The sequence below is a fragment of the Nelumbo lutea genome, chromosome 6 (genome assembly GCF_056320005.1).
Source record: "Nelumbo lutea isolate HS-2025 chromosome 6, American lotus-T2T, whole genome shotgun sequence".
In the NCBI taxonomy this organism is placed as follows: Eukaryota; Viridiplantae; Streptophyta; class Magnoliopsida; order Proteales; family Nelumbonaceae; genus Nelumbo; species Nelumbo lutea.
The window spans coordinates 14,035,893-14,098,888 of record NC_142689.1 but is presented as its reverse complement, the minus strand read 5'-3'; the positions used below and the strand labels follow the sequence as shown (position 1 = coordinate 14,098,888).

The 62,996-nt window shown below is 40.3% G+C and overlaps 3 protein-coding genes and 1 non-coding gene across 6 annotated transcripts; all 4 read left to right on the top strand.

The window, feature by feature from the left end:
• The first annotated feature begins 9,480 nt into the window (after window positions 1-9,480).
• LOC148847491 (sorting nexin 1-like) lies at window positions 9,481-28,214 on the top strand. 2 transcript variants are annotated; one of them, XM_088949249.1, is made up of 11 exons: window positions 9,481-9,811; window positions 9,907-10,041; window positions 14,114-14,249; window positions 15,432-15,565; window positions 15,759-15,833; window positions 26,314-26,473; window positions 26,611-26,744; window positions 26,871-26,939; window positions 27,163-27,242; window positions 27,648-27,708; window positions 27,807-28,214. In XM_088949249.1, exons 1-11 carry the CDS (start codon window positions 9,794-9,796, stop codon window positions 28,017-28,019), a joined length of 1,215 nt encoding a protein of 404 aa, XP_088805375.1. In that variant the 5' UTR covers window positions 9,481-9,793; the 3' UTR covers window positions 28,020-28,214. The 2 variants fall into 2 exon arrangements, with proteins under 2 accessions (XP_088805375.1, XP_088805376.1); XM_088949250.1 differs by having other exon boundaries at window positions 9,538-9,811; window positions 9,910-10,041.
• A 1,332-nt stretch (window positions 28,215-29,546) lies between these two features.
• LOC148847490 (uncharacterized) lies at window positions 29,547-31,717 on the top strand. Of its 2 annotated transcripts, XM_088950751.1 has the most exons (3): window positions 29,547-30,196; window positions 30,574-30,627; window positions 31,331-31,717. In XM_088950751.1, exons 1-3 carry the CDS (start codon window positions 29,888-29,890, stop codon window positions 31,562-31,564), a joined length of 597 nt encoding a protein of 198 aa, XP_088806877.1. In that variant the 5' UTR covers window positions 29,547-29,887; the 3' UTR covers window positions 31,565-31,717. The 2 variants fall into 2 exon arrangements, with proteins under 2 accessions (XP_088806877.1, XP_088806878.1); XM_088950752.1 differs by lacking the exon at window positions 30,574-30,627 and having other exon boundaries at window positions 29,727-30,196.
• A 16,695-nt stretch (window positions 31,718-48,412) lies between these two features.
• LOC148847489 (chaperone protein dnaJ-like protein) lies at window positions 48,413-54,898 on the top strand. The gene is made up of 8 exons (XM_088948884.1): window positions 48,413-49,006; window positions 49,494-49,611; window positions 49,748-49,870; window positions 50,959-51,045; window positions 52,327-52,403; window positions 52,582-52,709; window positions 52,863-52,999; window positions 54,611-54,898. Exons 1-8 carry the CDS (start codon window positions 48,792-48,794, stop codon window positions 54,686-54,688), a joined length of 963 nt encoding a protein of 320 aa, XP_088805010.1. The 5' UTR covers window positions 48,413-48,791; the 3' UTR covers window positions 54,689-54,898.
• A 2,005-nt stretch (window positions 54,899-56,903) lies between these two features.
• TRNAL-UAG (transfer RNA leucine (anticodon UAG)) lies at window positions 56,904-56,983 on the top strand. The gene has a single exon. It is a non-coding gene; the product is annotated as a tRNA-Leu (tRNA).
• The last annotated feature ends 6,013 nt before the right edge of the window (window positions 56,984-62,996 follow it).

The following is a 62,996-nucleotide window of genomic DNA, read 5'->3' as shown; positions in this document are numbered from 1 at the left end:
GTGATTAAGAGAACGACAACAAGAAGGATAAAAACAAAGAGGACCGACAAGAAATTTGACTCACCACCATAGCATGAGTTGCGGCACGACAGGCGATCTGGTTCAAGGGAAGATCGGTCCACGCCGTGATCTCCTCAGGGAAAGTGGTCTCCCTACTCTTCAGAAGAGCGTAGTTCGACGATAACATGCTCCTGAACTCCCCTTGAGCTCCCAAGCCCGAGGGCACAACTCGCGTATGAGCGGACCCAGAGTAAGCGAGAGCACTAGAGTAGGCGGGAGCACCCGTGTGAGTTGTCTCGGCATAAGGGGCCCCTGCTGCTTCCTGCATTAAAGGAGCCACCTCGGGCTCCCTGGGTAGATCCTCTGACGTGTAGTCTGGAACCTGAGGCTCTGCATCCTGGGGCAGCTCGGTACGAGTTCGCTTGGCGACCCACTTCCTCCTCTTCATGCCTTGGAACAGGTGTCCACCGCGAGTCCTTCCTGAGTCCATTGCACCTGCAAAAAAGAGTTCGGCATAAAAAAAATGAAAGAACAATGCGAAACAAGAAACCTCTGAGCAAGGAACCTACCCGAACTTAGGCCGGCCACAATGACCTTGGCCTCCGTTAGGTACTTATGACATTTTAGCCCCAGCCTTGCCCATTGTCAGAGGCCCTTCACTGTCTCTTTATCAAGAGTGACACCAGAGTCAGGGGCGGCCGTCCCCCACCTGGTCTAAAAAGGCCACCCTTGTGCACTTCGCACCCCGAAGTAGTCTCGCTTCCACGCCAGGACCTTGTTGGGAAGTTCGTGCAAAAGCTTAAAACCCGGGTGAGGAGACAGGTAATACGCCCGCCTACTCCTGGGAAGAAGACCCGCTTGTTTCTTGAGCATTAAAATGGAGGAGAATATCTCCAAGTCTAAAGGGAAGCCCTGTTCGCAAAAAAGGGAGATTGTCTCCACCAAGTTACGAATAGAGTTCGGGTGAAGCTGGCCAACGGTAACGCCGAAGTGGTTTATGACATCGACAAGAAGGGGGTGGAAAGGTAATCGCAGCCCTGCAGCGAGCTGCTCCTGAAATATCTCGATCTCATCAAGATCGTGTTCCCAAGGAAAGCTACCCGAAGGAATGAAATAGGCGTACCCCCCAAGCAAATTGTAAGAGATAATAAGAGATTGGAGCCCCTCGGGCGTCATGGTCGAAGGACCAAACCTATCTAGCATCCAACCTTGACGAGAGGTAGACGCCAGATTGCCCGAAGCGGCTCGACCTACGGGTTCAAACTCATCATCAAGTTCCACCTCAGGTTCACTAAGGCCATCGGGGGATGAACTCGGTTCGTAGAACCTACATCAGTTCCACTTGAAGAACTGTCTGAGCTATCCAAGCTAGACATCGAGGAGAGAAGGTGGATTTCAAGAAAGTATTCACCCATAAAAAGGTTTGAACAGACTCCGGAAACTGGAACAAGCAAAAAACCTTGAAGGCGAACTAACAAGCCTAGACGCGAGCTCATGAAGCAAAACGCAGAAGTGACAAATCGACTGGGGTCCCCTACTATTTATACCCACAATAACCGAGAACCAACAGTGCAGATCAGAGCCAAATCCAACAGCCCGCATTCGCGCTGACCACACGTCCCCTGAGACCGAGACATGATTGGTGCACGTCTTTCTGAAACTGATGAAATGCCGGCGCACGTCTTTCTGAAACTGACAAAATGCCAACGTACGTCTTTCTGAAACTGACGAAACATCGGTGCACGTCTTTCTGAAACTGACAAAATGTCGTGCACCTGATAGAACAACCGACGCACGTCTCCTCTCCTTTTGAAACGGTAGCGATGCGTATTTTCAAAAAACGAAAAGACCCGCTGTCACATCTCCTAGTGGCATGCTTTTTTGAAATTTGAAATAAAGCGCGCACCACCACGTTTGTCAGCATTCGTAAGCAAGTAGGCGCGTCTCCCGCCTTTTTGGTGCTTGAGAAACCCGAAGGACCCTAACAACACACCTCGCACTATCAAGATTCAAAGTACGGGACAAATCCACCTGCTACCTCATGAACTCCCCACGCCAGGGCAAGCCCCTTAGCACGAGGAGTGGGGGGAAATTGATGAAGGAAGATTTGGCTCGACCTCGTAATTACGCAACACGTGGCAAAGGCAATAGCTCGGCACAACAACGCGCCTAAGGCGCTAAGGAACCGGCGATCTGAACTACCTACCAGCAGTCCGAACTCATCACTAGGAACCCATACTCTCCCTTGGGCCCCGAGCCAAACCCGAACTGGCCTGCCCTATGGCAGTTCGGGACACGCCTCTCCGAACCGTCCTGCCCTATGGTAGTTCAGGACATACCTCCGAACTCAAGACTTCACCTCGCTCGCCACTCCAACACTTCGCCTCCAGAACGCCAAACTGAACAAACCGTACCATGTCTAACACCGAGGAAGTTCATATCCAGGGGCGGCGCACCTAACTGACTTGGGATCTGACGCTTGACAGCCGCACTTCAAACAGCCACCTGCCACCGCCACTTGACACCGTCATCTCTAGTTATAGAGACGGCTCCGACAAGGAGCAGTGGCGGTTCTGTCCCAACAAAAAAGATGACACTCGAACTGGCGGAAACATAGAAGAAATCATACCCGACCTGACAGAGGCCTCAGAGTGAGTGCGCGAAGTGGTTATAAAAGGCCCCCTACCCCCAACAACAAGGTAGGTGAACTTTGCGCCATCTGGTCTTTACCTTGCCTTTGAGAGAATACTAACTTGAGCTTCAAAGTTATCTCACCGGGTTCCCCCCGGAGTTCCCTCATCTTCTCCGTTTTCAGGCTCCCCGTTGCTCCAGTTAGAGGCAAGATCGTTGACAGCTAGGACCGGCCGGATTGCGCACCATCAGGGTATATCGAATCTAATCCAATTTTCTTTTAATCCAAAGCCTGATTTGACTATATATATATATATATATGCATCATTGTTTTTAAAATCAGACTATATATATATATATATATATATATATATGCATCATTGTTTTTAAAATCATACTAGACCAAATGGTCAGACCAGAAAAATCGTGAATCGATCAAGTGACTGGTTTCGTTTTTTTCCAAAAACTATTGATTTTGGTAAAAAAACCGATGACCTGGGTGATTAACCATTCGAATGGCTTTGACCATTTTTTTTATTTATTTTGTTAGAACGGGCGGATCATTCAGCTCGAACGGTTGGCCCGTTCAACCCTGGAATCGAACCCCTGATCGGTTTCTTCTCCGAATCGGTTTTAAAAACCTCGATATGCATGCATGTATCCATAAACATATACATTTATATTAAATTTTAGATGTACTGATTGATCGATTAGAACCGGCCCAAGTCTGAAGCCAATACAACGTGCAACCTGGGTCTTGGTTTTGACCTCAAACTTGCTTGGGCCTGAGTTGAGCTTCATTCTTAACTTTAGGGCATTTATTCGGATACGGGTTGGATCGAGGGTGCTATAGAGTTGAAAATAATCGAACCTTAACGATGATGCAGTTACATAGTGTCGTTGTTAGTGAGTTCAAATCAGCCCCCGACAATGTCTCACAGCACATCCCCACCGTGTATTGTGAACAACTCCCAATGATGACATTTTTGGTATCATCATCGGAAGATGATATGTTTTTGTAAGCACTCTCTCCAACAAAACTCTTCATAAAGGGTATGCTTAAGGTGATCGTTGTGATCTAACCATCATTTTGTCATTCCCCTATATTATGTGTTTGGTTTGAAACTTAGGATCCATTTGAGAGGGCTGAAGTTTTGATTGAATTTATGGATAGCAGTTATGTGAATTGGTTTGAAATACATCTCAAATATGCTTTTGTACTTATATGTTGCCCTAATTGCTGTCTTAATGTGAAAGCAACAACGAATTGTGGGGGCTGCAAGCATGTTGAAAACAATGTTGATCAGCACTTCAATTGGTAATACCCATGTCTAATTTATACTACTAATAAAATAGCTGATGTAACCGTTTCTGGTCACGTACCATTTTTTTGTGATGTATAAATTTTTTTGGCTAAGTACCTTGTTATTTGACCCGGTGGTGACGTGCCTTAGTGATGAGCTACTTGGTGGTGAACTCCCTGGTGGAGAACTGCCTGGTGGCGAGCTCCCTGGTGGAGAGCTACTTGGTGACGAGCTACTTGGTGGGGAACTGCCTAGTGGCAAGCTCCCTGGTGGAGAGCTATTTGGTAGCAAACTGCTTGGTGGCGAACTCCCTAGTGGTGAATTCCCTGAGTATCGCCTAGTTGTCACGAGGTGCCACATGTCGCAATTTCACTAGAGGGCCAAATCTACCATCATCAATAGTGAATAGCCCCATTTTTTAGACTTTTTATTAGACATTTTTACCCCTTATCTAAGCAACATACAATAGTCATATATGTCCTTTACTCTCATTCTAAAAACTATCCACTTATAACAATTAAGAAACTGTCCATGAATTGTAAATAGTTTTGTCTTGGAGATATTGTCACGTGCAAATGCACGTACATGTTTACTAGTAGTTTCAACTCAACAATTTGTCGCTTCAACTGGTCCCTCATTTTGCATTTTGTTCAACCGGGTATATTAAAATACACATACATACATACATACATGTTTAAACAATACACTATTTTGATTGATAGATCATAGATGGTATTTTGCTCTTACAGCGAGTTTTGGAGGAATTTAAATAAGGGAACTTCTAGACATATCAATAGAGTGAGGTGAGGTTTTAGATGGTTTCCCCATTTCTTGTTGATCATGAATTCAGTGTTTATTTTATGTTATGTGGTAAAATATATTTCATTAATTAGAGTTAGATCAATGATAACCTCAAGTTATCAAATGTAATCATCGAGGGTGACTCTCAAGTTATATATAAGTTGGCCCAAGTAGGGATGTCGATGGACTGATTTTGGGTTGGAATCGTTCAAAATAAAATCAATTTGTGTGGATTGGACAGACCAATAAGACGTTGAATTGGAGCAGTCTAGAGTTAATGGTCCAAAGTATTTATTGCAACAAATTGTACTTAGTCCATCCATAATGGATTTATATTGGATTGAATCAGATTGAACCAATATCTGGTCCATTGATAGAAGATAACAATACAGATGTAAATGGACTAGGTTTAAGTTGGAACTAATGTAAAGTAAAACCAATTTGAACATATTGGATGGTCCATATATTAAATTGGACTGGTCCGAAATGGTCTAGAGTATTCATTGGATTGGGTTGGAACTGATCCATATGGACTCATATTAGATTATATCAGATTTGACCAAATCCAGTCCAAGCAACACCCTAGGCCGAACAACTGTCTTGAGCTTGGAACTGAGTCCATTCAAATTTTGACAAAATCCCAATTCCGACCTGCCTAAATTGCACCACTAAAATTTGGTTTGCTTAAGAAGCGAACTCATAGCTGGACGATAATTCCTTAGTTTGATGTAATCTCCTTCAAACAATGTAGTTAAAGTTGAGTTGAAAGGAATTTGCTTGCATAAGTGCTTAAAAAAAGAAAAAAGAGGGTTTGCTTCCAAATTAAAGAAAAAAAGTCAGAAAATAAGGCTGTTTTTACCAATACGCTTACATCAACGCGTTAAAATAACATGAGTTATAAATTTAACTTACTTTAAACTACCTTTTAATGAGTTTTCGTTTGTTAATTTCTTTTATGTCGACTAAAAAATATATTGCCAAAATAAGTGGAAATAATCAAGAGGAATCCAATTTTGATGAGTCCTTCAATCGACAGAGCCCGTGGGCTTGTAGAGGAAATGGGCTGGCCCACGAAGCGGCAAGTCGGGCTAGAAGTCAAGCCTTATGCTTCGTAGGGTTTTGACTCTTGAGTCTTCCCTGCCTCGCTGGTATATTTTGTGAGGGGTTTGTCATATTGCTTCCTTGATAAATTAAAAGCTCTCTTTCACAGATTTTATCTAACACTAGTTTAGTGGCCTATGCATTTGCCTAAGAGAGAGACCAATGCTTTTTTTTTTTTTTGATAGAATAGAAAGAGTGGTATGCAAAACGAGGGTTTATGCCTCCAAACATCACAAAAACAAATAAAGGCAATAGACCATTGAAGAGAAGCAGCGAAAAAATATCACTAAAAGTTGCATGCATCAATCAATCCGCTGCCTGATTAGCTTCATGAAAGATATGACATTAGTTGATACCACAACCCGGGAGCACATTCAACTGCAAACATTCCTCAATAATAATCTTGAGACTCCAAGGGGAATCGGACTTACCCTCTTCATAAGGCAGCGGGTGACAAACTTAGAATCTCCTTTGATGAAAATCATAGAATCCCTGTAGTTAAGAGTAATGTTATGGGCTTCCCATGCTGTCCATGCTTATGCAAGACTAATTGAGGTCCTTCGTATGGAGTTCTTTTTTTTAACCTTTAAAACCCTCCAAAACGACCCTTGCAATGCAATGCATGGAACGTAGACCATCCAGGTTACAAGATGCATCGAACTTGATTTTAATAGCTTTCGTCTAAGGACAAAACCAATGAATGGGTCTCTAAGATTTGTTACATAGGGGATCAACATCCCTACAAAGGTTGCTTTTGAGATCCATAAAACAGTTAGTGGCTTTCTCAATCAAAATGGGGGAAGAGAGAGAGAGATAGCGCATGTTGTTAAAAAGAGATTTTCGTTTCTAATTTTCAAATGAACTATAAGATAATCGTGTTTTTTCTCTTTATCCATTTGTCCCCTATCTCACCCCTAGAACAGATCAGATTTGTAGTCGTAGCCCACCAATCTTGAACTGAACCATCATCTTCTTTTGGGCCTTCAAGGTTCAAACCAATCGCCAGCTACACTTGTTTAGCACAAGAACAATTTTTATAAATGTGGTCAAGATCCTCCTCCTCACAACTCTTTTTTTTTTTGGCTCAATGGGATATTGCTTTGTCTTACAAAGCCCAAGATCATAGGGTTAGGGGCGTAATCGACCATTTTTTGTTTGGATGCAATGTGATCCAAACCTTATGAAATCGGATTTGGACAGTTCATTATAATTATTGGATTGGCCAATCCAAAATAAATTAGTCCATATTCTAATTGGTTTGAATTAGACCTAAACCAAATTTCCAATAATCCGATCATGAGGCCAAACCCTTCCAATTTGAAATCAATCAAAATTGAAAACAATATAAAATCACTTTTATAAAAGTACTTTTACAAAAGCACTTTTATAAAAACACTTTTACAAAAGTACTTTTACAGAAGTACTTGTCAAAGTACATTTATAAAAACACTTCTACGAAAGTACTTTTATAAAAGTATTTTTACGAAAGTACTTTTACAAAAGCACTTCTACAAAAGTACTATAAAAGTCTATGGAAATACTTTTCAAAAAGTACTTTTACCAAAGCACTTTTCCGAAGTACTTTCAATAAAGTACTTTTGTAAAAGCACTTTTATGAAATTGTTTTTATCAAAGTACTTTTACAAAAGTGTTTTTTCAATACTAAAAGTGCTTTTATATAATTTTTGATATTTCATTCAATTTGGATTAGATTTGCACTGGATCGGGTCCAGTCCATTTATAAGTAGACTCACATTGGACTGGATCGGATTGGGCCAAATCCGTCCAATTGACACCTCGGCATAGGGTGATAGGGCTTTCTTCTTCTTCTTCCCCCTTCTTACACTACAATGCATTGAACTTTGTATCGTTGAATACCAAACAAATAGACTCGAAAATCCAATCGACCACATTGTACTCAATTAAGTACTCTGGACCCAGCTGCATGTGTGCCGTTTGGATATGCATTTGCACTCTAAACAAATACAACCTAAGGCTTAGTTTGGAAAGAATATAAGTACAAATATATACAAAATACTTCAAAATACAAAGCTTTGCAGTGTACATATTTGCATTTGTATTCCTTCCAAACTGACAAAAAGCCTTTTGGTGATGCCAAAAGATCACTAGCTCCTTTAGTATAACCCTGCTTGTAAAATAAAAAGGTTGCAGACCACTTCTCTAGCAATAGCTGGGAATTGCATTTTCCTTTTTGGTCTAGGGCATTTTTCTGTATCAATTTGAAAAACATTTTCATTTGTATCTTGAAAAAACACATGCTCAAAAACTTGTTTTTGGTTTTCAGTTGATGTTTTTCTTTTTTAAAAAACAAGGGTGAAATATAAAAAACTCGCCTAAAGTTTATGATAATCATAAAAACCTTTATTGAAGTTTCATTTTAACAAAGGCCTACCCTATAATTTTGAAAACACCTGCATTTGCCTCCCTTTTGTCATTGTTCTGGTGATGAATACTTGAAAGTTGTAAAATTACCCTTAGGGCATCATTCTCCGTATTTTCCCTTCTAAACTTCATTTTACTTGATTAATTTATAGATTTATATTAGATTACTCTTTTGTGCGAATATTTTAGTAAATCACTATTTGAATTCAGAGGTATAAGAGTAAAATAGGTATTTTGAAAAAACTAATGCATTACGCCAATGCTTTCCCAAGAGAAGGGACGTAATCGTAGGTTTTTTTAAAACTATATTAAAGGAAAACCTCAGAAGAGGTTTTTATAATCGTAAATTTGCTTGTTTATACTCTGGTACAACATTTAATTTATATGCTGTGTTGCAAAGGAGCAAAATGGCAAGGCAAGCATGACAACATTCCTGTTTGCTCCTTTCTCGGATTTTATTTGGATTTTTTAATTTAGGAATTCTATTAAACAACAGATTAATACAGCTCTTGGAAGCTTCGCCTCACAACCCTGGCGAGGTCCCTGACAATGACATGGGTCCCACCATACCATGAATTTTAAGGGACTGTTTGGTATCTATTTAATTTAAAATAAGCAACAAGTCATCTTAATTCGGGTTTGGATTTATTACCGACGAATTGTTCTTACATCTTTACCCACGGGGCATTACAGCTGTGCATTAGGAATATCTTTCTTATCATTCTTAAGGAGATGTTCCCACTACATGTCGGTGGTGTTGTAGTGTTATGTGGGTAAAGATGTGAGAACAATTTATGGATAACAGATCACGAGTGTCTTAATTCAGCTATTTTAATTAAAATTTATGTATTTTGATAGATAATCAATTTCTAATTACAACAATCATAATTGGATCACTTTGCTTAGCAATCTATAAAAAAATGTGCTAACTAATATGGAGTTCAACTGCTCAACCATCAAGGAACTCACAACTTGGGGGCTGTTTGGTAATAGTTGAAAATCTTATTACTCTGTCATTTAGTGAGTTTTTAAGAGGTTTGTGAGTTAGTTAATGGTTGAAGCAGAGGTTGAGTAGACCAGTATGCCCTTGAAAATTTTATTAGTTAATTATTTTAACAACTAAAGGCAAAGCAATAAGCCTTTTAGTTCAGAAATTTCAGCCATTATCAAACAGCCCCTAACTTAATGACTTATTCACTACAAGCAAAATAATAAATCATTCAAGTCAGCAGCTTCAGCCCTGAATTTTGAAACGCCAAACGCATTTTTCAACATCCTAGCAAAAAAACGCATTTTTGAGCAAGAGGCTTTGGTCTGACTCTGACTTCTGGAAAGCAACAAAAATGCTGGTAAAATCCAAGCTCTCAGTAGCGTGCCACAGAACGTCTGCAGCGGCTTGTACTACGCTTTACAACGTATTTTAGAAGGAAAGATCTGCTTGAGGCTTTGGCTCCAAAACAGTCTCTTTTGTTTACTTGGATTTCTTCCTCGCTCCCCTCCGGCCTCTCTGATCAGAGTTTTCGAGCGCTTCTCCCTCCTCGAAACATATACAAATGGCCACGATTACCGCGGTAAATGCGAAACTGCCACTGTTCTTCTCTTCTTTCTGGTTTACTTGGTGTTTGAATTCACGAGCTGAGATGAAATCTGATTTGCTTTTTTACAGCAGAGAAGTCTTTCAGGATCTTCCCAGAGCCCTAGATCCCCTTCTGCGCAGCCCTTCTTAGCGATTACCGTAACTGACCCTGTGAAATTGGGGAATGGCGTCCAAGCTTACATCTCCTACCGGGTCATCACTAAGGTACTTTCCGTAGTTTTGAGGCTTGTCCTCTGACTCTTCTTTGTTTCGATTTTCTGTTTCCTGCTTTCTTCGGTTTAGGCTTTTGTTTTGGGATCTGTGGATTCACAGTCCGACTTGATTGTGTTTGGTGATCATTCCGCGAAGAAGAACAACAGTTGGTGTTTTCTTTGGGTATTGAAGGTTTGATCAAAACATGATTTTCTACAATATGAGCAAAACTACGAATAGGAACACTAGTATGAAAACGAGCAAAATTAATATGGGCACTGATAATGCTAACTCAATTGGGATTTCTGATATTTTGTGACATTGTGTTTGCTAAAGAATACCAATTACAGCTCTGAGGATTTAAAGCTAAGAACCTGAAGTTTGATACAAGGAAAACGAAAATTGATGCTTATCTGGTAGGAAATAACATGATCTGAACTTGGTTCGGACGGTGGTCAAAATGTATCAAGTACACCAAACAATTGCTTCTTGTCCGAGTGAACGAGACTTAGGAAGGTTACTAAATGATGTTCACCTCAAGATCACAAGCACTTGCTTGTCTGAGGAACAATCAAATTGCTTGTTGATACTGAAGTCCTTTTCTTGTTACCAGATAGATATGTGGGAGGGATTAGGAGCTATTATTTAGTGCTATGGTCAAATCCCAGGCCAACAATCATGAGTATTTAGGTTCAAGTCTCACAAGTGCCCACTTTGTGCAAGAAAATGCTGAAGGTTAGGTCTGTTTCCATTCCAGCCCTCCACCCTCCCAAGACCCAGATACCATGGAATGACATTGAGTAGTTGCCCTTTTTATCTGTGGATAGGATTATTTTATGTAAGCACTGTGGTGTACTGTGGTTTATGATAAGTCAGTACAAAGAAAAGACACATTAGTTTATGGTCAATTGTTCAATTATGTTCTTGGTTACTATCATTCAATTATGTGGTATATAATACATTATAGATGCAGAGAATCAAGCCAATTCTCATATTTAGTGTCAAACTCCTTGTGGAAAATATGGAATAGTACATCCCTTGTTCACTTGCTGCTTTTTTTTTTTTTTTTTCCCGCCTTGCTGTTATGTTGCCTCCATTGTAAATCTTCTCATTTTGGCTCCTTGATAGACTCTTGACCTTCTACACAGTTAGTTTTTATCTTTTTTTTTTTTTAATTTGGAAATCAAGGAAAAATGTGTACTCTCTATCCTTTGGGTAGTTGGGAGGAGAAAAACTCCATAACTCTGTAGAAAGTTAAGAGTCCATCAAAGAGCCAAAGAAATGGGGATTAACAAGCTGATTATTGAAAGGGACTCAAAAAATTGTTGTGAACTGGCTGAAAAAGGGGGAAGGGTAATATGGTGATGATTGATGAAGGCAGTGAGAAAGAGACTGATCAATGCTCAAAGTCAAAAGGGGATGGTAATCTTCAAAGAAACAAAGGAGAAAGGGATATTGACAACCCCACCACACCGATGATTAACAATAGAGATGTAACCCCAGCAGGAGAGCAAAGAGGTAAGTTAACAAATACTTCTCCTTCTTCCTCGTGGGTGACTTCAAAACTTTTGGGGTTGGGTAAGTTTTTGGTGGTTTCTATGGAGAGTTTGGAGGTGGAAACAATAAGATACCTTGAAGGAGTGGAGCAAAGAATCTTAATGGAAAGAGGAAAATTAGTGGCTAGAAAAGGGGGAACTTCTTCAAAAAAGAGAAGGGAGTTGATGAGGTTGACGTAGGGTTTAAATGACAAGGCAGGGAGTTGTGGGAAAGAGGCCAGAAATAATAGGCTAGTTAAGAAAAACTCTTTCTTTTTCTTAAGTTTTTGGGGTCGGGAAGAAGGCTGGTGGTGAGTGATACTCTCAAAAGATCAAATTCCCTTTTTGTTTTGTTGCAAGAAACTAAGCTGGAAAAATGGATGTGGTGGAGGGCTAAGCCAGCTGTAGGCAGTGCGAAGGGGTCTGTTAACTCTCTGGAATCCCATTGGCTGTAACATCATTTCTCATACAGTGGGGCAGTTCTCGATCTCTGTGGTTGTGGAGCTTTCGGATGGGAAGCAGGTCCAAATTTTGAATGTGTATGGTCCAACAATTTCTAGTTTTCAGAATTCTTTTTGGGAGAAATTGGCTGATATGAGAGAAACCTTTACTTGCCCTTGGGTCATCGGGGGTGACTACAGTGCTATTTTATCCATTGAAGAAAAAAATTCAAGGTACAGAAGAACTGGGGTGATGAACTCGTTTGTTGAATTCATAAATAACTTTGACCTTATGGATCTCCCTCTGGTGGGAGCTTAGTACACTTGACCAACAACCAGGAATCCCCAACTTTGGTCAGGTTGGATAGATTCCTAGTTTCTTCAAACTGAGATGAGCTATTTCTGGATTTCAGGCAAGCAGCTCTTCCCAGGCCTGGTTCTGACCATGTTCCTATTCAGCTCATTTGTGGGGATCGGGAGAAAATGAAAACTCCCTTCAAATTGGAGAATGCTTGGTTCGAAGAAGAGTTGCAGGTAGAAGGTACTAGTTCCTATATTTTTGCAAAGAAAGTGAGAGCAATTAAAGAAAAGGTCAAAATCTGGAAGCTTGAAAATAGTCTTGGGATGGAAACTGAGAAAAAAGCTTTGCTGAAGGTTATTGAAGAAATTGACAGGGCTGAAGAGGCAGATCCAATTTTGGCAGACTTGAGACATAAAAGAATCCAGGCAAAGGCAATTTTTGGTAAGTTGGCAGCTAAGGAAGAAATCAAATGGGGGCAGAGAGCAAAAGTGGCTTGGCTGAGGTTGGGTGATAATAACACAAACTTCTTTCACAAAATGGCTAATGCCCGGAGGAGGGCTGCATCAATAAGCAAACTGGAATGAGATGGAAGAGTGGGAGAGTCAATAATTGAAATAAAAAGGCTAGCCACGAATTTCTATAAAAACCTTTACAAAGAAACTTAGGCCAGAAGACCTTTCCCTTCGGATTTACCTTTTAAGTAGCTAAATCTTAATCAATCTATGTTTCTTGAGAGACCTTTTACTGAAGGGGAAATCAAGGTAACAATCCAAAAAATGGAGGTTGAGAAATCTCCCCGACCTGATGGTCTTACTAATCTTTTCTATATTAAATGCTGGGTTGCTAATTAAACAAGATATTCTGAAGGCCTTTCAGGATTTCCAGTGCAATGCTTCTTTGCAAAGAAGCCTTAATGCAACTTTTTTGACCTTGATCCCGAAGATTGAGGGGGCCACAAACCTTGGGGACTTCAGACCAATCAGTCTTCTAAACAGTTTCCACAAAATTCTGGCATAAGTGTTGGTGAAAGAATGGAATTAGTGCTGAGTAGTGTGATTCAAGCAATCAAAGTGCGTTAATCCCGGGGAGACAAATGCTTGTTTCAGTTCTGGTAGCCACTGAGCTCATTGACTCTGAGGTAAAGGGAGGGAATTCCTGGGTGTCGGTTACTGCTGATTTTAAGAACCTGAATGTAGCTGAGTTGTTTAGCTCTTAGTTCATTTGGAGTCTGTAATTGTATTTGTTTCTAGGCTTCTTCTGTCCAGGAACCTGTTGTACTTCGTTGTTTCTTTGAAATACTTACCTTTTCAAAAAAAAAAGGACATTCTTGAGCCTCACTTTGGGCACTGATGCCATGCAAAGTTCTGAGATTATTATGTTAGAAAATTTGCAATCATACATGCAACATGTATGGCGGGATTCTTCACATCTTTAAACAAGCAACAAATATCCAGAATCCCTTGTAAATAGTCAACACATCTCAAAACATAGTTATTATGGCTATGTAAGGTTAAAATTATCTACAGCATGAATAGCATTTCATATTGAAAGAATGGAGAAGCAAAAGGAGGAAAAGAAAACAAGACATAAGTAGCATTTCATGTGTCTGATGATACTGAAATTAGTAGATTAGCATGTCATCAAGATATCTGTTTTGAAGTTGAGGCTGTGTCTTGGGGAGCTTCATTCTCCTATTTATCATGTTGATCTTTTGTCTCTTATTCCCATATGTTCAAAATGGAATGCCATTGCACCTTTTGTGGTAATTTATTATCATTTTAAGGCTTTGATTTCACTCATCGTGGCAGACAAACTTTCCTGAATATCAAGGTCCAGAGAAAATCGTTATCCGGCGTTATAGTGATTTTGTATGGTTGCGTGATCGTCTTTTTGAGAAGTACAAGGGCATATTTATTCCTCCTCTTCCAGAGAAAAGTGCCGTAGGTAACAACAAAAAATACTCTTCCGTACAAAAGCCATCTTTATGTCCTTTTAAGTACTAAGATTGCTTACATCTTATTTTTTATGAGATTGCCGACATAGTTGTAGTTCTGGGTTCTGGAGAAACTGTATAATCTTTTATATCTTTTTTTGAATTTCCTAGTTGATGAGATTTTGATGTTGGTTGAAATCCTTTGATTTTCTTTCTGATTTATAACAATGACATTTTGAGAAATAGAGGGAAGAAGCAATAAAATAATAGCCCACGGCCAAGAAACTTTCTAGGAACTTAGTAATGAATATGAAGAGATTAAAGTATATGGCTTAGGAAGAAGAAAACTATTTTAGCTTTCATCTTGATACATTATTGTTCTTAGTCTCAGATAATAAAATGTATTTATAACATGAACATGACATAAATTTGTGGTATTCTTGAATTATTGAGTTTTGTATACATGCTGTCTTTGTTTATTCAGTTTTACATGAAGATCACATAATTGTTCTTCAATTATTTAATTGTTATATGCATGCATTTTTTCCTTGTTTAACCCCTTTGCCTTAGTGTTCTTATGCCTTAGTTGTCAATGTCTTTAATATTTCAGAAAGCAATATATATTAGAGAAAATTTATGGTTCTTTTCTTTCTCTTAGCTCCAGAACAGTTAAATGGCTGGTGTACTTCGTTTTGCTATGGAAAAAATAATTGCCAGTAGTGCATTTTTTTGAGAGTTTTTAATATTTTTAGTATTTTAACTACTTTAAGAAAAGTCAGAAAAATCTTACAGTTTACAATACAACTTGGTTCAAGCCCCTATATGATTTATGATACTATTACAATTTTCGGAGCTTTTTTTTTTTGATAATTCAATTTTCAGAACATTGGTTCTGTTCTTGTTTTCATGAAAAAGTCCTGGATTGATTGGTCTCCAAACACTGTTTCAAGAAGAAACTACTTAGCATTATATGTTCATCCTATAGAACTACTTACATCATTTTTGAGGCATAAACCACAAACAAAGATTGAACATCTATGGAATTATTCCCTATTTTTTAATTTTCCTTTTTTTTTCAATCCACACAAAAACTTATTAATTTGATGTGCAATTAACTGTGGCAAAAGTTCTTTAGAAGCCCCTGGTAATCTTTCTTTCAACTTAATATTGACTTTGGTGTCTTGCTTCTGCAGAGAAATTCCGCTTTAGTTCTGAGTTCATTGAGATGAGGCGTCAGGCATTGGATATATTTTTGAACCGTATTGCCTCACATCCAGAACTTCGGCAAAGTGAAGACTTGAGAACCTTCTTGCAAGTAGACGAAGAGGTGAAGTGTCTATGCTGTATGCCTCACGTAGGAAAATGTAGTATTGACTTTCGTGGACTTTGAAAATGTTAGAAATTATAGTTATCACACTGTTCTGTTAGAAAAGAATTAATTTCATTTGGAATTATTCCTCCTATGTTAGTTAACCTTGACATTCATGGGTGCTGTTAATGGAGTTGATCTTCATGTGCAGACGATGGAGAGAGCCAGATCACAGGAAACTGGTATTTTTAAAAAGAAACCTGCAGATCTGATGCAAATTTTCAAGGTATGTAGTGCCTGGTAATTTGGATAAGGGTGAAAAGAGAAGTTTTTCCAGAGGAAGAAAGAAGTAACTGTAAATGGAACTTGCTAAAGAATAGATAATCTTGGGACATCTTTGGCTGATAATTTGCCTTGAAACATTGAGGCAGTTAAAAAAATTCTCATATAGTATTGAAGAATCTGTGCTTCCGTACTTGTGCCAAAATATTTCTGCTGTTGTGCCCCTGGCTGTTTGACTTAATAGTTGTGTAATTAGGACCATTTTGTGCATAAATTCTTGGGCCAAAGATATCACCTGTGCTTACCTAGTACTTATTGATTGATTTATATGGATGAGAACCTCGGTATATCCTGTTTACCTATTACCTACTTGAGTACCTTAATGAATCTAATACTAAGATTTGAACAGGCACAAAATTATGTCTGAGCAATGCTAGCAGGCAACATTTTTTGCATAACTTTTGACTTCTGCCCACTACAGACATGGTAAGACCCATGAAAAGGCACCGGAAGACAAATGCTTGGTCCCAAAGTTTCAAAACCTGGAATGGATTGGTTGCCAAACTGGCGACTGGACAACTTTGATGGTGTTAGTTTCATGGTTTTAAAAAGAGGTGGCATGGTTCCAAAAATATACCCAAAATTTCAGAAATTGGCAATGCCTGTTTAGAACCAGACAATACAAAATAGGCCGTTCTGTTTGTGGTTTTTTTTTGAACTATAATATGTTACTGCTGATTGGGATTCATGTTACATGTACTTTCACTGCCATGTCATGCTTGCATCAGCAAACCATGTTTTTTGGGTTAGAGCACAATAAATTGGTATGTTCAAAAGGGAGTTGCTATTTCTAGAACCATGGGTTGCTGGTTCCAGAACCACCAACAATGTAGCTGAACGTATGAAGCAGGATTTCTTGTTCTGGAACCAGCTGAAAGACGAATGTAATCATGAATCTAAGACACCCTTTATTATTCCTGCTTTGGGGTGATTTGGGTGGACATGGTTGAACTTGTGTGGAGAGCATAGTTTTCAAGGTGCCAAGGCGAGGCTAGGCGACAGGGGGGCGCCTTGTCGCCTAGCCACCTAGGCGATGGATTTTTTTTATGTTAAAAACTGTAGAGAACACTGATGTGGGCCCCACAGCTATGGTCCCACTCTGTTCGTAGGGTAGAATGTGTTCTAGTCATCCTAGGGTTAGCTAGTGGTCAATTTGTTATTCCAGTTGTTATTTATATTTCAGTTTTATATTATTTTATTTGTTATGTAAATACCAAGGGTAGATTTGACCTTTTCATGTAACTGGCATAACCTATAAATATTAATTAGAAGTGGCGGCGGCAGAATATTGAGATTCTCTCCTTCCTTTCGAAGTTTGTGTTCTACTGCTCTTTCACTACTCTTTCTCCTCTTTCCTCTATACTTTCTCTTCTTTTCAAACCTGAAATTTATTAGTGCTCAAGACTGATAGCAGTCTTGAACACCTACATGGTATCAGAGCCAAGTTAGGGTTTCTTATGTGAGTCTAGTACCAGCCGACTACATGAGAATCTCCTAGGACTGGAAGCTGAGAAGGTGGAGTTCGCAGGCTGATTCTTGGAGATCACCAGAAGGGTTAGCAGCTGTTGAAAGCTTGTCATGGTTGTAGAGTGTTGGTGGTCAGGAAGGATTAGAGAAGACTAGGGTTCGGGTAACCTTGGAAGGCAGCGAACGATTTTTCCTTGTAAGTTATTTATTCTCTAAGAGAAGTACTATCAGAGAAGATAGGTTGGACCTATCTTGAAAGGGCGGCTGAACCATTCTAGGGTTTTCTCCCTTCTATTCTCTAGGGTTTTACAGCAAACCCTACTGTTGGACCAAACTGTTTCAGGGTCTGAAAGTGATATGCAAACCCTACTGTTGGGCCGAACTGTTTTAGGGTCTGAAAGTAATCTTGCGGCAAACCCTAATAAGCTTGCGACAAGCCCTAATGTTAGGCTGAGCCTTGCGGTTCACCTGGAGCTGTCCTCAAAGTTTTTTTTTCCTTTTAGCATTGATCAGTTTTTTAGGGTTTCATATTAACCCTACTGCAATTCTATCTGTACGGTACTGATTGGAATGTGTAACTGAAATGTTTTCTTTTGGGACTGATTAAAAACCCTAATTCTGCCAAGCATATCAGACCTGCTTCTAAGTTGATCTTCAGATTCTTTTGGGGTTTTTGAACTCTCTTAAGGGGTGAGAACTGTTCGGCCTGCTGCTGTTGTGTTTTCTAGTTGGTTTCAGATCATCAGTTATACCTGGTTCATGCACATATACCGTGAATACAGATAGGTTCTATACTGATTTTTGGTTGTGATTGATAGTCCAAGTGCTGTTCTTTGGCTGTAGTAACCCTAATTTTGAGACTATTGGTTCTTGACTGAAATGGAGTTTAAAAATCAGGCCGAAGGCAGTTTTGGGAACAACAGTATGTGGTATGTGAGCATTGTAAGAAACCCAAACACACAAAAGAAACATGTTGGAAGCTACATCCTCATTTGGTCCCGGCAAAGTTAAGAAGCAAGAAGGGTAACGTTCATGTGGCCTTGAATACTAATTCAGCATCCTCGTTTGGCACAAGAGGCACATTCTTAGAGACCTTAGCTGCAGTTCGGGCTGCTCTTATACAGTTGGAAAAGGAAGTTGGGAACTCAGCCCAGCCACCGCAGTCACCATTAGCCCCTGCCACATTTGCTTTCGCACATTCAGGTACTCGAGCCTCAGCCTACCATGCCTCAGCTCCAGGTACTATTGAACCCTGTTGGTTAATAGATTCAGGTGCATCCGACCATATGACTAGCTTGCCTTCATTGTTTACCACTTATCATTTATCTTCTGGTAGGGATAAAGTATCTATTGCTGATGGCTCTCTTGTCTCCATTTCTGGCAAGGGTGACATCAAGCTATCGGATACCATCTCCTTGTCTTCTGTCTTACATGCCCCTAAGCTTGATACTAACCTTCTTTCAGTCAGTAGTATTACCAAACACATGAACTGCTCAGTAACTTTCTTCCCTGACCGGTGTATTTTTCAGGACCTAGAGACGAAGAAGGTGATTGGGACTAGCCGTGAGACGAATGGGATCTATCTGCTCGGGGAGAGTTGTCGTCAGAAAGAGTCAGTGGATAAGAATTCACTTGTTTCCTAGAGTGTGAGTTCGGTTATGCTTTGGCATAACCGATTGGGTCATTTGTCTTTTCGGTCCTTAAAGAGTCTGTTTCCTAATTTGTTTGAGTCTGTTGAGTTGTCCCAGTTGCAATGTAAAAGCTGTGAGTTTGCTAAACATTGTAGACACTCTTATTCATTGAGCAATAAAAGGAGCAATCGTCCTTTTGATCTTGTGCATACGGATGTTTGGGAGCTATATCACATTCCTTCCATGGGTCGGTACAGATATTTTCAATTATTTGTTGATGACCTTACCCGGTTTTCTTGGGTTTATCTTATGCTTTCACGAGATGAGGTTCCCGCCCTAACCTAAAACTTTCACCAAATGATCATAACCCAGTTTGATGCCAAGATCAGAGTTTTTAGATATGATAATGCCAATGAATACTTTGCTAAGCCATTGGCATCTTACCTTTTTAATCATGGGGTTATCCACTAGAGCACTTGCCCTCATACACCTCAGTAGAATGGGGTTGCAGAAAGGAAGAATATGCACATCTTTGAGGTGGCTAGAAGTATTATGTTTACCTCCAATGTCCCTATTCGCTTCTGGGGTGATGCTATTCTCACGGCGGTATATCTTATTAATCGGGTTCTTGATATGTCATCTCCTTTTTCCCTTCTATACCCAGATGAGGAGTGTTCACTGTTCCCCTTAAAACATTTGGTTGTACCTGTTTTGTTCAGCTTCTCGGACCCCACCACTCCAAGTTCGAACTAAAAGCCTCCAAATGCATTTTTCTTGGTTATGCACTAACTCAAAAGGGTTATTGTTGCTATGATCCTGTCTCAGGGAAAAGATTTGTCTCCATGGATGTCACTTTCTTTGAGGAGACACCCTATTATTCTCGGGTTTCTCTTTAGGGGGAGAGCAGTGCGAGTCGGGATTTGGGTCACTTTCTTCACGGGGAGAGCAGTGCGAGTTGGGATTTGGGTCACTTTCTTCAGGGGGAGCGCAATGAGGGTAGGGTTCATACTTTTGGGGCTGTTCCCTTACCTATTCCATTGGGTGATGAGGGCTACCATAGTGAGGGTGGTCAGAGGGATCAGGAGTTGAGAGTCTATCACAGGCAATGCAGGCAAGTTGATCCCGGTCATCAGCAGTCCAGGCCAGCTCCAACCTCTTCTATGGCTCCAAGTCCAGGTATTACAGTCCTAGGGCCCATAGAGACATCTTCCATTGTTTCCACTTCACCCCCTGTAGACGACCTTGACCTTCTCATTGCCATCTGTAAAGGAAAACGACATTGCACCACATCTCCAGCCCACTGCATTTCCCAGCACCACATCGAGTTCTATTATCTCTTGCAACAAGCCACAATTGGCCTTTGTACCAAATGGACGTTAAAAATGCTTTTCTGAATGGAGACATGCAGGAAGAGGTTTACATGCAGTTGCCTCTTGGATTCTATGATACAGAGACAACTTAGAAGGTTTGCCGGCTCAATAAGGCATTGTATGGTTTGAAGCAGTCACCTAGAGCTTGGTTTGATAGATTCAGACTAGTCATTGGGAAGTTCGGTTATGTGTAGGCCTAGTCAGATCACACACTATTCATCAAGAGGGTGGAGTCCTCTCTGACACTACTTGCAGTATATGTTGATGATATTGTGGTGATAGGAAATGACAGCCATGAAATTGAGTCCCTCAAACAACTCCTTCATCAAGAGTTTGAGGTGAAAGATCTTGGTGCACTTTGGTATTTTTTGGGTATTGAGGTTGCTAGATCCAAACAGGGGATCTTTATCTCGCAGATGAAGTATGTCCTAGATCTGCTGGCAGAAACTGGAAAGTTAGGTGTCAAGCCTGCGGATACACCCATTGAACAGAACCACAGGATTAGTGCAGAGAGTGGGGAGCCTCTTGAAGACAAGGTTATGTTCCAGCGATTGGTAGGGAAACTTCTATATCTTTGCCTCATTCGGCCATATATTACTTATGCTGTTAGTGTTGTCAGCCAGTACATGCATTCTCCTCGAACCACACATTTTCTTGCGGCAGAAAGAATATTAGCATACTTGAAGAGATGCCCGGGTAGGGGTATACTGTTCAAGAACAATAACCACATGAAGGTGGAGGTCTATATGGATGCCGACTAGGCTGGGAGTGTTGATGACAGAAGGTTTACCTCCGGATATTGTGCTCTTGTGGGAGGTAATCTTGTCTCTTGGAGAAGTAAGAAACAAAGTGTTGTCTCCCGATCTAGTGCTGAAGCAGAATACAGGTCAATGGCTAACGGAGTGGCTGAAATCCTATGGCTGAGATCTCTACTTGAGGAGTTGGGTATTGAGTATGAGAAGCCCATGATGCTGTATTGTGATAATCAAGCAGCTATTAATATAGCACATAATCCAGTGCAACATGACAGGACCAAACACATTGAAGTTGACCAACATTTTGTACGAGGGTCTTGATGATGTGCAATCCGGTCGATCCTAGCTGTCGGTTACCTCGCTTCTGACGGAATTGAGGGTGCCTAAAACAAGGAAGAAACTGGAGACTTCTGGGGAGGAACCCGGTTGGAACACTAAATGATGATGCGCAATCCGGTTGATCCTAGCTGTCGGTTACCTCGCCTCTAACGGAATTGAATGTGCCTGAAACAAGGAAGAAATTGGAGACTTCCGAGGAGGAACCTGGTTGGAACACTCCGAAGCTCAAGTTAGTGCTCTGGAGAAGGCAAGGGGAAATAAAGGACTTCAAGACCAAAAGGCGCAAAAATCATATACCTCCTTTTTTGGGGGAAGGGGGCCTTTTATAATCACCCTGGTACACTTACTCCCATACCTCTGCCAGATCGGGTATCATCACCTCCGCCAGATCGGGTGCCATCACCTCTCCCAAATGCCAGATTGGGTGCTATCACCTCTGAGATGGCGATGGCAGGTGGCCGTTGGAAGGCAGCTGTCATGTGTCGGACCCCTAATCAGTTAGGTGCGCTGCCTCCGTGTACGGGCTTCCTTGGCGTCAGGTACGGTTGTTCAGTCAGGCAACCTGGAGCTGAAGTACCGGAGTGGTGTGCGAGGTGAAGTCGAGTTCGGATAGAAGTGTGGCCCGAACTACCCTGAGGTGGGTCAGCTCGGGTTTTTGCCCTTTGTGCTCCTTGTAAGGCTTAGGGATTCAAAGGGTGAGCTCGGGCTCCTCCTTGGGGAGCTCGGGTCGTGGGTTCCTTTTTTGGGGGAGATCGGAGCTCCTTTTCTCGGAGCTCGAGTCATGAGCCCGTTGCCGTGCCGAGCTGGCGCTCCTACCAGGTCACTCTCGGTTGCTTCCACGTGTCGTGCGGCCAAGGGGTCGGGCCAAATCTCCCTCCAATTGCCCCCACTCCCCGTGCCCGGGGTCCTGACCCGGCGTGGGGAGTTCACGGGGTGACGGGTGGATTTGCCTCGTGACGCTTTGGCCTTGGTTTGGAGCTTCTCCGGTCTGACCTGCTTGTGCTTTCGGCCCGATCAGGTTCGGCTTGGTTCGACCAGGGGTCAATCCCGGGTCGCGTGCAGCTCACGCGCGGGCGTCAAACGATTATAAATTTTTGGATGTAAAAAATTCGTGCTAAACCGAATTCACCTCGGGGGGCACGCAACCAGTTTTTCTGGGAGCCGTTGGATGGTTTTGATCTTGGCCATTGATGCGCGAGTAAAGTGGCTGGGGGGCCCTTGGTCACTTTCCTTCGCCATTCTTCAGCATTCGTTCCTTGAGCTCGCATCCAAGGCTGTCGGCTCGCGTCATTCCTCATAGTTCGGTAGCTTTTCCCCAGTGTGTCCTCAACCTTCTTTTCGATTCAATGTTCAGCTCGAGTAGTTTAGATAGTCTTATGGGGGGGGTCAGATGCTGAGTCCACGAACCGAGCTGCTGCCCCTGACAACCTTAGTGAGTCCGAGGCAGGGCCCGAGGTAGAGCTCGAGGAAGAGCTCGAGTTCGAGCCCGTAGGCCGAGTCACCTCGGGTAGCTTGGCATCCACCTCCCGCCGAGGTCGGACGCCAGATAAGTTCGGGCATTCCACTATGACGCCCGAGAGACTTCGGTCCCTTATTGCTCAGTATAACCTGCCTGGGGAGTATACTTACATTTTACCCTCGGGCGACTTCCCTTGGGAGCACGGTCCGGACGAGATCGTGATATTCCGGGAGCAGCTTTGTCGGGCTGCGCCTTCCTTTCCATCTCCTTATCGTCGAGGTCATGAATCACTTCGGCGTTACTATCGGTCAGCTCCACCCAAACTCCATTTGTAACCTTGTTGGGACCATCTCCCTTTGTTGTGAACACTGCCTTCCATTGGACCTAGAAATCTTTTCCGCCATTCTTATGCTCAAGAAGCAAGCGGGTCCCCTGCCCGGGCGTAGGCGGACCTACTACTTGTCTCCTCGTCCGAGGTTCAAGCTTTTGCACGATCTTCCGAATAAGGTCCCGGCATGGAAGCGGGACTACTTCGTGGTTCGAAGTGCTATGGGGTGACCGTTTCTTACCGAGTGGGGATTGGTTGATCCTGATCCCGGTTCCACGTTAGATAAAGATACGGTGAAGGGCCTCCAGGACTGGGCCCGACTTGGGCTCGAATGTCAAGACTACCTGACGGAGGCCAAGCTTATTCAGGTCAGTCTGAGTTCGGGTAGGTTTATTGCTCAGAGGCTTGCTTTTGCTTTGTTTTTATTCTCATCTTTTGACGCCGATCTCCTTTTTACAGGTGTTATGGAGGCAGAGAAGACTCAAGGTGCGAGCTTGTTTGATGGTATGAGGAGGAAGCGAGCCGCTAAGCGGGTCCATGCCGATCCTTCTTGGGTTGCGGAGCCCGAGGCACCGAGCCCTCCAAGAATGGAGCCTCCTGGGGAGCCCGAGGTGGCCTCTCCAGTTCAGGAAGCGGCGGGGGTCCCTTATGCCGATACTACTTATACCCGGGCTGTGCCTTCAGGCTCGGGAAGTTAGGATGGGGTTGGGAGCGTGCTGATGCCGAGATACGCTCTCCGAAAAAGTAAGAAGGCTACTTGCCCTGAGGAGGTCGCGGCGTGGGCCGATCTTCCTCCGAATCACATAGGCGCGCATGCTTTTACTCACGCCATGGTGGTAAGTCGAAGTAGTTTTTTTTTTCTTGCTGGGCTGATTTGTTCTCGTTTTGGCATGTGAACTCCTCTAACACTCCAGGCGGAGAGTGAACTCCTCTATCCATGCTCTAACACTCCAGGCGGAGAGTGAACTCCTCTATCCATGCTCTAACACTCCAGGCGGAGAGTGAACTCCTCTAACACTCCAGGCGGAGAGTGAACTCCTCTATCCATGCTCTAACACTCCAAGCTGCCGAAGAGGCTTTCTGCGTTGCACGAATCGAGCTAACGAGGCCTTGGGATTGGTGGTGAAACACATGGCGGACCTGAAGCTGGACTTGGAGCATCAAGTCATGTACCTTCAGGATGATATCAGGGAGAAGACTGAGATCTTCTCTCAAGCCATCGAGGAGGCGAAGGTGAAGGCTGTTGACGATTACATCGCTTCGCCGCGCTTTGACGACTTGATGGTGGGCTCGTACAGAAGGGGTTTCAAGTTGAGCCGATGGATGATAAGGAATACGTACCCCGAGCTCGACATTAGCGCCATAACCACTTCGTGCATCACTCAGGAAATGGCTGCCGTAGCTGATGATGATGCGGATTCCGAAGACGAAGCGGGACCTTCGGGTTTTGTCGAAGTCCCTTCCGAAGGCGAGGAAGATGTACCTTCGGGCATGTGAGCTCGTTGCTGTTGTTGTTTTTTTTTTTTGGAATGAAATGTAAGCAAAATTATTTTGCAATGAATAGTCCCCTTTTTTGGTTAAGTGTTGGGCAGTCATTTTCTCTTTTCGCCGAACTGACTATGTTGTGGAACTACTAGACTTAGGTCTTGAGGCGAGTTAACATAGTAAGGCTATACACCCGATCTGTTCTCCGCCTGGGTTAGTTAACATAGGCTAGAATTGGGTCCTGGGCTATGCACCTCGGGATCCTTACTCGTGCAGCCTGCTTCGTTGATGAGGTGCCGAGGTCTTTGTTAGCTCGGCATTCTGGCCCTTAGGCTCTGGTAGTGGCTCATGGCCTGCTTAGTTTGATAATTTATAGGTAATATCGTCTTAAGTTGACGATGTTCCATGCCCAGGGTATTTGTTTACCCTCTAGGGTCTCGAGCTCGTATGCTCCCTCGAGTGCTCTCTTTACTCGGTAGGGTCCTTCCCAGTTCGGCCCGAGTTTTCCAACGCCGGGCTCAGGTACCATGACCTTGTGGAGAACCAGGTCGCCGACGTGGAAGTTTCGTCTCTTAACTCTGGCGTTGTAGTACCGAGCTATCCTTTGTTGGTACGCTGCGGTCCTGATGTATGCGAGGTCCCTCACCTCGTCAAGTAGGTCGAGGTTGGTATGTAGCTCGTCGTTATTAGTATTGTCGTTGTATGCTTTCATATCGAGCTACCGTTTCTTTAATAATTATTCATGATTTTCATAAGAAAAGTATAAATTTCATATTAAAGTATAGAAAATCAACATATTCATGAGAAGAAAAGGAAGAAGGAAAATAAAATTAAAAAAATAATGGGGCTGAACCCTTATTTTTGTTATAGGAAAAGAAGAAAATAAAAAGTATTGGTAGTAGTAGTAGTAGAAGAAGAATATATGGAAGAGGAAAATGTGCTGATTAGATAAAATTTTAAGTTCTTCCTTATTGGTTCAGGTTTTTAAGTCTTTGAGGGTTCAATACAGCATTTAGCAATGTTTGTGTTGATCAAACCCTAATAAATAAGAAAATAATAAAAAGAAATTAGTATATAAACACAATGATTATTTTAGTTTAATAATGTCTATTTTATAATTATAATATCAAAAAGAATGAATAAAAAAGTATTTTATAGTAGGAAGTAGAAAACTGCTTGGCGATTAGGCGAGGCAAGCTTCAAAGGGTGCCTTATCGCCTAGGCATCACCTTGACAACTATGCTGGAGAGCTTTCTGGTTCAAAGTTTCATTCAAGTTTTAGAACACTGGTGAATTGAATAATGTCTGTAGCATGTAGATGTAAGAAGAAAAGATTCAAACCCCACAAGGTTTGGGTCCTTTCTCTGAGATTCCCTCTTTTCACAATTAATGGATAGCCATCATGCACCTGCTGAAAGATTTTCTCCTTCAGGCTCTGATTCTGACTTGCAATTGCTTATTGGAGTCCTTAAGTGTTAACTGAACAAAGAGGGGAATCTTTTTGGTTAACAAAAGGGTCTCTTTCAGTACTCTAGTGTGAGACAGCACTAACATGATTCCCTCCCCCTTGCTGTCTTTAATCTTTGACAGGATGTGCAATCTAAAGTAAGTGACGTTGTTCTTGGAAAGGAAAAGCCATTGGAAGAATCAAACCCTGAATATGAGAAACTTAAACATTACACCTTTGAACTTGAAGATCACTTGGCGGAAGCACAGAAGCATGCTTTTCGTCTAGTGAAGAGGCACAGAGGTACTGATAATATTGAAATCTAATTGGTGGTTTCTTGAATGTTCTCTATCTGTTATCACTCCATTTCTTTTAGCTTTTTCAAGTTTCATATTCAAGTAGCATATAAATCTGCTCATCTAGCTTATCTATGTTTGCAGAACTGGGACAATCACTGGCAGATTTTGGCAAAGCAATCAAACTTTTGGGTGCATGTGAAGGAAACTCTCTTGGGAAAGCTTTTTCTGAACTTGGATCAAAGTCGGAAACTTTATCAATTAAGCTACAGAAGGAGGTAGGTTGTGGTGTTTAATCTTTGGGATGATGCAATCCATAAATGTTATTTTTATTTTCTAGGTTTAGGATCCTTCTGCATAAATATATTTCTGATGGTGTTAATGCACTTGGGATGATGACCTAGGCTCACCACCTGTTAATGAAGTTTGAGGAACCTTTAAAAGATTACGTTCGTGCAGTGCAGTCTATTAAGGTGAGTTGGTTCTCTGGTTTAAAACCATAATTCCATCAATTGTGAAGTCAGTTGTTCATCAGCTTGAATTGTGCCAACCCTATTAAGCTGAAACATGGGAACATGATGAAGATCCAGCAAACTAACGAGTATTGCAAAGAATTCTGTGAAGATTAGTTGCAACTTGCATGGTCTTTTTTTGTCTCTTCTTGAAGCTTGCACTTGTAATCTGATTTTCCAACAGGCCACAATGGCAGAGAGAGCAAATGCCTTCAAGCATCAATGTGAATTAGCTGAAACAATCAAGCTGAAAGAGATAAACCTGTAAGATTTCAGATAGATTCTTCCATGTTTTCATACTTCTTACATTTTTCCAGTGGAACTGAGTGGTGTCTTTTGGATGTGGTCATCCACAATCATAAGTTTCCTTCACCACTGTTGTTTCTGGAAGCCAAGAATTTCCTTCTGATGGTCTGATTTGCAAGATTCCTTATAAACAGATAATACCTTGTTTCTCTGGGAACAAAAGTCTGTTCTACAATTTACTATAGCGCAATATGTGTTGCTTGATGATTTGCAATGATGTTTCTACCTAGGGTGGTCATCAATCGTCACTACCACTCATTTGTAACTATAAGCAATAGTCTTGTTATTTCTAATGGATGCACAGAATTCTTTTCCCTTTTCCTTTTGATATGCAGGCATTTATATTGATTCATTTGTTTGCAGTGATAAACTGATGCTAACACGATCAGATAAGGTTGGAGAAGCTGAGATTGAATATAGGGAGGTAAGCTTTCAGTTTATAATGTGTGCATGTGCGACATGTATTCCCTGGTGCAGCAGCTCAAGATTTGCTATTTGGTTGATATTGACTTTCTGGTGCAGTTGAAAGCAGAGGGCGAGGAAGCGACCAGAAGATTTGAAACAATTGTGCGGCTAATGAGTGAAGAAATTGTGCGTTTCCAAGAGCAGAAAACACTGGACATGGGTATTGCTTTCCATGAACTTGCAAAGGGGCAAGCACAGATGGCAAATGAGATAGCAGATGCCTGGCGCAGTCTCATCCCCAAGCTAGAAGCTTGTTCTGCTCGCACATGAATCACAAGAAAACCATGAATAAGCATTCAATGTTCTGGGAAGCTTTCCTTGGGTTTTACTACATAAGGTCTTCTCTTGTATAGTTTAAATTCTGAAAGTCGATTCATCTATAGGTGGTTGTAAAAATGTTGGTTAAGTTTTCATTATGTAACTTGTACCAATTTCAAGTATAATAAACTTTGCTCATTTAATTCATTTCCAATTTCTGATGCAAAACACCAATGCATCATAGTAAATGCATTTGGATGTGAAAACCATGAATGCAAAACCGGTTCTGTCATGCACTGGTGTTTGTATTCATCTTGTTTGTTTGTTCAGGGAGAGCAAACGTAGGTACATTTTTTCACCTATTTGTTTGAACAACGAGAAATAGTAGCAAGAAGACGTAATTTCAATAGAAAATGTCTACAACTCATTGACTCATTTATATCAATCAGGGCAAATGCACAGTTTATATCCATGTTTTGGAGGCAAATTTTGCATCAATTTTGAGAGCAAATAGAAATTTCAATGCATGTCATCCCAATAAAATGAACACAAAACTGACTCGGACCACACCAGCTATCTGTGGTCATCACCCAATGTCCCAAGCTATTTGCGGTTCCCTGTGGGAGACTGATCTCCCTAATTTCAATCATCCATAACTAGGGCTATCAATTCTCTTAACTTTCTCTCTTGCATCTAGAATGCGTTTAGATTGGGCGTTGAAGATTGAAATGCCAGTGCTTGCTTGCTTGGCGTTAGACCCAATGACACCACTTAAAACAATGCATCTATTGCAAATTCTGGGGCTTAAAATAAATAAAACCATGGATTTTGTATTGGTATTGGGTATCAAGTAACTCAGATAAGCTTTGGAAATATATGGATATGGACAAAAATTATGAAAAACGCTTAGGAAAATTATATAAATTCTATAAATACATTAATAACATTAAATGCGAGGTCAAATAGTCACAAATAATGTATAACTACGTAGGAAATATATATTTTAATAATATCTATAGAAAATATGTTACAATTAATATAGTGGGATGCATAGATATAATACAGTTTTATTGATAATGTGTCAATCAAGACTCTAATACACAAAACATATGTACTTATTATATTGTAATTGGTATATCAATTATTTTTTATTTTTCTATTAACAAAAAATTCAACCAAACATTAAATTATCAAATGTAAATCAAAATATTAATTAATAATTTATAAAAATATATAATCTCAACTTAAAATATACCAATTCTGTTAAAATTTTTAGATACATATCATATCCAAATTTGTAATTTTTAATTACTAAAATAATTATTCTATTATTAATATTTTTTGTTTCTATTATAATTTTCTGAAATTAAAAAATCATTTTTTATATACATATAAACTAGTAGATTTAATTTAATATTATATTCTCAAATATTTTATAAATATTTTTTATTTTTGTAAATAATAAATGTATTACTATTTAATGTTAATTAAATTATTATTTAATTATATATTATATGCTTATATGTTACATGCTGGCTCAGACTCAAAACGATTTATTCTCTGAATCGATTTTTAAAACATTAATGTGCGGGGTGATACGGACCTATGCACATCCGTATCGGTTCTTTTTTTCAAAAACTTGAATTAATCCAATTTTCCCTTGCTTTTTTTTGGTAATACAATCTTTCCCTTTTAAGGTCGAGTTCTTCTCTAAGCAATACTGCGATAGTGAGTTTATGGCTGACTTAATATGTTGGGCTCCAACCCCCAAAGATGGCCTATCCTATCCAACTCATATCGCCCATTGAACCTTCGCTACCTCAAAATTTCCTCCCTTTTTTATTCCTTCTTTGTTTCTCTGACCTCAGTGAGTTAAAGCCATGGCTTCTGCTGCTGTTGCTGCTGCTGCGAAGCAGCTTCTCTACCCGTCACGCAGCACCTCACTCGTGCCACGCTATTCTCCATCGGTTCCGTTCATTTCTAGGACAGTCGTGTTTAATAGAAACTACAATCGGGTGTTTCAATTAAGTGAATTTTCCGGCGATCGGATTCCGACTGTTGTTTCCAAAGCATCGTCGGAGAGTGACAGCATTGTCCAAACCGACGATAGCGATGATGGGGTTTCTCTTGGAACCATGAAGTTACCATTGGATACCGACATCCCAAGATTCGAAACTCTGCTCTTCCAGGTAACTGATTCATAAATCATTCTACTCAGTCATCAAGAACCCGATTATCCACAAATCTATAATTATTATAAGATAAAGTAGAAGATGGGGAGTTGCAGATTTACAGGCCTGGACATAGGACCTCATTTTTCTCTTTATTTTTAAAATGTTGTCCAGACTCAAGATTCAAATCCAATGGTTTATGATTGAGGTCTATGCTTCTGGGTTTGTCTTTTCCGTTACGTTTTCATTCAATAGCTCCCATTCTTTGTACTCTACAGAAGTTGTTATATGCTGGTGAACATGAAAACTCAAATGAAATTGTATTGAATTTGATGAAGAGCCAAAGTTTCTGGTTTTTATTCAATTGGGTGTTTCCTTGTTGATGCATGTAACAGTGGGCAAACAGTCTTTGCCAAGGAGCCAATCTGCCTCTTCCTGTGCCTTTGAAGGTTAGCTTCTTTTTTTTTTTTTTAATTCTTTTCTTCTGGTTCATACTCTTCAACTTTCAAATCAAGTGCGAAGTTAAAAACTAAAGAAAATCAGAAGAACAAAGTAAAGAAATCTGTGCCTATGTTCACGGATCAATTCCTGCTAGATTCCACTATGTTCTCAAACCAGTATTACAACCCTAGCTTCCTCCTGCTGGTTCTAGAATGCTAGTGTTTCTCCTCTCATTTATATGTGATCAGCTCGTGAGCCCCAGTGAAACTGAGACTAAATCCTCCATGGTTTCTATTTTCTACAGTGGATTAGAACAGATGGTAAGCATGGTAAGGATATTTGACTGCTGCAATAACTCAATGCAACCCTGTATTTTTTTGGGGCACCAGTCAGCATGCTTATTCAACTTCATTTGCTGCCGAATCCATTCTCTAACCTCTCCCTGATTGGCCTGCTCTACAAAGAAGCTTCTATACAGGGTTTTGTATTCTAGTTTCTTTGGTATAATGTTTGAACAAGTGCACTACTTGATTCAGGCCTATCCAACCTTTCTTCCTTTGAAATGATTCTAGTCCTGGAGCAGCAGTGATGGTAATAATAGCAGTAACAAGGTAGTTTGGCCTGGAGCCCTGGACTAATCACCCAGGTCCAGGAAAATGTTGACAAGACAATTCTCTTATTTGTCTAGAGTTCTTTTCTTTGATTGAGCAGGTGGATAAAATACCAGGTGGTGCCAGATTGGGGTTCATTACAATTGGAGATGGCAAGACAGAAGTTCTTGTCTACATAGATTGTCTGGTTTTTCCGGCAGCTGAAGGATCAGGTCCAATTTTCCGAGCTATAAGGAATGGAAAGTTGAAAGATCAGGCTCCTCCCGGTGAGCCGAGAATCATGAGGAGCCTTCTGCAGGCACTCAAAAAGTCTGTTGAAATTGCTAGAGTGTAAATTTGTAATTGGGTGTGCCAGAGATGCCACAGTTGTTGCAATCACTTCTAATGTGCCTAATTAAGATAATATAGCTTAGCATCTGTTATGTCAGCTTGTATTTTACTTATTCAATAAACTTCCAATAAAATGATTTTTGTTACACTCTTCTAATCTGTATGGCTTAATTGTTTCTAATCAATCCAAAGCATCTGGCCAGTTCAAAACTCAACCCAAGTAGATGGTCAATTGCACTGTTTTTGTAGCCATAAATACAAGGCAATAGTCAGCAAAGCATATGCTGTAAAAGGGAATTCTGAACTATATGAAAACCTGATCATTAGCCAACAAGTCACTTAGGAGAGTTTTAATACTGTATAATTCTCTGTTGTGGGTAATGCATCACTTTCAAGCTAAAGTAGACCAGTTACCAAGTAGCTGGCCTGCACCCAAGAACCCGAATGAATTCATGATTGATGCAAAGTCAGGAATCAATCAGACAGAAATGTATTACATATCATTCAATCTATTTGCAACAGTTAACATGATTTTTTGGTAGAGTTTGAATGCTTAGTAAATCCAACACTTTTTCTATGAACTAGCAGAAACCCAACTTAAATTTCTGTAATAAATATGAAGCTACCTATAGCTTTGGTCTCATTAAATTAGTTTTTTGGAGCCAAGAGATTGGCAATGAGGCTGTGCCCAATTCACCAAGTACAGATGGCGTCTATGTCTGAACCAAGAACGAAGTGAATAAAAATATAAACCCACAAGCTAAATTTGTCTATTAGTAATTTGGGCTGGAGCCTAGCATTATGAGCTAGAACTAATTCAGCCAAGCCATATGGGTTGAGAGAGTCTAAACTTACAGAGATGACAAACCAATTCAATTATTCGTTGTTTTGCTAATCCCAAAAGGGGAAACGACCCTCAAGAAAATACACTCCATGATATCTGCTATAAAGTATAAACACATGTACATGAACAGGCTATGCCACCGATCAAAAGTGAACACGCTAATGATCCTTTCACCTGAAGCCCCTATCATACATATGATGAATAAATAGTGTGTTCTTCTTTTGGGTAAATTGTAAATTAGTACCTGTAACAAGGTTCAAAATATTGATATGTCCGATACGTCGGTAGAGGCATATCGTATCAGTAGTTTTTTTTGGATTTTACTTATTTTTTTCGAAATCGATTCAGAGAGATTGGTTTAAGGCATGGCTTCCCTCTGAACTAGTGGCTGACCTGATACAACCCCTAGAGGGGTGTATTGGAAAGCCATCGGCATGATATATATCGGTACTTTGAACCTTGCCCCGTACTTTGGGATAGTCTTACTTTGGTACATGAACTTCAAAATGTGATATTGCAGTACCTGAACTCCCGAAAACTGCTGGCTTAGTCCCACACCGTTAATTGATATTACAATGGATAGTAAAATTATCAAACTGCCCTTTGTTGTCATGAACAATTAATCAAATATGTTGATAGAACTGATGAAACTCCTCTCTTTCTCTCTCTCTCTCTGTTCTTGATGGTGCCCTATTCTCTCTCACTTTGCCATTGTTGAATAAGTTGAAGTTTTGTATCGACCGTCATCCTTCAAGGTTTGACACAGAGCAGTGCAGTGACCATCTTTTTTGGGTTTCCATTGCTTGTTCGCAAATGACCTATTCTATCTTCAACCCTGCTGCTCATCTCTCTTGAGATGTTCATTTCATATTGAAGCATACGATTGCTTGCATAATGTTCCTTTCGTATTGAAGTGGGTAAACTTTGAATGCTTACATAACGTTGACCGTTGATTTCAAGGTGAAACAAACACAGCTTGTGGGTAAACTTTGATTCACCCCTGCCTAAGAACATTTTAAGATCTGATCTAGCCGCCTGGTTTCTACAGCTAGACTGTAGTGTATAGACTTGGTACAATAAACATTGTATTGGAATCTTGTGAATTGCAAAAGGCATTAACTTGTTGCATTTACCATGAGGCTGTAAGGCATTGTAAGGCTTAACTTTGACAAATGCTTTTTAAGCCATGTTCCATTTTTGGTAAGTTATTTATCCAGGTAAAATACCTGGGTAAGTTTTTGCTAGAAAATACTTATTCGGGTAAGTGCATTTACTTATGTTCTTTTATTTCCCAAATAAATAAGGTAATGACCATTTTAACCATAAAAACTATTATTAAAATGGGCATTTTTTTCTCATTCAAGTATTAGTAACTTTCCACCTAGGCAGGAAAGTTATTTACCCACCTAGGAGATGGGTCGGGTAAGTGGTACACAGGAAAATAAACTTTTCCTGGTCCCCACATAAATATGAAAAATAAATATGGGATTCTTAGTTAATGAAAACCAAAATCCTATTGACCAACTTTTCCCCCTCTCAAAATCTAAAAAAAGAACACTCCCTTAAAGATGGGTTTTCAGAGGATTTGCGTGTTTTCATGAGTAATGAGGGAGACATCTTGTTATCCTTCTATAGTTAAATGGTTTTTGTCTTTGACAATTGTTCTAGAGTTGAAATTATGGCCCTGACTTGTACATGCTCTCTTTATGCTTTGAGAAATGAAAATGTCATTGACATTTGGTGTAAGTTTCACTCAATCGATAATGAGTTTGGTGGAGCCTAGAGGTGGTATTGTTGGATTTTAATCTCATAAGAGATTAAATCCAATGGGTTTGATTGGTCAATTACTTGAGAAATTGCACTTGCACACTTGGTTGAAAAATCATTTTTTCTCTTACAAAAACCTAGTTTTGAACTTGTCCTACATTGGAAAATTATAAGTTTTGTTTTCAAATTTTCAATAGGAGCTAATTTACACTTCTTAGAATTAGTAGAGGAGAGTATGGGGATTTGATACCGCACAACGCGCACGCACGCATGTGTATGGCGCAATAAGGCGCACTTTGCATGCACCCGCCTGGCTCGAGATGGGCGGCTCTAGTTTTGGTGCGTTGATCACCGTTGATGAGATCAACGATCACGATTCGATCGGGTGTGATCAAGAGGCACAATTCAAAGTTAACAGTCTGTTAACTACTTTTTAAACAGTCACAATGTTTGAAATTATGACTGTTCAAGGTGCCTTCTCTAAACCAGCACCTACCTTTTCTTCATACCTCTTCACAAATTATTTAAGGAGCATGAATTAGACTCCAAAACACACAATTTCGAAATTCACTCTCTCTCTCTCTCTCTTAGTTCGGTCTGCTACGGTCTCACAGAAGGTTTCTCTGGAGACTCTTCAACTTTGTTGGTTGTAGATTCTCGCCCAAGGCTCTGTTGTATCCTGGGAACGAATTTGCCTGTAACCCAACAGCAAACTCAGTGAAACTGAGTGGGGGCAAATAACGTTTTAAAGATAGTTTCTTCAGATGCGCCTCAGAGCTTCTTCTCCAAAGTTATAGTGACCCCGTTTTCCCTAACATTTTTTAGAACGTTATTCTGCAATGGAGGCGGAAGCAAGCATGACTTCGATCAAGATGATGAACCAAGATCTTGTTCGACTAGACCAGTTCGATGGAGAAAATTTCAGTCGATGGCAAGACAAGATGATCTTATTTCTGACCACACCGAAGCTATACTATCTGTTGGACCGGAATCTGCAATTACTTCCTGAACTCACTGACAAAGACTTTGAGAAACTAAAGAAGGAAAGAGCAAAACGGGAAGATGACTCACTTCTGTGTCGAGGAAACATACTGAATGCCTTATCAGACCGGCTCTACAACTTTTACAAGGAACTTACATCTCCAAAAGAAATATGGAAGACCTTAGAATTCAAATACAAAGTGCAAGAAGCAGGTACGAATAAGTATCTTATTGCAGAATACTTTGACTTCACCATGAACGACCATAAACTTATACTGGAGCAAGTTCATGAACTACAGGTGATAGTCAACAAAATTCGATCCCTTAACATCATCCTTCCTGAATCTTTCCAAGTGGGAGCAATCATTGCCAAACTTCCACCCTCTTGGAAGGATTACAGGAAGAAGCTTCTGCACAAGGCTGAAGAACTTACATTGGAGCAAACTCAGCAACACCTTCGTATTGAAGAATAGTCTCGAATTAGAGACAGTAGGGATAAGACCCTGACCGGTATGCTGAACTCTAAGATCAATTTTATGGAAAACGGATCGAAGAAGACTAACCCTGCATTACAAGTAAAAAAGAAGGATGGGAACTTCAAGAAGAGCAACAATAAGAAAGGATCATGCTATGTTTGTGGAAAGAAGGGGCATTATGCCCGAGTCTGCCGACATCGGAAAGGCGGAACCAAGTCTGCAAACATGGTAGAAGACAATCTCGTGGCCATGATTACTGAAATCAACATGGCAGAATCGTCTTCTGGATGGTGGTTTGATTCAGATGCCATAATCCATGTTTGCAAGGACAAGTCCTTGTTCAAGACATATGAAGAAGTCACTGATGGCCAGGAGGTACAGATGGGAAACCAAACATGTGCCAAAGTTGCTGGAAGAGGTAGCGTAGAGTTGAACTTCACCTCCGGAAAGACACTGACTCTCTTGAATGTTCTCCATGTTCTTGACATTAGAAAGAACTTGGTATCAGTAAGTCTTGTTTGTAAGAGGGGATTCAAAGTTGTCTTTGAATCCGGCAAACTAATCCTATCCAAGAATGGGATGTTTTTTGGAAAGGGATATGGTTGTAATAGTATGTTCAAATTAAGTATTAATGAAGGAAAAGTTTCTGCTTATATTGTTGATTCTTTCTCTTTATGGCATGATAGATTAGCACACTTGAATTTTAAATCTATAAAGAACATGAGCAAACTAGGTATAATTGCTTACAACAATGAATCAACTGAAAAATGTGAAATATGTGTAAAATCTAAAATGGTTAAGAAACATTTCCCTAGTGTTGAGAGAAATTCTCAACTTCTATAACTAATCGATTCTGACATCTGTGAACCTAATGCTGTATTTACTAGAGGAGGTAAGAGATACTTCATAACACTTATAGGTGATTTTTCTAGGTACACCTATGCCTACCTTATGAGAACTAAGGATGAAGCCTTTGACATGTTTAAACTATATATGATTGAAGTTGAAAATCAACTAGAAAAGAAAATTAAAATCCTTAGAAGTGATAGGGGTGTTGAATACTTTAAAAATGAGTTTAATTCTTTTTGTGAAGAATTTGGAATAATACATCAGTGTTATGCTCCCCATACCTCTCAACAGAATGGCCTGGCTGAAAGAAAAAATAGAACACTTACAGAAATGATAAACTGCATGTTGTTAAAAGCTAATGCACCCTTAAACATGTGGGGGGAAGCACTACTAACAGCTTGCCATTTACATAACAGAATTGTTTATAGAGTTAATAACAAATGCTCATATGAATTATGGACAGGAAGAAAGCCTAATTTAGCATATCTAAAAGTGTGGGGGTGCATAGCATATTATAGAGTTGTAGATCCTAAAAGAACCAAATTAGGACTCAGAGCTAAGAAATGTATGCTTGTTGGATATGCAGAACATAGCAAGACCTATAGGCTTTTAGACTTAGAGTCCAACATAATAATTGAAACTAGAGATGCTGAATTCTTTGAAAATAAACTGTGTTCTGAACCTATAGAAAATGAATCAACAGAAAATGACAGAGAAACTCATATCTCAATACCTGTTGATAATAATGAGACTGAAAGAAGAAATGACACAACTGTAACACCTACAATAGGACTTAGAAGAAGTCAAAGACAAAGAACAGAGAAACACTTAGGTTCATATTTTATCTCCACTTAGTCAATTGTATTTTTGGTTGAGGTTGATAGAGAGAAGATTTTAAATAAGATGCCTATTGTCCTAAACATTGAAAATGATCCAAAAACCTATAGTGAGGCCATGACCTCTAGAGATGCTGCATTTTGGAAGCTATAAATGATGAAATGGATTCAATAATGTCAAATAACACATGGGTACTAGTAGACCTGCCTCTAGGATCAAAACCAATAAAATGTAAATGGGTGTTTAGAAGAAAATATAACATTGATGGTACTGTACAAACTTTTAAGGCTAGATTGGTAGCCAAAGGATTTAGTTAAAATGAAGGAATTGATTACTTTGACACATATGCACCAGTGACTAGAACAACTTCTATTAGAATACTCATAGCATTAGCATCCATTTATCACTTGTCTGTTCACCAAATGGATGTTAAAACTGCTTTCTTAAATGGTGATTTAAATAAAGAGGTTTACATGGAACAACCAGAAGGATTTGTTTTTCCTGGAAATGAGAAGAAAGTCTGTAAATTGGTTAAATCACTATATGGATTAAAACAAGCACCTAAACAGTGGCATGCGAAATTTGATTCTTGCATTCTAGCTTTTGGTTTTAAACATAATAGTGTTGATAGATGCATATACTCAAAATTCACTGAAAATTATAGAGTAATTGTATGTCTTTATGTTGATGATATGCTTATAGTGGGTACAAATATGGTTGGCACAAATGAAACTAAAAACTATTTATCTTCTGTCTTCAAGATGAAAGATTTAGGAAAAATAGATACCATATTGGGAATAAAAATTAAAAAGCATAGTAGGGGCTATGTATTAAGCCAATCACATTATATTGAGAAAGTACTTGAGAAATTTAAGCATTTATGGTTTAAAGAATATAGCATGCCATATGACTCTAGTATAAAGCTAATAGAAAATACTGGTAGAACAATTGCACAATTTGAGTATGTTAGTGCAGTAGGAAGCTTGATGTATGCTATGCTTTGTACCATACCTGATATTGCATTTGTAGTAAGTAAATTCAATCGGTTTACAAGTAATCCCGGTGCAGAGCATTGGAAGGCAATTGGGAGAGTTCTTGGGTATCTCGAGAGAACCTTGGAACTTGGCTTGTTTTACTGTGATTATCTAGCTGTAATAGAAGGGTACACTGATGCAAGTTGGATTATCGGTAATAGAGATAACAAGTCCACATCTGAGATAACTATACTAACAAGAGGTTTAAGTTGATAAACACCTTTTGTATGCATAACTGTGTCATAGTGGTTTGGATTGAGAGAGAACTATGTAATTGATCAATCAATGTGTGGGATTGTTGGATTTTAATCTCATAAGAGATTAAATCCAATGGGTTTGATTGGTCAATTACTTGAGAAATTGCACCTACACACTTGGTTGAAAAATTAGTTTTTCTCTTACAAAAACCCAGTTTTGAACTTGTCCCACATTGGAAAATTATAAGTTTTTTTTTTTTTTTCAGTTTTTCAATAGGAGCTGATTTACACTCCTTAGAATTAGTAAAGGAGAGTATGGGGATTTGATACTGTGCAACGCACGCGCACGCATGTGTGTAGCGCAATAAAGCACTTTAGAGGCGTACTTTGCGCGCACCCACGTGGCTCACGATGGGCGGCTCTGGTTTTGGTGCGTTGATCACTGTTGATGAGATCAACGGTCACAATTCGGTTAGGTGTGATCAAGAGGCACAATTCAAAGTTAACAGTCACCAACTGTTAACTACTTTTTAAACAGTCACAATGTTTGAAATTATGACTGTTCAAGGTGCCTTCTCTAAACCAGCACCTAACTTTTCTTCATACCTCTTCACAAATTATTTAAGGAGCATGAATCAGACTCCAAAACACACAATTTTGAAATTCACTCACTCTCTCTCTCTCTTAGTCCGGTTTGCTATGGTCTCACAGAAGGTTTCTCTGAAGACTCTTCAACTTTGCTAGTTGCAGATTCTCGCCCAAGGCTTTGTTGTATCCTGGGAACGAATTTGCCTGTAACCCAACAACAAACTCAGTGAAACTGAGTGTGGGCAAATAATGTTCTAAAGACAGTGTCTTCAGGCACGCCTCAAAGCTTCTCCTCCAAAGTTATAGTGACCCCGTTTTCCCCAACAGGTATAGTCAGTAGAAGGAAATTGTAAAGGATATTTTTATTTCTTGAGTTTAGGAAAGATATTTAGAATCAATTTCCATCTATTTTGCAGACACACTGGCAGCTTCTCATTGATATTCTAGGCCTTTTGGAGACCTACTTCTTTTCTTAGAGAAGAAAAATCATATGGAGAGGCACACTATAGTGCCATCCTATGGAGTATTTCAGCAAAAAGAAATTCCAGGACTTTTTCAAATGAAGGATAGAAAATGAATTTATGTTGTTAGAAGAGTTTCCTACTGGATTGTTATGAGAGATGACTTTTGGGGCAAAAGCTCATGTTGTTGAGGCTTTGGAGTGTGGGAAGGATGGATTTGCAAAATTTGTAGCAGGGAAATTGGGCACTAGTTGTGGAGGCTTTTTTTTGGTAGTGGTAGTTATAGTGGGGGGAGTAGGCGTTGCAAGTACGTGTGCAAGTTGGGCGGGTTGGGCTAGGTTTATGGTCAACACAGGCCATATCCTAAAATTTGGGCTTGAGGTCCGAGCTCGAGGTCAAGCTCGATTTTCCCAACCTGAGTCTGACCCACATTGTAATTCGATGCACTCAGTTTAGGTTTGGGTTAGAGCCAAACTTAGGTTGGTCAATGAATCCACTCTAAAATTATACAAAAATTAGATGCTTTTTAGAAGTATTGGGTAAGGCCGACTTCAGAAGTATTGGAAGTATTTTATTAGTAGAAGATGAAGACTCTTTTTGTGAGATTTGTAAAACAATAAGAGAGATATTGAATAAATGTATAACCAATCAACGGTATCATAAAGTGGTCCCCAGTCGGGTGGTTTTCAATAAAAGGAAAATTATCATATAAAAAAATCATGGTTTTTAAAAACGAACTAGTGACCGAACCGGTCAGGGGTCCGGTTAACAGTTCGAATGGTCTGACCGTTCAACCAGAATGATCGGCCTGTTTTGACAAAAAAATTAAAAAAATTTAAAAATTTAAAAATTGGAAAATGGTCAAAACTATTCGAATCATTCGAACGATTAACTGGCCGGTTCAACGGTTTGCTGACCAAAATCAACGGTTTTGAGGGAAAAAGCAGTTTTGGAGGAAAACAGAACTGGCCAGATGACCGTTCCCGGTTTTTCTGGTCCGACCATCCGGTCCGGTCCGGTTTTGAAAACAGTGAAAAAAATAATAAAAAATAAAGGGAAAATTCATGGGGTTTGTTAATTTGATGGAAAATTTGTCGGTGTTATACCATCATAGATTTCCCCTATTTTTCATAGTTGACTTCACTATCATCTTACGAGTGTTTATTGTGTATTTCTCTCTCCCAGATTGGGAGGAGGGAGATTCCCATCAAACACAGCCACAGCTTCCCAATTAAGCATAGAGAGAAATCCTCATCGAATGCAAGCAAGCACAACTTTTTCATAAAAACAGAGATTTCTATCCAAAGTCCAAACACAAGCACGATACTTCCGATATGTTACAAAATAAAAACACATAGAACGAAAACGGACTAGGCAACCAATCAACAGAGAGCACGTTAGTTATTCGTATGTACACATAAGGCGGATCCAGGTGTACAGAACACTGACGTGTTCAAACACGAATACTCCTACTCCTCAATCAAACACAGAGAGAGAGAGAGAGAGAGAGAGAGAGAGAGAGAGAGCACAGCGACGACTCTACTGGAGTCGTCAGTGGAGCTGCACGGCCAGCCAACTCCGATACAGACGCCTCAAGGCCCACTGAATCCTGGGTTGCACCATGTCTTATCCCGTCCCGCAAGATGTTGCTTAAGGCAGGGATGCCGGAAAACTGAATTTCCTGCTCGCGGGCTAGGCTGCGGGGTGCTATAACTGTTGGATTAATATCCTGCACGTCGAAAATAGAACAATGGAAGCCACCAACCTTGCAAGCTGGACGTAGTTCCTGTTGATACTCTCGATCTCAGCACTGTCGACGTGGTCGTCGGCGTGTGTGGGTTGTTGGTTGGCAATGCTATCCCGTCTTCGGATGGAATCTGGTGAACTGACATCACGGCCAACGCGCCGACTGACCAATAATACAAAGCGATCGGTATTCCCTTCCCTCGTTGGCGTAATTGGCATATTTATCCCTTCATCTCCTGCAAGACATAACAGTAGGCATGGTGTCATTCGAGAAAAAGGGATCGACGAGCATAAAAAGGTGTAATGAAAGTTGTGGGAGTAAGAGAGGAAAGAAGAAGGTGAAGAACCCCAGCTGCCAGTAAGACAGACACGATGGCAAAGAAGATGAATACCTGAAACCGAAGTAGTAGTTTTGCATAAAACAGTTAAGAAATAGAGAAGGTGGTAGATGGTCATTAGTATGAATCCCATCCCTTCCCTGAGATATGAAGCTTACTGCTGCTCCTGCTGCTGATGATTTGTCTTGTATATAAATGCAAAGCTCTTATAGATTGCAGCGATATTAAGAGAAACAGATAGAGGCACGAAAGAAATCTCTCTCTCTCTCTGTTAACCGCAACAGCAAGTCACAACTGACGTCGGCCATGTATATGAGTGGGCCAGAGTGGCAATAGGAAGCCACAAGGCCCATAACCGGTAGAAGCCGGTTATATGACTGGTAATAGTAAGTCACTTTTTTTTTTTTTTGGTTTGTTTATCGCAACCGAAGAAGAAAAGAAGTGAAACGTCGGCAATATGACCGGGAATAATCAGAATTCTTGGGTTGCAGCAGTGAACTTAACCCTAAATCCCACATTTTTCTCCAAATATCCCATTCTAATGACTCCGGATCTCTTGCCCATGAACTTTGTCCACGCCTACCCACATTACATTATCCTCCGTGAATTGGGAATATCTTCCCTGCACAATACTATATAGAGGATGAAATGTTTTCCATGCGTGTTGACAGGATCCCAATTCCATACTAATGTAATTGCCCGTTACTGTGTATTGGTGTCGAATTTTAGTTAGAGTACTCACGTTAATGTCTTGATGATGAGTAAGGTTTGGCTATGAGAACTAGATCGGAAACAGATGTTTTTTACTTTTGCTATGATACCATTGCAATAACTTTGTAACGTGCTTTGCTAAGCATTCATCAATTTCTTGATCCGAAGAAAGAAGAAACCAGACTTGATTCAGTGGCAATCTCACAAGCTACAAAGAGCAAGCTATTATGGCTTAATAATACTTTGTTTGAATCAGAATCTAACAACCAAATACTACTTCTTTTGATAGGTCCGTGTTTTACAATTTTAGTGGTGCAACTGAAGCTACAAAGACCACCCTCTACTCCTTAATGAAATTGGAAGAAAGGAAGCACATGAATGTTAAGACTGCAACACATGGTTTTTAGTTCTTTATAATTTACTTTAATATTGAAAAAACACATATGGGTTTGGTGGTTTCACAATATAGAAGAAAGGGAGCACATGAGTGTTAAGACTGTAATACATGATTTTGATTTTTGAATCCTTCTTAATTTAACGAAAAACACATTTGGGTTCAATTCCGTCCGCTAGAGACAGATCTAGTCAAGAATGAGGTGTTTTTGGGTTGGACTTTAACCAGACCAGATTTTGGTTTGATCCTGTTTGGTTACTAGATTGGCTCTCTTTTTTCAGTAATTCGATTCCAACCAATCTAGACCAGTTATTTTAATCTGATTCTTTTAATTTTATACCATTAATAACTAACTAGTAAATGATGTTGTTCAAATCGAGGTGAATATGCAGTCCTGCCAATTTGGATGACCCAAGGTGGAAAGATGAAGTGATGCATTGAGCAAAACCTGCAACCAAACACAACCAGAGGCCCTAAAGAGATCCCAGGAGAAAGCACTCTAACACCCAATTCAGTAAGAGGTGAAGAGGTTGGTTGGGGCCAAGAGCTGGTCCGAACCAAGCGAGATTGAGGAAGCAAGAGAGCAGAAGGGATGCTAGGGACTCTTAGGGTTGAAGAGAAGAGAATACCTCGATGAGAGTTCTTTTAAATAGCCAAGTGTCGTGATGCACTCGGTCACGTTCCTTGCTGGGGGAGTGGCACTTAAGTGAGGGGACCGGCCGCTGAGGTTTCCAGATGATCCTGTGTTTCTTGGCAGAGATGATTATCAACGACGTAGAGACACAACAGCAACCACGTGGCAACTTGATCGGCCAGGGTAAGACCGTAATAGTAAATTAATTATAAATATTAATAAGCAATTCTATTAATTAATATATAGTTTAGGGTAGATTGGACCGTCTAGGTTTGTCTTTCTTTTAGTAGATAGGTTGATCTGGCCTACTTTCTTAAGATCCGGTTCTCTGTTTTCATAAACATATATTAATAATTAATGATAAAATTAAGTAATTTTGGTAGTTGTGCTAGCCATGAATACGTATTTTTGAGAACTAATATTAATTTCATGAATTTATTCTATAACAGTAATTATAGTGATTATTTAAACTAATTAACTTAATTATTTAGCAATAGTTAGTAGTAATTAATTTTTTCAAATAATATACTTATTTTTGTCAATTAACAGCAAGTACTTAACTTAATTTTATTAGTTACCATTAATTACATAATTTTGTAGATTGTCTTACATAACAGTAATTAAAAGTAAGTAATAAATAGGAAATTAAGATTAATTATGAAAAATAATTAATATAGAGTAATTAAAGTAAATTACTAAAAATAATTTTACTAATAAAAAATCAATAACAATAATTACAATTTAAAAATTTTAATGAAAATAACATTAATTTTTACTACTAATTTAAAAGTGCCTTTAAATTCCATTTAAAAATAATATAAATTTATAAAAATTATTAATTTTACAATTAATTTTATTAATTTAATGCTCCATTAAAATTAATAAAAATTAACACAAAATAATGCATGTTCCGCTTTGAATGGTTTGACTCAATTGAGGATGTCATAAACCTCCTTTGCCTTAGGCCCAGTTTGGAAAAGAGTACAAATACAAATATGTATGGTGCAAATACATTGTACATATTTGTATTTGTACTCTTTCCAAATTTACAATGCAAACATGTACAGTACAAATACATATAAAATATAAGGTTTTGGACTCTACATATTTATATTTGTACTCCTTCCATACCGAGACTTAATTTCAATTAACAAAGTCCCATGGGTCCCAACTAGTATAACCAATTAACATAATGGCATACACAAAAATTCATATTATGGAGGATCATAGGTACACATGTTCTTTTTTGCTTTAAATACTCCATATTTTGATATCTCTAGCATTTAAGGAACATGTGTTTGTATTTTTTTAGCAAATATTACACACACATGAAAACCCAAAAACCTATTCTTCCTTAACTTTTAGGGTATGTTCTTTTTTTTGGATTTTGAAGGGGTGAAAATTGGTTCCCACTAAGCAAGAAACCCATGTTCTTTTTTCAAATTTATGTGGGGACTAAGGAGAATTTATTTTTCTATGTATCACTTACTTCTCAGGCCCTATTCGTTATTCGGTAAGTTACTTATTCGGGTAAATGTAGTTATTTGGGTAAGTTTTTCTTGGGAAACACTTATCCAAGTAAGTGCATTTACCCATGTTCTTTTATTTCTCATGTAAATAAGGCAATGCCCATTTTAGCCATAAAAATCCATTATTAAAATGAGCATTTTTGTCCCATTCAAGTGTTGGCAACTTTCCCCTTAGGTGAGAAAGTTATTTATCCACCTAGGAGATGGGTATCACTTACCTAGGTAAATGGTACCCAAGAAAATAAACTTTCTCTGGTTCCCACATAAATCTGAAAAAAGAACATGAGGTTGTTGGTCTTTGGGAACCAAAATCCCATTGACCATCTTTCCCACCTCTCAAAATCCGAAAAAAGAACGCCCCCTCAGAGGTGGGTAAATGACTTTCCCACTTGAGGGAATGTTGTCAACACTTGGATGGGACAAAAGTACCCCTTTTAATGATGAATTTTTATGGCTAAAACAATCATTGTCTTGTTTATTTGGAAAATAAAAGAATATGGGTAAATGCACTTACCAAATAAATGTTCCCTAGGAAACACTTACCCGGGTAAGTAAATTATCAAAAAACAAATGGGCCTTATAGGCCCCGTTCACTTTTTGGTAAGTTACGTGCCTGAGTAAGTTTTTCCTGGGAAACACTTACCCGGGTAAGCGCATTTACCCATGTTCTTTTATTTCTCATGTAAATAAGGCAATGACCATTTTAGCTGTAAAAATCCATAATTAAAAAATGTATTTTTGTCCCATTCAAGTGTCGGCAACCTTCCCTCTAGGTGGGAAAGTTATTTACCCACCTAGGAGATGGGTATCACTTAGGTAATTGATACCCAGGAAAATAAACTTTCCCTAGTCCCCACATAAATCTGAAAAAAAAAAAAAAAACCATGTGGTTCTTGGTCAATTAGAACCAAAATCCCATTGACCAACTTTCCCCCCTCTCAAATTCCGAAAAAAGAACACCGCCATAATACTAGATCTGTTCAGGAAGTAATTTGCTTTATATTCATACTTTTTTGTCTTATATCCCTAAATTTGTCTCCCTTCCATTGCACTCATGGCACATCTCCCTCAAAAGTTTGGAGATTAGTTGTTGCCTTAACCTTCCATCATTGCGAGGATGGGATGCCAACAATTCTTGAATCTTTGATTATCAAATATTGTCCCCCATGATAAAAGAGTGATTTTGTAAAACAAAAGGTTAAGACTGGTTTACGATAGCACATGTGCCCAATGTATGGATCAAGCACCAATAAATTCTTTCGACCTGAAGAGATGGCCTACATTTTTTTTTATGAAAGCAGCAATTCACTCAGAAGGCATGGCTCCCAACTTCGTTCCATGGAAGAAGAGTAGTATTCAATCCGAGAGAATAGAAGGTAAGGTATTGTAGAGAAAAGAAAGAGTAGGAAAGACAGAGAACATGGCTAGAGAGCAGCGGTTTCGTCTAAAAGAAAGGATTACAGAGGAAGGAAAGAAAGGATGAGAGAGAGAGAGAGAGAGAGAGAGAGTAGGAGTTTGAGTTTGTTCTCATGAGAGGAAATGAAAAATTTTGGATTTTTTTTTTGTTTTTAAATTTTAGATATTTGCTAATAAAAATACAAACAGAATTCTAAATAGAGCCATTAATTGCAACTCTTTAGTGGGCATGAATTCCCATGCCTACTTTATCTCACATGGCATGGGACAAGTGCCTCAATTTTATTGGGGATCTAGCAAAGGTTATACAGTGTAGTTAACTAGAAAATCTTGAATACCACCCCCACCCCCACCGGAAAAAAAAAAAAAAAAAAAGTTTTTTTGTGATAACCCTCTCCCATCTCCTCTAAAGTTCTATATTTCAACCAGGGGTTGCAAGTACGAAGGTTCAAAGTATCGACCTGTATCGGTTGATAAGTATTGTTCTGGGACCCCTCCGATATGTCCCTATAGTGGGTGTATCAGAGGTCTGACTGGTTCAGGGGGTGGATAAGACCTAAACCGCCCCCTCTGAATTGGTTACAAAAAAAAAAAAAAAGACTTGAAAATGTATATCGATTCGCCCAATTTAAACCTTCGATGCAACTCGGTTTGGCCTAACTTAACATCTCATACCGGCTCATACTCAAACTGGATACATTCAAATTTTGAGAAAAGCCCAAACCAAGCCCACTCAAGTTTGACCCCTAATTCAACATTTTGCCCCCAGACTTGCTTATTGGGTTAATTGTGAAAGTAAATTTACTTCAATTGTCATTTATGGATTTACAATATCAAAATGATGAAAATAATTATTCTCAAAGCATTGATGCACTGGTCATTCTCAAGGCATTCATAAGATGAACCTAAATTGTTGAAAGACAGTTAAGAGAAGCATGTCAACATTAGGATTTTAGAAAAACCATGTTAAAATTAAAAGACGGTTTCACAAACAAACACGGTTTGATTTGGGGCTGTTTAGTTTCATTGGCATTTATTTAATAACGATTTTTATAACATTCATCTTGAGAAAATGAGAAAAACAATTGAAAATGTTTTTTAATAGCTAGATGCATTAGGCATCATTAGACATTAAATAAGGTGAATGGTGAAAAAAAAGAGAGAAACTGTTGAGGTTAATATCAGCCACGGGGCGAAGATGGAAATTCATTGGAGTAGGGCGTTATCTCGTCTCAGAGTGTCACCTCAGCTTGTCACCTTGTAACCTTGGATGCTAAAGGAGACTTGCACCCAGAAGAGATGTCAAAGGCCCCGGGTGATATCCTAGGGGCATGGATTCTGACGGTTAACTTAGTACCGTCAAAAGAAGAGAAAGTGAACTGAAGAGCTTAGTAAGGAGAGTTAGTGAACTCGTAAGAGGAACCGGAGAGCTCCATGAGATGAGCTGAGGAGCTTGTAGGGGGAGTTGGAGGTCTCCATGTGATGAGCAAAGCTCGTATAGAGAACTAGTAAGCTCCATATACCAAGGTGTTTGGATGCCTTGTGCATAGTAGTGTATTACCATGTTCAGTTATATCCAAATGAATGGGGATTCACCTATTTATAGGAGAGGGGCTTCATCCAAGAATCGACACGTTTCTCGTACATAATCGGAGCTTAATCCACTTGTTGAGCCCTCAGTTAATACGTTGAGTGCACGTGGTAGGCAGTAAGCCTACATGGAGTGCGCTGGCATTGATGTTCTGATCAACTCGGCCATATGCTTGTGCATGGTATGAAGTCAACTCGTAGTTTGTCGGGACCAGGTTAGCTTGTAGCTCGTCAGGACCAAATCAATTTGTCAGTTGACAACATTACCCCCAACATATTGCCACTTGGCGGTTTCTAACCGGTGGTCGGTTTTTGGCCATATCAAAAACATTAAAAAGAATTTCCTCAATAATAACTCTTAAACAAATTAAGACAAACATTTTATTTGATAAACGATTTAATTAACAGAGGAAACACCTTATGTAATAGTTATAAAACTGATGGCATTTTTCACATAAACGGAACAGAACCAAACACCATGCTACTTGAGTGAGAATACTCATTTGTCAGTTGTATCAGGACCATTTGATCGGAGTTCGATAGTTTGTGATTGATGATTACAGGAGATGCGGAGCTGAGTTCGGAGTTTATCATTTCGGACAACATAACCACGAGGTTAGGCCTCGTTGTCGGGTTCGGTCTGATAAATAGTGAATTAGCCGAACGTAATTGCTTATTGGGTTGCCCTTTATCGGTGAGCTATTCAGTTCAACCAATTCAGCCGTTATCAAACGGTTTCTGGACTCTGGACTCTATCCCAATTCCTTTTTATATTCCAAGTTTACAACCTCTCTCTCTCTCTCGCTCTCTGAGTTGATTGCAGAGCAACTGAGAAAGGAATGACGAGCTCGCATGCTCCTTCGTCTCATCTTCCCTATATCACTCCTTCAAAGTCTGGTTTCCATAAAACCCTAGTTTTCTTTTGCAACAATACCTCATCTCATGGAAGAACTAAACACCTGTCTTACCCCAGAAGGAATTTCCGTTCACGAATCATCTGTGCTTCGGGAGAGAACGCCTCTGATTCGTTTTCAGCTGGCGACAACAGCTCTAGGTGAGGTTTCTAAATTCTGTCGTGTAATTTGCTTTTCTAACTGGAGAATTACGACTTTTCAGTGGTTTATGTAGCTTTTCTTCTGTTTGATTGTTGGGGATATTCTTCCAGCTGAATGCTTGAAACTAAATTCCAAGGTCTCTAGTGCTCCGTGGATTGCGTTTTTGCTACATAAACGCATGGAATGGATATTATATGATTAATGCCTCATTTTTCTTTTTGACTTCTTCGGGACTCCATTTATTTAATCAATTAATTGTTTTTCACCATACTTACGACTAAAGAAGGCTCCTCTCTTCTGGGATAACCATCATTTTTTTCTTCTTGACTGTAGACTGTATCTGATATACATACCTAGCTTTACTGTTTTATGTCGTAGGTTAATAGGTCGTTCTAGCATTAAGATGTCGATTTTGGTTTGTCATGCATTGGTGTTAATTGAGAAATTTACGTATTGATATTTCTCTCATTCAAATTTTCTTCTCAGTAACTTCTGTATTATAGAAGGGCCAGAGACTGTTCAGGATTTTGTTCAGATGCAGCTGCAAGAGATCGATTATAACATAAGGAGTAGGAGAAACAAAATCTTTCTCCTCATGGAGGAGGTAATGCTTTTCAAAGTACCCAATTGTTCTGTCCAGCGTAGTCATCACTTTAAGCTTAGTGCAGATTCGGTTTTGTTTTGCATTTGCTGCTGTTGCCTTATTTCTTTTTTGTGCAACTCTTGGTGATTCTATCCAGGTCAGAAGATTAAGAATACAACAACGCATAAAAACTGTGATGGTTATCGATGAAAGAAGCGGGGAGGAAGCAGCAAATGAAATGCCAGACATCCCATCATCTATACCATTTCTCCCTCATGTGGTAATTTTCAAATACACCTCAATGAAATATAGGTTGTCCACTATGCACATGAAAATGTTGGCTACCTACACATGTAGTGGTGTCAATTGGACTGGATTTGGTCCAATCCGGTCCAGTCCAATGTGAGTCCATTACAAATGGACCTGGTCCAATCCAGTCCAATGAATATTTTGGACCGGTCCAAAGACTGTCCAATCTGTTCAAATTCCTATTAATTTAGATTGGTTTCAACTCAAACCCGGTCCACTGACACCTATGTTCTTGTCTTCTATCAATGGACCGGATATTGGTTCAATCCAATATAAATTCATTATGGACGGACCAGGTCCAATCCAAGATATCATATTGGTCTGTTCAGTCCGTCCAAATTCAATATGTCTTATTGGTCCATCCCATCCGTCCAAATGGATTTTGATTTGGATGGGGTCCAACCCAAAACCGGTCCATTGACACCCCTATACACATGGTATACCTGGTATACATGCAGAGTTATTGTTCACCATATGACAGGGTCCAGAAAGAAAGTACCCTGTGCTAAAAATTGAAAAAGAACAAACAAATAAATAAAAAATAGGTCATCCTAACCATTTTACATTGTGCATGTGTGGATGGTCTCTAATAAAAATGGTATTGACAAAAGTTGATATACTGTGCAGTTAGAAACTTAGAATCATAAAGTCAATTATAGGACTTGGGAAATCAGGTATCTAACAGGTGTAACCTATCAAATAATGTATCATACAAAAGTTACTATCCAGGAGTTCCCATGGGTTGGTCAACATCCATATCCTATGCCTTACTTTCATTTAACTAACTCTATTTCTCTATGCCTGATAAAATGTGACATCTTGTGCTTTTCTATTTTTATTTCCAAAAGTCCTTTAGGCTCAGTTTGGAAGGAGTACAAATACAAATATGTACTGTGCAAATACATACAAAATAATACAAAATACAAGGCTTTGCACTCTGCAAATTCATATGTGTACTCCTTCCAAACTGAGCCTTATGTACTATTTCTGGTTTTGCTTTGTGCACCTAACCTTATGGTGTTTGCACTAACCTACTTTTTTTCTCTGTTTTCTAAGTAGACACCAAAGACATTGAAGCAGCTTTACCTCACAAGCTTTGCGTTCATATCTGGGATAATTGTCTTCGGCGGCCTTCTTGCACCAACTGTAATCTGACACTCAAACTCTAGTTAGTTATGAGTTATGACCTGTACTGCACCTGTATTGCTTGCTTCCTATACTATTTTAAGATAGTGAGGAACCATCAGAATTTATCTTAGTAGAATTATCTTCTACTAAGCATTTTGTTTGTTTTAGCATCCAAACATTACTTTCTCGAGAGTCCTTATTAAACTGTAATACCTCACTGCTATATATTCACACCATCAAGCTAAGATTTATTTTATATATTGCCTCTAATTGAATATAGAAATGCAGTAATACATCATAGAGAAATATATCCTTAAATCCATTATCAACTTCTGCACTATCTTTCTGTCCCTGCAATACAAAGTGGGTTATCTTTTTTTTTTTTGATGAATACAAAGTGGGTTATCTTTCAAATTCCATGTTATATTAAAATATCCAATACAATTGGATATGTCACTCTCAGAGAATGAAAATGGCAAGAAAATGCTCTGGGGCATCCCTCCTTCAAAGACAATGCTAAAATTCATTCACAAATAGCATTTGTAACTAGAAATAGAATTTCAATATGGCAGGTAAGTCTAGGATATTACACCCAAGCAGTAGTCACTGTATGGTAAAACGATACGACACTTAACCCATATTTGATGGGTCCTCTTTGGAGATTCAATGATAATTCCAAACTCCACCTGGAAAAGGGTGGTTATGATCCACTTGGTCTGATACTCCAATGGGAGTTTGGATTTCCTCCCCACAGAATCCTGACACACACCTCACAGCACATTGCAGCCGCACATTGGTAAAATCCCCCATACTTATATGTTTTCATTCATGGCGAGATGATCACAGTGCATGTCTGCATGTTCTGTGAGGTGGGTGTGAGGAGGAAATCTGGATTCCTCCAATGGTAGTACTCTGTTTATAGATTAGACATGGGTTGAGAGCATCAATCAAGGTACTCTCTTGCATTTCAAACATATTACTTTACTTTCCAGAACTTCTTTTGGCTTCCCAGTAGAGGGACAAAAATTACTAAAACTAAAAATGCTTCCTTTTAGCATTCAATCTGGGGATAGTGTTCTTCCTAACCTCACAAATTGGATGAGTAACAATGTAAAGAGTCAGAAAGTTGTAGGTCTCTTAGGAATTATTGATATAAAAATGTATGCAATTATACTTTTATTTCTGGGGATAGTGGTTTCTTTTTCTGAGTTGAGTTAATCTAAATTAACTCATGTTGGAATCTTGCTTTGTGTAGTTCATAAATGCCACAAGCTAAACTAACCCTGTTTCCTGTTGCAGCTAGAGCTGAAACTAGGTTTAGGGGGTACTTCTTATGAAGATTTTATACGTAATATGCATCTGCCACTGCAATTAAGGTAGTTGTTGTAACTCAAATGCATTCTATTTCAATTATTGGTAAAAAAACCACGTTTAATTTTTGTTGTCTTTTCTGAGAGGTATAGTTTATTGTCTCATAAGCACTGGATATAAATTCACATATCATGTACCGCATGTTTGAGAACCTGAACTGCAATTATTTGAACCATGATTCAGTCAGGTCGATCCCATTGTGGCATCCTTTTCAGGTGGAGCAGTGGGTGTCATTTCTTCTTTGATGTTAATTGAAGCCAACAATGTTGAGCAACAAGAGAAAAAACGGTGCAAGTACTGCCATGGAACTGGTATGCATTTATTGACTTTTGCATTTTACTTAATTGAGTTTTAACAATGTCCAGTAACCCATTTCACTACTTGTGCTTGATTTCAGTTCATATTCATTCTATATTTCTATTTATATGCCACTAACATGCATTTATATGTTCCTGCTGTATCAGGTTATTTGGCTTGTGCCCGATGTTCTGCAAGTGGTGCATGTTTGAGTATTGAACCCATATCAATATTAAGTAGTTCCAATGAACCTTTGCGTGCACCCACAACTCAAAGGTGTCCAAATTGCTCTGGCACAGCGAAGGTATAGAATATGATAAAGCATAAATTGTAGATAACTGTGATTGAGCTATGACACTTCATTCATTTCCATAAATATCTTCTGGAACAACCAAATGTTTTTGACATACTATAATTTTTGCTTTTGGTAACTTCAGATTACCAATGGCATCCATGTGGTCATCAAAATGAATAAATTATGAAACCCATGTAGGATGTAGCTCAGCCATGCCCAGTTATTTTTCACATTTAGAAAGATGGGCCAAAAAAAGTCAGGTTTTAAATTAGGAATAATAAAATGCTTGTGCATTTAGAGTGATTAAATCAGGTTAGAATGGGGAGAGAGAGAGAGGGACACGATTTGGGGAAAGTTATTATTGGCATCCAGCTTCCTTTCACTATTTATATTCTAGAGACTCTGTATGAATTTAGAAATTACTGTCAGCTTCTAGACCTGGGTGCAGTCATTCTTCCTCCTCTTATATGTTTTAGTAACTATGGGATGTTCAATTCTCTTAATTTGCTATATCCTCTATTACTTTAGAAGGCTGAACTACATCATACTTCCCCCAAACAAGTTCCAAAAGAAAAACTGACTATTCTGGACTATCTGGCTTTTTTTTTTTTATCTTCTTCCTTGATAATCTTGAAGTCTCAACCACTGGTCTACCTGGGAAAAAGCTCAATACATGGCATGCTGATTTTGCAGGGACACTAGATAAAGTTACTCATCCAGGGAGTTTCCTATGGATGGGTCATGTTGTCACTCCACGTGACTTTAAAGGGGAGGGGATTAGGGGTGCTTAGTAAACAGAAATGACTTAATTGGAGAACTCTTTTCTGCTATATAGTTGTTAATTGCTGCTTATCCTATGGTTGGGTCATGTTGTTACTCCACGTGACTGGAAGGAGGGGGTTAAAGGTGGGAAGTTAAAAGACATGACTTATGTGGACATTCTTTCCTGCTATATGGTTGTTAATTTCTGTTTATCATTCCCCAAAGGTATTGTGGTTGAGCTAGTACAATTGTTGGATGAATTACGACTATTCTCACAGGCATTGAGGCTCAGACTCCTGTTGGCAGTTTAAAGAATCTGAGTCTTCTCCACTGTAATCAGATCTTAGTTAGGATACAAATAGGATACTTTAAAAAAAAAAAGTAAAATAGAAATTTCGTAAAACACAAAAAGAGAATACAAGAGAAAGGTCATAAGACATCACCCAAGAGAAAAAACGAAAAGACCCCCGTAACAAACATCCAACTCAAAACACAACCTTACAACAGAAGCTGAAACTGAAAAGTCAAGACTCAAAGACTAACAGCACCTCCTAAGTGTCAGTCAAACATCCCAGCTCCCCTCTCCGACCTCAACAAAATATGTTATCATTCTTGTTGATAGAATATGTTAGCTACATGTCAACATTCTTGGGGGCAGAAAAAAAATATTTTTGTTTCAGGAAAAACTGCATTTCATTGACCATGATATCCCTATGGGATGGGACTTAAACTAGGTTGGATGGAACTGATCACCATGTTGCCATATATCGAGCACACATGATTCAAGTGGATTTTCTTAAGTCATAGTAATACTTTTCTTCTCGAGATATAATGAACTATTCTTCTGCATCCAACCAGGTGATGTGCCCAACGTGTCTGTGCACTGGAGTGGCTATGGCAAGTGAACATGATCATCGGATAGATCCATTCGATTGAAAAAGGTTGGGCTCAGGATTTCAACATTTTGGTTCTTTAATTTGCATGTGTAGCTTAAGCAGAAGTTGAAAAACCCCCACATCTTAAGATTTGTTTCAGTCTTTAGCTAAATCCCTTAAAGTATAAACTCCCATGTTGACTTTGGAGTCGAGCAAAACTATTACTGTGTAATTTAATAAGTGATGAAAATAAATATATATTGTCTTTCAAGTTTTAGCCTCTTTAACAAAAAAAAAGGTCTTTAATTCAGACTATTGGGAAACTGTTGCACTCTCTATTTGTTTATTCATTTCTTTATCTTATGTCTATGTATGCTAGGAAGCATGCAAGTGTAATCTGTACTCTGTCATGGATGATATCCATGAGGTTTTAGAAGATTCACATCATGCAAAAGCTCAACTGGAATTTTTAACAGAACAATATACTAGACCAGACATCTCACATCTTGCAAGTGTGGTCAAATAAGTCATGGAGATTGAGTAATGTCTTCTGCCGACTGTATGTCAATAGTTCAGGAGTCTTGGTATCATTGCCTAATGACACGAATGTGACTATTAGCATCATGCAGATTAGGCAAAAATGTCAAAAGGACTGGCAACATTGTATTTTCCTTTCTCTAGATTATAAATGTACTGCAAGTCTATCATGTCATGAAGTTGGTACCTAATCTGGAGCTACTAATTTTTTCTCTCCCTGAAAAGATTTAGTTAAGCAATCTCCACTAATGTATAGGGGCCACTACTTCGTGTAGTGATAAAATCTCAGGCTGTGAAGCGTGAGAACATGGGTTTCAGCCTTAGAGCGGCCACTTATCCAAGGTTCATCTTAAGGTTAGGACCATATATATCAAAGTATCAATACTCTAGATGCAAAATTTGTGTATCTAGAGTTTATTTCAAATGAAACTCATCATTTCTTAACCTCTTTGGTAATTAAAATCTCACAAGTCACAATTCGTTATTTGCGTATTGATGACCCTGAAAATCCATACGCTACTATGCATTTGAACCTTGACTGTATCCAATCCATCCCTCCCAAAACCCCAGATAGCTAAGACTAATATTGGGTGATGGCCTTTTTATTTTTCATTGATTTGCGTTTGGAAACAATGCAAATAAGTGTGAATGCAAATATGTAGAATGTAAAACGGTCCATATGAATTGCAAAGTTGGGTTAATTTTGCACTGAAAATCCATACGCTACTACGCATTTGAACCTTGACTGTATCCAATCCATCCCTCCCAAAACCCTAGATAGCTAAGACTAATATTGGGTGATGGCCTTTTTATTTTTCATTGATTTGCGTTTGGAAACAATGCAAATAAGTGTGAATGCAAATATGTAGAATGTAAAACGGTCCATATGAATTGCAAAGTTGGGTTAATTTTGCACTGACAAATTTATCTTCTTACCAAACAGACTTTTAGCTGTAATGGATACAAACAAGAATTCCAATAAAGCATATGCTTTTTTTTTATCAAAAATTCACTTGAATGCAAATTTTCTTATTTTTTATTGATGTAGTTTTACATCTTATTATCAATGTAAATATATATTGGAAAATATGTTTTCAGTATTCTATGCCCTACAATTATTGACAAAAGGATAGTAAACGTTCGCTTGTGAGATGATGAGATCTAGATTTTATCATTGGAACAAGCAATGTAAATAAAAATGCAAAAGAACAATGAACAGACTGCTTAAATTACAATGAAAGATTTTTGTCTTCAGCTTGATTCCGAACTATGTGAGATAAGGACCCATCATTGAATGGATGCCACTTGAGTGATTAAAAAATTCCAACCTGATCGGAAGATTGTAGATGAGTAATTTATGTAACCATTTGGAGACGGGAGAGTGGAGAATAATCTGTCTAAAAGTTCACTGCATTTAGGACGGTTAGAAGATCCTCAACCATGCTCAGTTTTGCTACCTTCGTGACAACCTAACCGCCTTCTTTTTTGCTTCAAACCTAACCGCATGTTAAATATAGATTATTAACGTAGGCTAATCTCTTCTGATTTCTGAATAGGAACTCTACCATAAAGCCCAAATGGAATGGTTAAAATCATCTCTTATATTTTACAGATCAGTGTTTTGGTTTTATTTATTTATTAACATTTAAAATGTATCCTAATGGGTGAAGGTGAGTGGCTCATTTGGAGTAAGAGATATCATGTTTATATGTACTATAAAATCTCAATAAACATCAACAGACAGTTTGGCCGAGTGGTCTAAGGCGCCAGATTTAGGCTCTGGTCCGAAAGGGCGTGGGTTCAAATCCCACAGCTGTCATGATAATGGGTCTTTTCGAAGCCCTTATTTTATCTATTTCCTATTTGCATACCATGTATTGGGAAGGGAATGGATTGGATATGGACCTAACTCCTACGCATTTTAGCATAAAGTAACACTCACTCAAAATCATATTTTCGTCAAGCAATAGCCCTTGGGATTGAAGATTCGACCAAGGAGATCCAATTGATCTTTCTTTAAAGTTCAAATGAATAGAAGTTTGTAGAAAATGAAGTGGTATGAAAGACAAGCAGATTTTATTAGGGAAAAATTTTATTAAGAATTCGAGGACGATGGCATGAGACCTTACCCTTGAAATAAGTGTTGACACAGATTTTGTGTAGTTGATTATAAAATATGAAGATAAATTATAAAAATGAATTTGTCAAAGAGAAAATACAAAGGAATTTAACTCTCTTTGGTTTCTAATCGATGATGATGTAGCGTAATCCGGTCATTCTTAGCTGGCGCTTGCATGGCTCCTGAGAGGTACCTGAGACGAGAGGAAAGAGGAAGAACTCCCAGGGGATTTCCCAGCGGGAACGCTCTAATGCTTAAGTTAGTATTTGAGTGCAAGAAGCAAAAAGGAGAACAAACGCTAAGAGTGCAGGTTACGCTGGTGATTCGAAGATACCTTGTCCCTTGAGAATAAGCCCCTTATAACTAAATTTCGTTGCTTCAGGCCCTCTGACCTTTGATAGGGCAGGTATAACCGCCACTGTCAGTCTGCCACAACCGTTACAAGCAGGGCTGATGTGTCACGTGCGGGGCCGTCGTGTAGGGCACGTCTCTGTCAGGTGTGGGATGCCTTTCTAAAGGTGGCAGGCGCGGCGAGGGGAACATGCCTGCTATCCACAGGTTTGTCGGGTATGGCGGTCGGGCATAAAGCCCTCTTATGGTATACCGAACTGTTCTCCTGCGAATTACCCTGAGTTGGGCTGTCTGTAGTCAATGGTGCCGAGCTAGCCGACCCGAGGTCTTTGTGCCTTGGGGCGTTCGGAGAAGGATCGGTGCGTTCTTGCTTGGGAGTGGCCCAAGGTCCATTGGGAGGAGCTCGGGTCTTAAAAGGGGTCATGGTGCCCCGAAGTGCCTTAATCCCAGGGAGGAGGTGCGGGCAAGGAGGCTCTTGGCGAGTAGTTTACCCGCCGAGTTGTCATGCTGAACTCGGCGGGGCTTTCCCTCCGAGTTGTGCTCACGTTCGTTGCGTTGTCATGCTGAGTCACTGTTTGAACAAGGTCACGCCCACGTGTACCCGAGCTACAAGGTCGGGCCAAATCACCCTCCATCAATTGTTCCCCACTCCCTACACTAGTGGTGGTGACCCAACGCAAGGAGGTCATGACGCGCTAGGTGGATTTGGCATCGGTATCTAAGCTGCGTTGTCGCACATTTCGTCTAACTGTACCGGTCTAGCGCCCAGCTTGACCGAAAAGAGATTCGAGTCGCGTCTAGATTACGCGCAGACTTCACACGACTTGGCCATTTTCTTCGCCACAAAGCTTTCATCGTTAGCATTTGAGCTTGCGCTAGGGGTCTCTTAGCTCGGGTCCTCCAGTTCATTTTGTTCTTCCAGTCCGGTTGCGTTCCTTTGGTGAGTCTTCCTGAGCTTCCTTTTCCCTTCTAGTTTGTTTCTTTCTTTTAGTTCGGTATGTCGTCTAGTGTGGACAAACTCATCAACGAGCCCGAGGTAGGTACCTTGGCTCGAGGTGTCTCCTCTGCTGCCCAGCCGTCCGAAGTACGGGTGGCTTCAGGTAAGTTGGCGCCCACCTCCCATCGAGGTTGGGTCCGGGCTAGTTCGGTCCCTCTACTCTGACACCGGAGAGGCTTCGAGACTTCATCCAGAAGTTCAACCTTCCTTCTGAATATAATTACAGCCTTCCCATTGGTAATTTCCCCTAGAAGCACGGTCCGGATGAGGTCATAATTTTCAAGGAACAGCTCGTCGGCGGGCTTCGTCTCCCTCTTCACCCCCTCATCCCCGAGGTGTTAAGGCGTTTCAATATTACGCTGGATAAGCTCCACCCCAACTCCATTTGGAATTTAGTGGGGACCATTTCTCTTTGCCATGAAAAGCGGTTCTCTTTGGACGCGGACATACTCTGCTCCATAATACTGATAAAAAAGAGTGCATCTAGCGCTCCCCCTAAGCACGAGCAGGTCTACTACTGATCTCCTCACCCAGGTTTTAAGCTACTGCATATGTTCCCGAGCAAGGTCCCAGTTTGAAAGCGGGACTACTTTGTGGTCCGGGCCAACACAAGATGGCCCTTCCTTACCAGTTGGAGGGTGGCTACCCAAGCGACCAGCATCGCCCTCAACCAGCAGACGTGGGAGGCTTTCCACTCGTGGGCTCTGCCTGAGCTCGATCATCGGGAATACATCACCGAAGAGAAGCTCGCTCAGGCCGGTTTGAGCTCGGGTAGGTCTATTTCTGTCTTTTGGTGTTTTTTTATCTGCTTGTCGTTTTTGGATTCACTGATGCCAACTTTGTTGTAGGCCTCATGGACGAAGAAGAGAGAATCACGGCTACCCGGCTCTTTAACCAAATAAAGAGGAGGATCGCCAAAAGGGCTTGTGTGGAGTCACCGAGGGCTCCCTCCCCCGAACCCGATCATTCCTGGGCTCCTGCCCCTGAGACCGGACTCAACAGTGCCCCTCCGGTGATAGAACTAGAGGGTGACTTTCCACCCTAAAGACCTGAGGCTGCGAGGGGGTCAGAGAACGAGCCAGCAAGGGTTACTGCTGAGGCTCCAAGCTCAGCTGGGGCGGCCGTTGAGGCTACAGAGGGGTCGGCTCAGCATACTGCAGATGCGACGACATCTAGCTCAGGGACCGAAGAGGAGGAGTCCATCTTGGATCTCGAGGTTAGCCTCGACCACAGCAAGAGGGGTGTCATTAATGCAAAAGTCATGAGCTAGGCCGAACTCTCCCTAGGTCAGCTCGGAGGTCGCGCGGCAACCCACATCATGGTGGTAAGTTCGTTCATTTTTTTTTTGGCTGACTAGTTTCCTTCTGTCAGGCGAACACTATTGTGCACGCCTTAACTTTCTAGTCTGATAAACACCTAAGGCGCGCTTTGGCTGCTGAGGAGTCATCCCATGTGGCCCATGTCGAGCTGAAGGCAACACAGGACAAGGCTCATCAATTGGAAAGTGCTGCCACCACCCAAAAAGATTTGAACGACACCTTGGCACTAGAGAGGGAGGAGCTGGCTCGGGAACGAGACAGGCTGAAGGCAGAGGTGAACGGGTTCCGAGTTGGTCAGGAAGCCCTAAAGCTTGAGGTGGAAAGCCTCAAAATGGCCCAGAAGGCTTCGCAACTCGAGATGCAGGCCCTCAAGGGAACCAAGGAGGCCCTAGAGCGCAAGGTGGAGTCTCTCAAGGCCGATATCGAGGAGAAGACAGAAATCTTTCACAATGCTCTGGAACAGACCAAGGTTCAGTCCGTTATCGACTACGTCAAGTCCTCGAGGTTCGACAACATAATGTCAAAGGCCTACCGCAGGGGATTCAAGCTTGGCCGATGATGGATAAGGCATACCTACCCCGATCTGGATATAAGTGCCTTCACTTCTTTCAACATCATAGATGACATGGCATGCCAGGTCGCGGATGACCCAGACTCTGAAGATGACGGCGGCAACAGGGAGGCTGACGCCACCGATCTGATCGATTCTTCTAAGGGAACCCTTGAAGAAACCCCGAGTAAGGCCGATGAGCCTCCCAAGTATTCAGGCGCTCCTTGTATTCTGGGCCTACGAGCTCGATTTCCCTCTCTTTTGTATTGAATGTATTTAGTGTAGTGGAGCCTATATAATGAAAAACATTTTTCGCCAAATATTTGTGCAATTTTCTTTTACTTGTCGTAGTGGTTGTCTTACTCTGAACTATTAGGCTACTAGGCTGATTACACTTAGTAGGGGTAGCCTTGTGTAGACCGAGGTGAGTGACATAGTCGGGTACATGCCTGACCTGTCTGCACCCAGGTTAAGTTGGCATTGGTTGTCTCTTACGGGTTTAACTTGTTGCATGCTAGGACGGGCTATCCACCACAGGGTTCCTAGCCGAAGTGCCTGTGCCTTAGATATTGCAAGCATTTAGCCTATGTCAATGAGACAACCAGATATTGTATGCTGCCGAGGTCTTCTCATTATCTCGGCGTTCTTTGCACTTAGGCTGGAGGAGTGGATCGTGGCCCACTCTTGGAGTCTGCCCATGCCATAGAGGCAACTGGGTCCTGTTGTGCCGAAGTCATGTCAGCTCGGCATTCTTTGCCCTTAGGCTCTGGGGTGACTTATAGTCTATTTTTGAGGTTTGCCCGTGCCTCAAAGGTGACCGGGTCTTATGGTGCCGAGGTCATGTTAGCTCGGCATTTTTGCCCTTGGACTTTGGGAGTGGATCGTGGCCTACTCGGTTGCTACAGATAGTATTGTCTTAAGTTGACAATATTCCATGCCTGGGATACTTGTTTCCCATCAAGGGTCTCGAGCTCGTACGTTCCTTCCCCGAGCACTCGCTTCACTCGGTAGGGGCCTTCCCAGTTAGACCCGAGCTTGCCAGCACCAGGCTCAGGTACCATAACTTTACGAAGGACCAGGTCGCCAATGCGGAGGTTCCGCCTCTTGACCCTTGCGTTATAGTACCGAGCTACTCTCTGCTGGTAGGCTGCGGTTCTGATGTACGTGAGGTCCCTTACTTCGTCGAGTAGATTGAGGTTGGTACGTAGCTCATCTTCGTTCACCTGATCACTGTATGCCTCTAGTCGCAGCGTGGGCACTTCGATCTCTGTAGGGATTACTACTTCAGTGCCGTAGGTGAGATTGAAGGGAGTTTCTCCCATGGCGGTCTTCTCTGTGGTCCGGTATGCCCACAGAACACTGGGTAGTTCATCTGCCCACAATCCTTTAGCTCGGTCCAATCGTGCCTTTAATCCGCGGAGGATGGCTCTGTTCGTTACTTCTGGTTGACCGTTTGCTTTAGGGTGTGCGACTGAAGTAAAGTTCTGTCGGATTCCCATGTCTTGGCACCAGTCTTTGAATTTGATGTCTTCGAACTGTTTGTCGTTGTCGAAAATCAATACCCGAGGTAATACGAAACGGCATACAATGTTTTTCCAAAATAAGTTTTGAACATTTCGGGATGTGATCGTTACGAGGGGTTCGGCTTCTACCCAATTGGTAAAATAGTCCACTACTACCACTAAGAACTTCCTTCCACACGTTGCTGGCGAGAATGGCTCGAGTAAATCGATGCCCCATTGTGCAAAGGGCCACGGACTGGTGCGATACTTGAGGTCGGCAGCCGGTTGGTGGTGGATATTGGCATGTCTCTGGCATTTGTCACATTTTCTAACGAGTTCAATGGCATCTGCCTTCATTGTTGGCCAATAATACCCTTGTCGAAGTGCTTTCTGGGCAAGGGCTCTATCCCCAAGTGCCCGCCGCACAACCCCTTATGAGTGTCACGGAGTACGAGTTAAGCTTCGGTAGGCCGCAAGCAACGCAAATAGGGGAGCATGTAGGATCTTCTGTACAGCCGCTCGTCTATCATGACGTATTTGGTTGCCTGGCGCTGCACCCTTCTGGTTGCATTGCGATATGCTGGGAGGGTCCCGTGTAGCAAAAAGCTCGCGAGCTGGTCAATCTAGCTCGGCTCTGCTTGGACGACGGGAGTGACCTCCTCTACCCCCCTGAGAATGCTAGGCGGAGACAGGTCCTCTATGTACACGGTTTTCACGGTGATGTTGCTAGTGTTGGTGATGAACCTACAATTTATCTATATTTTATGAGGTTTTTGCATGAAAATTTGTGCCGGTTTAATTAGATTTTGCCCTATTTTAACTTGATTGCAAGAAAGATTTCAGGGGCAGCCAACTCAAGAAAAAGAAGGCAAAAGCAAGAAAAGAAAGCCCAAAATTTATCAAATTCAGCCCAGCCCAGCCACGAGAGGTCAAATGAGGGCCATTCGGCCCATGCAGCCCATGTTGCACTCTTTGGGAAAGTCCAAAGAGAGAG

Bases quoted from the DNA above. Each gene is read 5' to 3' on its own strand.
- LOC148847489 (XM_088948884.1), top strand. From the start codon at position 48,792: ATGACGAGCTCGCATGCTCCTTCGTCTCATCTTCCCTATATCACTCCT. The intron at 49,612-49,747 runs GTAATGCTTTTC...GATTCTATCCAG, and splicing joins TCTTTCTCCTCATGGAGGAG to GTCAGAAGATTAAGAATACA. The intron at 49,871-50,958 runs GTAATTTTCAAA...TTTTCTAAGTAG, and splicing joins TACCATTTCTCCCTCATGTG to ACACCAAAGACATTGAAGCA.
- LOC148847491 (XM_088949249.1), top strand. The intron at 15,566-15,758 runs GTGAAGTGTCTA...CTTCATGTGCAG, and splicing joins TCTTGCAAGTAGACGAAGAG to ACGATGGAGAGAGCCAGATC. The intron at 26,745-26,870 runs GTAGGTTGTGGT...ATGATGACCTAG, and splicing joins CAATTAAGCTACAGAAGGAG to GCTCACCACCTGTTAATGAA.
- LOC148847490 (XM_088950751.1), top strand. From the start codon at position 29,888: ATGGCTTCTGCTGCTGTTGCTGCTGCTGCGAAGCAGCTTCTCTACCCG. The intron at 30,197-30,573 runs GTAACTGATTCA...TGCATGTAACAG, and splicing joins TCGAAACTCTGCTCTTCCAG to TGGGCAAACAGTCTTTGCCA. The intron at 30,628-31,330 runs GTTAGCTTCTTT...TTGATTGAGCAG, and splicing joins CTCTTCCTGTGCCTTTGAAG to GTGGATAAAATACCAGGTGG.